At 35.1% G+C, this 72089-nt stretch overlaps 3 protein-coding genes and 1 pseudogene across 3 annotated transcripts; all 4 read right to left on the reverse strand.

Annotated features, from left to right (window-relative positions):
• Window positions 1-12651: 12651 nt before the first annotated feature.
• Window positions 12652-13839, reverse strand: LOC145636718 (uncharacterized). The gene is made up of 2 exons (XM_081688278.1): window positions 13577-13839; window positions 12652-13282 (listed from the first exon to the last, which is right to left on the reverse strand). Exons 1-2 carry the CDS (start codon window positions 13837-13839, stop codon window positions 12652-12654), a joined length of 894 nt encoding a protein of 297 aa, XP_081544404.1.
• A 6931-nt stretch (window positions 13840-20770) lies between these two features.
• On the reverse strand, window positions 20771-31070 carry LOC145636719 (uncharacterized; annotated as a pseudogene).
• Window positions 31071-40717: 9647 nt separating this feature from the next.
• LOC145636721 (uncharacterized) lies at window positions 40718-41407 on the reverse strand. Its single transcript, XM_081688279.1, has one exon. The coding sequence runs from the start codon at window positions 41405-41407 to the stop codon at window positions 40718-40720; it is 690 nt and encodes a 229-aa protein (XP_081544405.1).
• An 829-nt stretch (window positions 41408-42236) lies between these two features.
• On the reverse strand, window positions 42237-43963 carry LOC145635902 (endochitinase EP3-like). The gene is made up of 2 exons (XM_081687276.1): window positions 43468-43963; window positions 42237-42685 (listed from the first exon to the last, which is right to left on the reverse strand). The coding sequence occupies exons 1-2, from the start codon at window positions 43883-43885 to the stop codon at window positions 42279-42281; spliced, it is 825 nt and encodes a 274-aa protein (XP_081543402.1). The 5' UTR covers window positions 43886-43963; the 3' UTR covers window positions 42237-42278.
• Window positions 43964-72089: the final 28126 nt, after the last annotated feature.

Below are 72089 nucleotides of genomic sequence, written 5' to 3' on the forward strand. Positions count from 1 at the left end.
AATGTTATATGTAACCCTATGGGTTATATATAAGTATTAAATATGGGGAATGATACACATACATTGAATGTATGTGGTCCCAACATACATTACCAATTAAAAATTGACAACTCATCATTAGCTAAAAAAATGGGAGGGAAAACTGAGAGGGAAAAGTTTTTGGTTTTTGGCGCCATTTACCATATGAAGGCGGGACAAATTTCATTGGCGCCAAATAATCTTTGTTGTTACTAAAAAAAAAATTTTGGTTATTAAAATATACAATTTTGTTACTGAGAAAATGACATCCTAGTCAACGTCATTAATGAAGAGAGAGGTTTATTATAAGACTTGAATAATACTTCATTTAACGGTATTTAACAAACTACAAATCAAAAAATTATTATAAAAAAACTAATGGAATTATATTTTAAAGATCTTTTTATAGACATCAATATCAATATATTTTCAAAAAAATTATAAAGTTGGACATTTTTAACCTTACTATGTTTGTTAACTTTTTAAAAGAAGTGTTAGTAATTTGTCATTATTGTTACTACAAAAATTTCAAACATACCAATAAAGTACATATTATATTTTTATTACGTATAAGGAACTATATAAATTAATTAAATAGGTGTTAGCTACAATTATACAATTATCAAGTACGTCTTGTAAGGATTAATTCATACATTGGAGGGTTTTATTCATTTCTTGAAGGTTTTTAATCAAATAATTGAGAGTTAACATGAAATTACAAAAGCTAAGATTACACACCAATTTTTATCGGTTATTGCTAAATACTCCCGTGTGTTTATAACTTATCTTTTTTATTTGCAAAGTTTTATAGTAGTATTATTTTAGTAATAACGACATTTTTTTTAGTAACAAACCACATGTTTTAATACCTATTGATTAGTATAATCAATAAGGGAAGAACCCATTATTCATGCTATTTATTAAAAAAACATACAAACATATCATATTGTATAAATTATAGTATTTAATTAATGACATTTAAGGATTATTTTATGTTTTAAACTATTTGATTTTTCATAGTGTTGTTACTAAAAAAAATGGTTTACATTTTTTTTTAAAAAAAAAAACCTACCTATAACACATACACGACTACAAATTAAGATACTAAATAAAAGGGAAAAAAATATTTAATAATGTGGGAATATATGTCCCTTGATTCAATTCACTTATTATTAAACTTCATATCTTATGAATAGTGTGAGAACATTTAAATTCTAAAAATGTTAATTTGCCTATAATTAAGCTCCTCTTGATATGATGTTAATTGCATCTAAACTTTTCCCTTGTGTGATTTAATGATTAAACTCTTATTAATAGATGAGAGTATATCCTCTAACATGTTTATTTACGTATTTACCGTTAATTGCACTTTATAAGGGTAATTTAGATAATTTATCTACCAAAAGCATACCAAATATAGTATGGGTCAAGTAATGTGACATTTTCATTTTAGAAATGTTAGTCAAGTAAATAGAAACATAGGAAGTATAAGATATGTCGTATATGAATAAGGACTATATACAAATGAATATTTTTCAGCTAAATCTTTTATATAGAATGAAATACAAGCCACCCATTATCTCTTCAAATGAACTTATCATATTGTGATGCTAGTAATAAGGATTTGAAAAGAAATATTACATTTATTACAATTTTATACTCTGTAATATAGAAAGTTCCTTTGACAAGTAAACAGTTTTTAAGTGTTGAAGGTGATTGTCCAACAAAATTTATAGTGTTTATTTAATTTCATTTTTTGCTCATGTATGACATCTTACATTAAATAATTATTTCAATTGACAAAAACTTGTCATTGCTAAATAATCCATATTGTTTACAACTAATTTCATGAATTAGCATCCCCTATTACTAGAAAAACAAGTTATATATTCTACATTTTTCCTCTAACATATGTACGGTTACTATTTAATGTACTAACCTATTGAACAAATTAAGAAAAATAATTATTTACTTTATTAACTTTACTTTTTCACCATGATTTCTTATTACTTTTCATTGATGGTGTCACATTATCTAATTCTCAAAAGACTTGATAGGTGGACCTTTTTCCTCAAAACATGAATTTATTTTAAACAAATACAATTATATAAGGTCAACGCCACTCTAATATTATAAATTCCTTTTTTGTAACCTTTGGAAGTTATAATTACAACAACAACAAAAAAAAAAAAAACAAAAAACAAAAAAAAAAAAAAAACACAAGATCGCTATAAAGTTAACAATAAAAAAAATCCTAAAGGGACAAATTATGCGCTTTTAAGAAATTATGTAACTCGGAAACAATATGTGCTTACCAAATGTAGTTTCCTGTGTTACTAAAAATACATTATGAATGGTTGTGTTCTTTTCAGATATGTGCTTACCAAATATACTTTCCTATGTTACTAAAGATATTATAAACAATATTGTTCGAATATTTTGGGGGGTTTTTGCCATTGTCGACGACCTTGTCGACCTAAGACCATTTTCAACCATTATTGTTGTCAACCTTCAAATCTCCAATTAATTTATTAATCAATATGGTTTCGGTTACTTGTGTGCCTTTAACAATTATTATATTCCAAACAAAAATCAAAATCCATTTGAAATTGATAGGAAGCAAAGACCTATTTCACTACTTCAATTGAAAATGAGTATATTTTGCAAACATACCCATTTTATAATTGGGGAGGATTAATAGCTCAATTGAACCACAAAATATATAACACAATATATTCTGCAAATAATATATAAACTTTTACGTTGTTAATTGGAATATATCTTTTTTTTTAATAGGGAAATCGATTAGTGCATTCATACTTCTTTGCCAATCTAACCTCAAATATATAGGACCTCTCCCTTTGCATTTCTAGCCACCGTACCAAGACCCACCCAGCTTCCTTCATTTACAAATGCATCACAATTTACTTTAATTACATCTCCTACATGTGGCTGCCAAGTTTTAGAGCTTTGCCCCTCTGCACACAACGACCTCCATAGATTTTCTCTGTATATCGCGCGTGGTCTGTCACAAGACGCTGCATTCTATCAAGAACCAAGCTGCCACCCTAGCTAACAACCCACCGCCGCCCCTTCAACGCAACCGCCGCAAACCCCACCCCCATCACTGCCAAAGAATCCAACGCATTCACCTTCTCATTTGATGACAATGTTTTTTCATCTTCCATGTTTGCCAAAGTCTGTTAATTGAGTTGCAAAAATGATTTTTTTTTTAAATATTAAATTCATTACATTGAAAATGACAACTTATTTGAAATTCAAACCTTAGCCTAATTTGAAATTTCATTCAAATTTAAAGTAGTGGATTTTGGGCCCCATCAAAACAACCAATAAAATGTTGTCATGTCATATTGTATGTGGGAGCCACATATATTCAATGTATGCGTAGCTTTTTCCATTATATATACTCTTGAAAATTGTATAAAATTAGGAATTCATGACAAAAACCTGCGTAAATCAGTGTAATTAGTGTTTATATTTTTTTTTTATTTCCTAGCTTTATACGATTTTGTAGTGTATATTTAATGTTTATATGTATCCCTAAGGGATATGTATATCATTTTCCATTTATTTATTATATATATTACACTCTTACAAAATTAAATGGTAGCCTACGTCGAAATATACTACTCCCTACGTCCCCGATTGATAGTCACTTTTGAAGAAAAATCACGGGAATTAAGGGGAATTAAAAAAAAGTACATTGAAAAAGTAAATTTACATTGAATATGCAAAAAAATAGAGAGAGAAAATAATTAAAGTACATGGGAAAGTTAAATTTACATGGGAAAGTTAAGGGTTCGTTTGATATCGCTGTGGTTTTTTGTTTTTTGGTTTTTTAGATTTCAAACTCACATGATATATGTCATATTATAAAACAAAATTTGACAAACTTATTAAAATCATGATAAATTTGAAAACTGACAACAGAAAAGTGGAAACACTTTTTTCTTGTTTTCTGTTTTTGGTTTTTTGTTTTTCAAAAATACAAAAAATTGAAAACAAAAAACAATGCCAAACAAGCCCTAAATTTGCACAAATATTTTTGCAAATGTTAGAGAATTTGGTAAAAAAAAAAATCATATTTATGGTAATTGAAAAAAGCAAATGTGACTAACATTTTGAGTCAACAAAAATGACAAAAGTGACTATCAGTCAGGGACGGAGGGAGTAAATAAAAAGGTATATATTATACCTCTTACAACAGTGTTTATATAATGATATGTTTTAAAATTTGGCATATAAATAAAAAGTATAATCTTATAATTGAATAAATTATTCGGGCATCGCACGGGGCAGAAAACTAGTTTAAGGTAAAAGCAATGTAAAACATATTATCATTATTCATAGGTAGTGTATTTATACGAATTTTATAAGATAACATATACTCCATCTGTCCCCATTGAATTGTCCCTTTGTCATTTTGGGTGGCCCTAAATATTTGTCATTTTTCACATTTTTAGATTAAATAATACACATTAAATCACAATTTAAACCTCATAATTTTTTATCCTTATTATGAGGTCTTCATATTTTACCCTCATATATTTTTTACCCTCTTTAATTGTTGGTCTCCTTTTGAAATTTGTAAATATTTCTTTCTCTTTCTCTATCAAATATTTTTAGCTTAGTCATTAATATGTGTAGTGTAATTTTATACTATTGGATGATGTATATGTAATTATTTCTTGTAATGTTATTGGTTAAAAATAAATAACATGGATTGCTAATGTGGTCCTTAATTTTCATTGATTGTTTAATAAATCACATGGATTACTCTCTCTCTCTCTCTCTCGGGTTTTTAAAAGGAGGAATGTTAGGCATGTAAAAATACATAACAAAGGATATTCATGTAATTATACATATATACAAACGAATGCATATTTTGGTATCATTGGATGATCAAATGGTACCACTAAATGTACAGTGATATTATGTGTGCACACAATTGTATTATTTATGCATTCAACTGTAGTAATTTTATGCATAAATAGTACCACTGAGGATTCAATGGTACTATATAAACTTTTAGTGGAACAATCAGCATGTGGTCCCCCATCTGCATCTCGTAATACGATCCGACTAAAAAATAGATGGGGTCTACCTACAGACCTCTCTCTTCCTACTCTCTACCATGTGTTTTTAAAATATTTTAATCAATGTTATCTATTTACAAATGCATAACATTCCTCCATTTCTATTTCGTCCTCTCTCTCTCTCTCTCTCTTTCTCTCTCTCTCTCTCTCTTTTTTTTTTTTTTTTTTTTTTTTTTGGTAACTGATTGGGTCTTAGTTCCCATGTACTTCCTTACTTTCTCCTTAATTCCTGTGATTTTCTATCAAAAGTGATAATCAAATGGGGATGGAGGGAGTAAAAGGAAACAATTTTCCTTATATGACTATTACTTCAGTGATACGACTCACAAAATTCATCCATAAATATCAATATAAAGTTTTAAATAAGGCGTTGTTCACTTACCTTGTTTTTGAAAAACTCAAATTATTATAGTTGATTCTTTGTAATATTTCTTCTTTAAAGTTACTGATCTTTGTAATATTATTGTTGATTTTTACTTCTTCAAAAAAAAAAAAAAAAAAAAAAGTTACTGATTTTTATTGAACTTAAATTATTTCTACTAAATTAAATAATTTTAGTTGAATTGAAATGATATTATTTTTATCGAATTGAAATTATTTTTTACTGAACATTAAATTGAATACGGCATAATTAGGGGTAGAAGAATTAGCCTACATTGAATGATCCTAAATTAATGAGTTTTGTATGCGACTAGTCACACGGTCACACCATGAAGCCGATTGTAAAAGAATAAAGTAAGCCCGATAACATTGACCAAGTAACATCTGTTCGTAATACCAACCGAATCACCCCTAAAACACGGACAAATAGTAAACTTTGTACACTAACCGAATAACCCCTATGACACTGGCGTGGTAAACCTCGGTAACAATGAGACCCGATAACCCCTATAATAATAATAATGAATGAAGTAACCCAACAATGGCTATCCACACGGTGTAATTTAATTATTATCAATTGATAAAGTTGTTCCACGTAAAAGAGTAAAAAATCAATGATATGTTGGATAATGATCAATCAATAACCAATAACTATATAATAAAGGTAAAATCAAGGATGACACATGTCAGTAAGTCATCTTCTTGTTAAAAAAATTTATGATATTTTTACTTTTTTTTTTTCTTTTGTCTTTTTCAATTTGCCTTTCATTAAAATTATTTTACAATATTCTATATTTTATTTAGAAAAAAAAACAAATATTAGGTAATAAGTTATAATAATATAATTATAATAAGATTTTATTATGATAATATATTAGGATTGATGTGTATTTTTGTTTATAATACACTATATATTTATTAATTTGAAAAATTGCTAAAAAAAAATATAATCTTTAGCCCATTCTTTTTTAATAATAAAAACTTTGATTATTTTTGAATGATACTACCTTTAGGGGGTGTTAATTTTAAACAGAACAAAATCGGATATATCCGGTACGATGGATGTTGAGGTTAGGAAAGGGAAGGGGGTGAGTTTTTGGTTGTCGAGATGGAAGGAGGGAATATCCCCTCCCTTTCTCTCACTTAAAAACCCTCCGAATATCTGATTTTGTTTTGTTTAAAATTAAAACCCCTAAAGGTTGTATTATTAAAAAATAATTAAAAGGTTGTATTATTAAAAAAAGTGGGTCAAAGTTGTATTATTTTTGACAATTTTTCCTAATTAATTTACTATATGAAAGGCCGTGCAATGCACGATTTTAATTTAATACATAAATCCCAATTAAATATATTTTTCTTAATCAACCTCTAAGTTATTTTAATTTTTTATTCGTATTACTTTTTAATAGTTTCTTTAAAAAAACATTATAGTACTTTGATCAAATTTCTATTGCCGGCCTATTGATTCCTTTCATAATTTTCCTAAGTGTTACTCTCTTTTCATTTTCATCCATTTTTCTCACTTTTATTTTGTTCATAATATATCAAATTTTTTATTATTTTACACAAGTACTAAATGCAGTACAAAATAACCTAAATGCATGATTTAAAAAACGACACTTAAATATGTTATATATTATACTAGATTAGTTTTCGCGCGTTGCACTGTGGTAATAAGTAATTTTTTCATAATTATTTCATTTTCTTGGTTGTCAATAACTTTTAAACATGTGTGGGTTTTTTTTTTTTTTTTTAAAAAAAAATTTATTATATAAATATTCAATAAACATGTACATAATCCTTTTTAAAATTTAGTTTCATACGGAGTACCTTTTTTTTAACACAACTAGAAGATATATTAGATTAAAAGGCTAAAGCCTTAATATTAAAAGCAAGCTTTTTTTTTTTTTTTTGTTAATAGTATTTGGTCCTAAGTTATAGCAAGTAAAATGAAATGGAAAAAAAAAAATCAAGTGTAAATTTGGAGGAAATTTTTTAATAAAAGCTTGACACAAAAGACCGACATCAACATGTTTTGTTTTAATAATAGATTACCCTTTTTCATCTCATACTCTCATAGTATCCAATCTCTCCTGTTTTATACATTCAAGAACGAGCTTGAAAGCTTTCCAATCTTGGGGCCCAATTATATTTAACAAAACTCATACTCTATTCCTCTCTATTAACTTTAAAACAAAAGTACCCATATGCATGCATGGTCTCCTTTTCAACTTTTTCATAACTACTGTAACTGAGTAAGGCTTAGGAAAACAGAGATAGTAGAATTGTATAATCTATGTTTTTTAATACTACCTCCGTTAAATATTTTCTGCAACTTTGGGAGGGTTTGCGATTCACGAAGCAAAATTTGATAATAGTGATTAATGTATTCTAAGGGTATGTAATTAAGGTGAAGAGAGAATATTTGGATGATTAATTAACCACCCACTACCACCCCCTAAGACCAGCCAACACCACCGCGGCACCGCCTTCACCAACACCACCATCGCGGCACCGCCTTCACCAACACCACCGCCGCCTTCAACGCCGGCTTCACCACCACCACTACCATCCCCACGATATCACCATGAAACCCCCACTATTTTAGATCTGACTGAATTAACCACCACCACCACCACCATTCTCCCGAAACCCCCACGAAACAACCACCAGCCCCTAGATTTGACGGAAACCGTCAAACCACCAACACCATTCTCACGAAACCACCACAAAACCCCCCACAAAACCCCCACGAAACCACCATCAACCCAACGAAACCCCCACAAAACCCCCACGAAACCACCATCAACCCAACGAAACCCCCACAAAACCACCTTCAGCCCAACGAAACCCCCACGAAACCACCACCACCATTCTCACGTACGAAAGCCCCCATAGATCGACGGAAACCCACTACGAAATAATCACCACCAATTCAACAAACCCGTCAAGAATTCAATTTCTTGAAAGTTGAAGAGAGAGAGAAAGAAGATCTAAAAAGATGATGAGAGAAAATGATATGGAATGAGGAGAGAGAAAATATGGGGGAAGATGAAGATGAAGATGAAGGTGGTTGGGGTAAAAATTGGGTGAGAGATTAGTGATTAATTAAATTTGGTTATAGTTAGTAAATTGTGTTTTAATTTTTTAAATGAGGGTAAAATTGACATTTGACTAGTTTTTTTTTTACTAAAAGTGGAAAGAAATTTTTTTGTTGCACATAATTTTTAGCGGACAAAAATAGTAAAAGTTGCAGAAAATATTTAACAGAGGTAGTATAATTTATCATGTGAACTTATTTGTTGTCATAAATTAAAGTTTCAGGGTCTGTTCTCATAGGCTGAACTCAGATGAATTGAGTTGAGCTGAACTGAACTGAACTGAACAGAATTGAACTAAAATTAATATTTTATAAGAGAAGGAAATTAGGAGCTGAACTGAACTGAACTGAAAATTAACGTATGATAACGGCCCTCGGTGCTTATGATGTGAGTCAAGTTCGAGTTTGGGTATCTTGACTCGACTCGTTAACATATCGAGTCGAGCTATCGAGTCAAGTTTTGATCGAGTCGAGCTTTGATCGAGTCGATCTCGAGTAGCTTGTTAATTGAATTGGTCTCAGTAGAGCCCCCTAGATAGTTTAACATTTGTTCCTTCTCTTTAATTTGTATTATAAGAGATATACATGTGATGATATGAGTACGTAAATGTTATATATTTATTAATTATTATTGCAAAATAGAGTTTTTGAATCAAAATATTTTATTTTATTAAATATAATAATGTATAAAAGAATTTGAGTTTCTCACGAGTTTTCAAGTCGAGTATTGAACTACTCGACTCGACTCATTAACATTTCGAGTTGATCTCGAGCTCGAGTCGAGCTATCTCTCTCTCTCTCTCTCTCTCTATATATATATATATATATATATATATATATATATATATATATATATATATATATATATATATATATATATATATATATATATATAGTGAAAAAGGCAGGGTGAGAATCAATCCCAAGACCTCCTGGATCGAGAGGGAAGCTCTAACCACTTGAGCTCTCTCTATCTCTCTCTCTCGCTCTCGCTCTCTCTTTTGAAGTTTTTGTTTCAATTAGTAATTTAGATTACTACCTCCGTTAACGGTTATTTGCAACATTTACCCAAAATAGGTGCTAACTATTGTTTGCAACAATTTTATTTATTTCCTTTTTTGGTAACTTTTTGGTTGACAAAATGACTGTTCTGCCCTTATTAAAAACTGATTAAATCCTAACTTACTTTCTTATTCAACTTAATTAATCATCTCTATAATCTAAACATCTAATCTAATGACTCCCACAAAAATTAAAGTTCTGCATCCCTAATTTCCATTTCATTAGATCTGAAACTCATCTCCTCACCTACCCTCATCAATACATCTTCAACCACTGCCATTAATATGGCTGATGAAGCTTTTAAATGTACGCAACCCTCCAAAATTCATCACTTTCTCTCTTTCTCCTCCTCTTTAAATATGGTAAACCTCTCTCTCTCTCTCCTGCTCTTCAAAACCCTAATTTCAGATCTACTCTTTTCTTTCATCATTTTACCAAAATTGAATCCCCCCAATGAGAAGATTCCAGATGACAATGTTATTGCGACCTACAAATGTCAGCGTCGTACTGGGAAGATGAAGTTGGTTAAGACGCAAATTTTCATGGAGAGGAAGCGAAAATTCGATGGTGGTGCGAAGCTTGCTGATCCAACTTCCGATGAAGAACGTGAGGTTGCGAATATGGAAGATCTGGGCAAAAATAAGGTTGGGTTGAAAAAGCAACTGTTGCTGATGTTGTCAAGAACGAAGATGGTAAGTCCCATGTGTTGGTTGAGATTTCTGCAAGGGTTGAAGAGGTGACAGGAGAAAAGGGCAATGGTGTTGTTACCGGAAAAAAAGGAGCAGATCTGGCTCCTTTGAGGAAACCGATGATGCCGTTGGGGGGAATACAACCCTTCTAACGTTGGCTCTAACTAATGCCGCAGCGTAACGCTTTTCTGACCCTTCATTTTTTAATTTAATTGCTTGCAATTACTCATTTTTTTTTTATCTGTTTGATGCTTGGCTATTGTTGGTAATTTGTTGGATATTTTTTCTGTTTGATGCTTGGCTATTGTTGGTAATTTGTTGGATATTTTTTCTGTTTGATGTGTGATGTTGCGTTTGGTAATTCGTTGGTTATATGTGTGTCATGTTCTGATGGTTATTCTGAAATTAGGATTTATGGGATTTTTATGGCTGATTTGGCGAGATTATTGGGATTGGGTGTTTTGTTGAGAATAATGGTTGTTTTGTGAGATTATTGACTGTTTTGTGAGATATATAATTGGTTGTTTTATTGAGAATATTGGCTGTTTTGTGAGATTTTTGGCTATTTTTGGTGAATTTGAGGTCTACTTATAGGCTGTTTTGTTCTAGTATAAATATGCATGTACTGGCTGTTTTGTTGAGATTATTGGCTGATTTGTGAGTATATTGTTGGTTTTGTGAGATTATTGGCTGTTTTGTGAGATTTTTGGCTGGTTTTGGTGAATTTGTGGTCTATATATTGGCTTTTTTATGAGATTATTGGCTGTTATTGGTTTATATGATGATCTTTGGCTATTTATGATACTCTTTGGTTTTGTATGATAAGCTATGGATATGTATCATACACTTGGGCATATGGTTTGGTATTATGCATGTGTTCTGCTATAAATAGGCATGTAAAGGTTCTTTTGTTGAGATTATTAGCTGATTTGTGAGTATATTGTTGGTTTTGTGAGATTATTAGCTGTTGTGTGAGATTTTTGGCTGGTTTTGGTGAATTTGTGGTCTATTTATTGGATTTTTTCCTGAGATTATTGGCTGTTATTGGTTTTTATGATGATCTTTTGCTATTTAAGATACTCTTTGGTTTTTTATGATAAGCTATGGATATGTATCATACACTTGGGCATATGGTTTGGTATTATGTCTATCTTCTGCTATAAATAGGCATGTACTGGCTGGTTAATTGCATACTAAGGTTGATTAAATTGTGGTTTCTAGTTTGTGTTATACATGGCCTGATTCTGTATGCATATTGGCAGTGGGAATTGTGATATGATGAGTGATGAAACAATAGTAGCCTACTTTGAATGCTGTAAGATGTTTATGCAGTTCAGTCCCTTTTTGTATGACTCCCTTTATGTGTGTTCTCAAGGACTATGCTTAGAGAGAACCTCACCAGTGTTGCATAGAGTTGCCTAAATGTATGAGTCCCTTTTGTTTAGTTCTCAATGACTATTTTAAGAAAGAACAAACCAATGCTGCCTATATATGAGTCCCTTCCCGAGTCTCTTTATGTGTGAGTGAGGAAATGTGTGAGTCCCTTAATATGTAACAAATCCAAATGATGAAGGGACTCATTTGACATTTGGAATTCATAAGTTGGAATTGCTCCAACAACTGCATATGCAAGTTGTTGTTGAGGGAACCACTTATGCAATTTACTATTATGTCATAAACCACAGCTTCTGATGGATTTACATGTGTGTGTTTGTGTGTGTTTTTTTTTTCTTTTTTTTTTTTTGTGTCTGGTGAACATATTGTCATCACTTCATGCACAAAAATCAACACCACTTAAATACACATAAGCAATAAAGCCTTTAAAAGGTTGTACATAGTCAAAAGAAGCTAGTTCAGACTGCCTTACAACATATGACCTGAATTTTCACAAAATACACATAACCAATGAATTTTTTAAACTGGTAAAGCCAAAAACACAAAAAACAACCTAGAAATTTTACCACTTGCTTTATAGCTCTTCATTGGTTATATGTGGCAGTCTGCCACCCTCCCATGTGCCTAACATGTTCTTCAATCTGCATCAACTTGCATGCCTTCATCTTCTTCATTGCCTTCCCCTGTTTCTATGAATAAAGTGTTCAAATGTTCAACAGCTTGTTGAACCACAACCCCCTCTACCTCTAGCTGTTCAGGAAGCATGCCAAGTCTTTCCAGCCTTTTCTTCCCTTTGTGTGGTGGGGTGAAATTGTTGCCACCCAAATGCTTCAGTATCTCTTCCATGCAGCATTGTAGTGTTATCCATGTGTGCTTGTTTAGTACTGGATTAAGAGTCATAAGCCTCTTTCATTTTGTCAATGAGTTCCCCCAAGTTCTTAGGGAATGATTGGTACTGGATTGACTGTATTGTATTGAACAATCCAAGATCTAACACATTTAGATCTGGTGACTGAGCTGGTTGATAAATGAACTGTATGTTGAACCCATTTGACTGACATGCATGCTTGAATTCCTCATCCTTAGGAGCTTGATGAGGTCTAGCATTATCCCACTGAATCCAAATGTCCTTGGACAAATCTGATGGCCATTTACTTTTGATTGCTGGAATCACATTATGAAGCAGCATTTCCCTGATTGCATCCTTGTTTACATTCTGTGTTGCCTTAATTTCCATAGCTCCACCTTCTCTATTCTTGCTTTTTTTCTTTGCAATTGTCTCATAAACAAATGGAAAGATTCCATACTTTCCATCATGTACCACTTGACCTTGGGAGTCAAAAATTGGCTTGCCAATCATAGCCATGAACATGCCTTTTACCTTGAATCTTCTGGACTGTTGGCACCTATATGGATTAGGTTCATTTGGAAGCAAGTGGAACTTACTTGTCTCTGGATTAAGGTAGAACCATTTTTCATCGATGTGTACATGTTGCTGGAAATTCTGAAACTTTGGTTTGCTGTTATGTTCAGCGGGCAGCAGATGACTTAAGACCCATTTTAATCTTGCCACCATGTGGTTGGATGTGAGGGCTGGGTGATTTGTGCTTGTATGAGTCCTTAGCATCCCTTTTTTCTTGAGCTTGTGAATGGTGACATGTGATATTTTAAGAGCAGCCCCATAACTTCTCTCGGTTGTCCTTTTATACAAAGGGACCGACCGAAGAAACTCATTTGTATACTAAGTTGGTTTTGGTCCTGTTCTACCAAGCCTCTTACTTATGACATCTATCACAGTCCCCTCTGCCATTTACCTTTTGATGTCTTTGAATAATCTCTGTATTGATGATCTGTGAACGTTAAATTTCCTTGCTATTTGTGACTTAAAGCCTCTTGGCAGATCTTGACCATCCATGTTGTGTAGAAAAGCATCAACAATCTCTCTTTTTTGCATTACAGTTAGTTGTTTCCTACCTTTGGGTTGTGCCATTTCTTCTTCATTGCCCATATTTTGGCTGTTGTCAGTTTGGTTGTTGTTGTCACTTTCTCCCATGGAGCTTGAATCATTGTCTTCCATTGTTGTTTCTTCATGTAGCAACTGATCTATGCTAAAAAAAATCATCACCTAAATAATCTGACATTTTAATGTTTGAACTTTTGGTGCTTACAGATTTCAATAATGGTGATGAAGTTAGGATTGCTGATTTTTTTTGGAAGTACTCAAGCTGAACCTAAAAGAAATATTGCTGCTTCTAACCTAGCACAAATTAGTAGTAGTAGGATGCTAATTTATTCAGTGTGTAATGAAGTTTATGAAGAAGATTAGTGCTAACTTTTGGGAGGAAAACATTCTGTAATTTGGTTAGGGTAGAGCATTTGGTATGTATAAATATTTTGAACAAGTAAAACTGTTTGGCAGGTTTATATATCCTCCTCTGAATGAAAATTTCAAATGGAGGGAAAAATTTGGGATGGAAAAGTTACATTTTTTTATTTAAAAGTAGCTGAAAAATTAGGAGGGAAAACAAAACCCCACTAAAATTTCAGATTCTCTCTCCTCTTTTGTTTAAAAAACGGGACCACCTTTCCCTCCCTTTTTATGTCTTAATCACATGCCCCTCATTACAATTATTCATACTTAAACAATCCTTAAAAGTTTTGCCTAGGAGTCCGCGCATGACCCCTTTGTTGCAAATAACCGTTAACGGAGGTAGTATTTCTTTTTACAAATTATTATAAAATTATAATTATGATTATAATTCATAATTAGTTTAAGTAAAATCATGAATTGCACAGGAGTTAATCTAGTGATCATATTATGCACATAACACTTATTTGGTGAATTATCACATTAATATCACGGTTTAAAATTCACTAGCTCTTTCAAAAAGAAAATGAAAATTTCTTATAAACAGAAAAAGCAAATGAAAATAAAAATGTTTATGGACGCTTATATTGTTGTGAACTAAAGTAATTGGTGTGACCCAAATTTTATGGGCCCATTGTTTGTTGGAGTACCTGTGCATATTTAAGAAGTTTAAGGAAAAATCAAATAATGTTAGTTCTTGTTGATGTTTTTTCTCGAATTATCTATTTGAACATTCGAGATAATTCTAGACATTAGAAGAAACTAGAAATATGATTTGTGAACTTTCTTGAATTCAACGGTTACAAGGATGATGAAGTGAGTTATATAACATACTACTATAAATATTGGTGATGGAACGAAAGTCATTCAAGGTATATATACACAAGAAGCCATATCTATATATATACAATTCAAGCCTTTCTACTTTTTATTACCTCTACATTTTTTCTATGAATCTACTATTCTATTTATTATACTACTCTGATCTTTATATAGATTAAACATAATAATCATTATGTAGAAAACTCTTAGATACAATGTTGTTAGTTCTTCATAATTATTCAAGAACAAAATCGGGGAGGCTCCATTACTTTTTTGAACTATTTTCATTTTGCATACCATTCTTATTTATTCAAGAACAAAATCGGGGAGAATTCATTACTTTTTTGAACTATTTTCAGTTTACTTATTATTCAACCTTATATTCAAACTCAAAACTCAATATCTTAATTGTAGAATAAGAAACATGATTTTACGCCCGATCTTTTTTAATATTTTTATGGTTTTATTTCATATTTCTTCTTTCGGATTGATGATCAGTTCTTTTAAAATATCTCATCATTTATAATTTTGGTGAATGTTTTAAATAATTACCCATCACATCAATCACTCAAGCATGATAGAAGTTCCGTGGATAGGGCGATGAACTAGCATCAACGCTTTCATTTTGTGCTATTGTATAGATTAAGATTTTGGATTTGGGCTAATTTAGTTAATTAGAAGGGTTTTGTTTTCAAATTTATAAGGAAAAAATAAAAGCACATGAGATTGAATCTAACCCTTTTATCTAATTCTAAAATTAAAGGCTCAATATTTTATTAAAAAAAACAAATACTTCTACAATTTGACTGAATTTTTATTTCCCATGCATAAACCCTATATAGGTCATATCCTTAGTTTTTGTATAAAACGTTATTTAGTTTTATTAAAATTATACATTTGTATATTATTTTGGTACCTGTATAGAGGTGGAGTAATAAAGTTCATTGTAATTGACATATAAAAGTCTTCTAACTTATAAGATATAACACGCGTATACACTAATACACCATGTTAAATATTAATTGTTTAAACACAACTTTTACGTTGTTTATTTATTAATTTAACCATATATTGTTGGATTAGTCATAAATTTCATACTATATAGATTTCAATATATTTTTATTATTATATGATTATATTATAATCAACTTGTATAACATGTTTATCAAATAATGATACGTCATGTATTGTACGTGTTTTAGAGTCCGTTCAGTTACTTTTCAAGTCTAGATTAGTTGTTCATAACTTACTTTGGCTTGAATTGATTTGGTTGTGATCATGCGATGCTTTTATGGGTAGATTCGTTGTTTATTATTATTATTATTATTATTATTATTATTATTATTATTATTATTTATGTATTTCAGGATTTAACGAGGCTATATGAAGGTTTTACGAAGTTGTGGACCTTGATCATATCTTGCAATTCACATAGAAAGCCAATGTTTGAAGTTGAAGTCATTTAAAGCTATTCTCCAGCCAGACATGCCCATGTCACACAGAGACATGGGCGTGTTAATGTGTTTTAAAGTTGCAGAAATTTAGATTTTGATGTTTGACATGAGGCATTCCCATGTCTAACTGAGGCATGCCCATACCACGTTGAGTGGAGTTGACCTAGAGAGGCACACCCATGCCAAGGTGAGACACACCCACACCTATGTCTCTACGAGTGTTATTATTGCTACTAAGGCAGCCATTCCAGTAGGGCTGCAAACGATCCGAGTTGAGCCGAGTTTTAGTCTGTTCGAGCTAAGCTTGATAAGAATTATTTGTGTTCGAACTCTCTCGAGCTTAAACGACCTTTTGAAAATCTTGTCCGAGCTGGGTCGTTAAAAATTTGCCTTGTTTGAGCTTTGTTCACAAACATACTCTTTTGCATTTTAAGTTTAAGGGGTTCGAGCTTCAAGGGGTCTAAATCGGGCTTGATTGAATAAACAAGCCCAAATTTATCAATAAAAATATGATTTCTTTCAAATTTTAATATATCCATTTAATTTTATATAAGATATTTATATTCTTTTTATAGAGTAAGGTAATAATGGAGATTTCATGCCTTTACATGATGAAATATGAGTACTTTTTACAAATATGTATGAATAAAGATTTATAAATTTTCCAAGTTTTAATTGTCCATGAAAAAACTTATAAATGGACTTAAATGAGTTGTTCATGAATGCTACCGAGTTGAAAATGATGTTGTTCGAGTTTTGTTCATTTATTTGACGAGCATAAGATTTTTGTTCAAGCTTGTTTGTTAGCTTAACAAACGAATTTTGACCAAGCTTTGACCGAGCTTGTTCGCGAGTAGTTCACGAACGTATCGGGTCATTTACACCTCTACAGCGAGACACGCCCACGTCAGAATTTGACATGCCCATGTATCGCTAGAAGTTGAAGAAAAATCGATTCTGACTTCAGGTACGGGCATGTCCTGTGTGACACGTCCATGTCTGGACGAATTTGGTGTGTTTTAATCCGATTTCTTTCCTTATTCTATCTTATTTTTTGGCTTTATCATAAATACTCTTTTACATTATAATTTCACTATCTATCATATTAGAACCCTAGTTTTCTCTCCAGGCTTCATTTTTATTGTAAATCAAGATTATGCGCTAAAGTTTCTTTGTTTATCTCTCGTAATTCTAGATTTAGTATTTTCTTATTCTCTTTAAATCCTTTAATTATCAATTATGTTTTCTTTAATTCTTGTTATTGTTTTGATTAATATGGGTGAATAGTTTCCTTATTCCAAGACGGAACCCGAATATAATTATGCATGATTTAATTATTTAAACTCTCTAACGATAATTGCAATTGATATGCTCAATTGATTGTGCTCATGCCAATACTAGATTAGGGGTAATTAGTATTGTTATTAATTCATTGTTTTAATCGCAACGGGGCTTGGGTTTTGACGGGTTTAAATAAATCAATTAAGGGTTTAAAGTTCATCACGGGAGTAGTTGAATGGATGATTAGGAAGTTAGAGTAATGTGCTCAATGTCTTTGATTTACATGATTTTACGGAAGTAGGCTTGATTGTGATTAGGGAAGCCATTGATAACTCGCAATAGACCATTGGTACTATTTAAGGATTACTTTTCCTCATTAATCAATTGAATTACATGTTAGGGGTAGAACGAGTATTGCATTGATTGTATTTGTGGTGATACTTGATCTTGGATGTTGATAGCATTTGATTTATCATATTACTTAGATTTAATCGTTTTAATTATTTTTAGTTATTAACTCACTATTACTTTGGTTACTGTTTAGTATTTATTTGAGTTTGTCTAATTAGTCAAACCATAGTCTCTTGGGATTCGACCTCTACTTGTTCAAAAATAACACCACCTTTGGGCGATCTTCCAATAATAGCACCACCTTTTGATTATTTCAGAACAACACCACCTTTCACATGTATTTTCCAAAAATGAAACAAAAAATCAGTAACCTGTTTTACAGGTAACCTTGGGACACGTGTTCTAGTTTGATTGGTTAATTTATTTATTTTTATTTTTGATTTTGAAAAAACTTAAAAAAAAAAACAAAAAAAAATTAAAAAAAAAATAAACCCCCCTTCCCACGACTTTCACCGGCATCCACCACCCCTTCCAAGACCATCCACCTGAAACAACCCTATCCCCGGCCCCCGTCCTAGTTTCCAACCCCCTTTCCAGCACCCCCTCCCCTTTACCGACCCATTTCTGTCACCCCTCCCCTTCCCTACCCCTTTTCGGCACCCTCCTCCCCTTCTCGACCCCTTTGCACCACCTTCTCCCCTTCCCTACCCCTTTTCGAACCTTTCCCCTCTTCCCTTTTCTGATTTCGGCCCCCTCCTTCCTTCCCTTTTCAATTTCAGCTTTCTCTCCCTAATTTCTGTAGGCTAGGGTTTCGGTGGTGGGTTGTTTAAGGGAGGGGGAATGGGTGGAGGGGTGTCATTCAGGGGAGGGGGGAAAGGATGGGGAGGTCGATCGACGACGAGGGTGGGGGGAGGGGCGCCGGCGAGGGTGGGGCCTGGGTAGGGAGAGGCCGGCAGGGAGGCTTGGTGGTGGGTTTTTGTTTTTTATTTTTAATTTAACTTTTTTTTAATTACTTAGATTTTTTTTTTTAAAAAAATAAATAAAAATAATTGACCAATGACATTGTGACACGTGTCACGAGAAACCAGTAAAACAACACTACTAGAAAACAGCTTAATTCCGACAGAAAAGTTTCGTCGGAAACACCTTATTTTCCGTCGGAAATCGTGTTTCCGACGGAATTCCATCGAAAGTGTCGTCGGAAAAGTATTCGTAGGAAAATCGACTTTTCCCGACGGAATTTCCGTCGGAAACACTTTTCCAACGGAAATTCCGACGGATTTCTTGCGTCGGAAGAGGTTTAATGTGTAAAAAAAAGTCCGTCGGAAATTCCCGACGGAAATTCCGTCGGAAAATCCTTTAAAAAAACAAAAAAGCCCCCACCACCCCATACCACCACCAGCTCCCACCGCTAAACCACCACCTCAACCACAACAAAAACAATTAAAAAACTCCTCAAATATTATTTCCCACAACCACCATCGACCACCTTAGGCGAACCACCACCAACCACCCTAAGCGAACCACCACCGACCACCTAAGCTGACCCAGAAAAACTCACCAAAACCAAGTAACACCTAAAGACCAACCCTCACCCATCCACCTACCTAAAATAGACCAGACACACCCACACCGAATCCACCTAACCCAAACAGCCAAACCCTCACCGAACACTAACCAAAACACCCAAACCCTGACCTAGATCTACATCACCACCGCCACCGACAAGTCCCCCGCCACCACAATTAACCATAAAATAAAATAAAAAGTCTAAAAAAAATAAAAAAATACATACCTTAACGAATTTCACCAACAAAACCCCAAAATTGGCTCGAATTTGGGTTTTAAAGGTCAAATTCGACCATGAAGACTCTAGATCTAGAGTTTTCATGGTCGAATTTGACATGAAAAATCATTAATTTATATAATTCGGCAAGAAATTGACGAGAGCACCACCAACCATGCTCGTGGGCATCTTAAACACCACCAACCATGCTCGTCGGCGGCTGGAACACCACTAACACTACTCCTCGGCGCCGTGAACAACAACAACAAAGAACAAAAGCGATAAAGAGAAGAGGAAAGAGAAGAGGAGAAAGAGAAAGAAGATGCGGAAGGAGAGAGAAGAAGAGGAGAGAGAAGAAAGAGAAGAGGCGGAATGAGAGAAGAGGAAGGAGAGATAATGAGGAGAAAAGGAGAGGAGGAAAGTGAGAAAGGCTGGGAAGGCAGGAAGCCTGATTTTAGGGTTTCTAAAAGAGTTTATTTTTAAAAAATTATATTCCGACTGAATTTCTGTCGGAAATTTCCGATGGATTTAAATTCCGTCGGAAATGGTACTATACGACGGAAAATTCTGTCGCAAAAGTCCAAATTTCCGACGGATTTTTATTCCGTGGAAAATTTCCGACGGAATTTTAGAATTCGTCGAAAATATCCGACATTATAAAAATCCGTCGGAAATTTTGACTTTTGCGACGGAATTTTATGTCCGTCAGAAGCATTCCGTCGCTATTTGCCTGTTTTCTAGTAGTGCAGGTTACCAACCGGTTTTGTTTCATTTTTTGCAAATACATATGAAATGTGGTGTTATTCTGGAATAATCAAAAGGTGATGTTATTATTGGAAGACCGCCCAAAGGTGGTGTTATTTTTGACAAATTTTCCTTAAAAAAAATGAAACACAATAATCAAAAACAAAATGAAACAAGCAATAATGTTACTTCATAGTTCATACTAGCAATAAAGGTCATCCCCAGGGGAAACACCAAGCTGATTACAATACTTAGTATAGTAACCAACACGAGCATTGACCGCCGGTGTGTTCCCTCCATCACATTCACCTCCATTGATGGCTCGAATCGTGGACGCGAACCCTTGTCTAGAAATGATACGAGAGTGGACATTGTTCATCCAAAACCAAAAGGCTGTCCTAAACGCGATTACCGGATCATTGGCAACTGTCTCTGGTGCATTCAAACCGTCAAATCCAATACTTTGCCCGGCTGGTCCGTAGTTGTAGTTCCATGTGATTTGAATTGGTCCTCGGCCATAGTATTGCTTCTCTGAGTTGCAAGGCCATTCAGTTGCCTCTTGTTCGCAATAGGTTGCATTCACAATCTCCTCAATGTAGCAAAAATCTACAATTAAAAAAAAAAAGTTAAGATTATGTTCCATATATAAACTCTACTATGATCATGCTTAAAATGATCATTATTGTTCTTAATTTTGATTGGCTAATTTTTTCTTTTTTTTTAAATGCTGGGTCAAACATCTTTTTTATTTATTTCTGTTTTTTATTTCATTTTTTTTATTCATATTCTTTAATATTCATCTTTAAAATGACTATCACTAATTCACTATACTTAATTTTCATTTGGCTAATTTTTACTTTATATACTTTCTCTGTTTCTACACTTTTTTAAAATGGAATTGTCACAATACTTGCAATTCACTATAATTGGAAAGTGATTTTGAGGAAAAGTTGCAATATTTCCCTTATTAAGTACATGTCCCATTAATTTATACTAACCACTCACCAGATTTTAAAGAATATTACTCCGTAAACCATGTGAATCCCACTTTTATTAAATACTGTGAAAAATGGTGTATTACAACTATAAAAAACGGAGGAAGTATACTATTGTATATATCATACAAGTAAAATGACATAGAATCTATTACTACCTCCGCTTCTTATTACTCGCAATAAATTCCTTTTTTGGAAGGTTCACATTACTCGCAACAACTTACTTTCTTTCCTTTTTTAGTAAGTTTTTTACCATAAAATGACAATTTTACCCTTACTTTTTTTTATAAACATCCTAATTAAATTATAAATTTGTTCTTATTACCTTAATCTCTAAGGTTAATTAATTTCACCTTATCACCATATCCTTCCTAATTCATTCCCCTCCATCTACATCCAACATCTTCTTTCATAAGTTTTCTCTCTCTTCCTTCATAATCACCACCTTCAATGGAAACCACCACCATCACCACCGCCACTACCACCGACCACCACCACCAACATCTTCAATGGAAACCACCACCTACATCGCCGCATTTGTTTTCTCTCTCTTCCTTTGCCTTTTGTTTCCTCATTTGGCTATGAAACCCAAATTTGAAGGTTTTTTTTGTCAAATTTAACCATCAAAACTCTAGATCTAGAGTTTTGATGGTTAAATTTGACCAATTAATGTTGTAATCGATGATAGAGAAGGGTTTTTGGGTTTGTGGTAAGTTAGTTCGTGGTTGCGGCGGCGTCATGGGTTCGTGGGTTGGTGGTGGGTTCAAGGTTGAGTGGTTTCGTTGGGTTGGGGTTGGTGTTGGTGGTGGGTTTTAGGATAATCGTGGTTTGTGGGTTGGTGGTGGTGGTGGTGGGGTATTTAATTTTCATGGTTTGTGGGTCGGTGGTGTTGGGTTTTATGATTTTCCTGTTAGTGGGTTCAAGATTGTGTGGTTTCGCTTAATTAGTGGTGGTGGTGGTGGGTTCTACGGTTTTCGTGGTTGTGTGGGTTTTCAAGGATGGTATGGTGGGTTGCGGCGGCTGGGTTTTGCTCAGTTCGTGGCGTGGTGGTGCTGGGGTGCGTCGGTGGTGCTTGTGGTGTTAGGTTCGTCGATTTCAGTGCTGGGTGGTGGTGGTGGGTGGTTTCGGTGATGCTGAGTAGTGGTGGTGGTGGTTTCGGTGATGCTGGGGTGGTGGTGGGTGGTTTCGGTGATGCTGGGGTGGTGGTGGGTGGCTTGGGTTGCTGCTTGGTGGTGTGGGTGGTGGTGGGGTATTTAAATTAATTAAGGTTGAATTTGTTTTCCCTTTTTTTTTTTGGGTTGGATTAATAGTTAAACATATACCCTTATATTTCCATAATTATGCTTTCAATCTTTTGCCTCGGCCTCCGCAATCTTGTACTTTGTTGCGAGTAATAAGAAGCGGAGGTAGTATAACGGACTTACGAGGAGTTAGCCAATATATGTAATATTTAATTACACTAAATTATTAATTTATAGTCATGCTGATAGTATAATTTGAATTATAAATTTATAGTCATGCTAATAGTGAAATTTGAACTATAAATTCATTAGTTTATAGTCATGCTGATAGTGTAATTTGAAATATAAATACTTACGGCCAGTTTCATGTGTGACATAAGCAAAGAAGGCAGCAACTTCACGCTTAGTATCTTCAGAGGATTTACCACCAGTTCCAAACTTAGGATAAAAATTGAGGGCATCCAAAAAAGCAGACCTACTATAGAAGTTTTTACCAGCACAACTAGAAGAAGCTTGGTTGATAATTCCATTAAAGAACTCTTGTGTCACTAGGTTTCGGATCGGAACACCGTTACCTGGTCTCGGGGTACTTGGGGTTGGATTTTTAAGCACACATGGACCTTCCCGTCGCCACAGTATTCGGCGGTGTTGCCACAGAAACCCCATTGGCTGCAACATACACCAGGACCACATCCACAATTTTGAGCTACTACTAGGGCGCTTGACATACAAGCAACTGCCATAGTAATGACCAAAATTGATCGTAGGGAAAACATTTTGGACTTTTTTTGCTGCAAAATTTTTAAGAAAGAGATGAGGGAACTCAAAGCAGATTAAATGGGTTTTTATAGGTACATAAATGATGAAGGTGGATCTAGAGAAGAAATTTACTTGATTAGTTAGTGTTTATTTATGCTAATCGATTATTGTCTAATACGAGTATATCATTATTTAAAACTATAGTATTATTCTGTCCCTTTGTTTTAAAATAAAGCCTTCTTAGTTTGACTTTTCTTGTTACATTAAAATAAATAAATAAATAAAAGAAAAAAAAAAATCAAATTTGGACAATTAGAAATTGAAGGAATAATTTCATCTATTTTGTATAAATCGCAACACTAAACATTGTACGTAGTTATAGGAAAATTTTAGGGTAGGTATCAAAGGAGGATCTTATATGATAAAGTATGTCATGGGTTGGGACTTATTCATTTTACACAAATTTTCATATGTGATTGGCCACATCATATAGTCGGAGTTAGTTATTTAGGGGTAACCCTTGACCGACTAAGGTACCACTAATCGAGTAACCCTAACCGATCGAGTAACCATGACCGACCATGCAACCCCTAATAGAGTAACCTGTAATTGACATAATAACCCCTGACTGATTGAGTACCGTTGATCAAGTAAAACCTGAATAAGTAAGCCCTAACTGAGTAACCCCTGATCGACTGAATAACCCTTGAATAAGTAATTCCGGTCACACGTATGGAATTTTTTTTGTACAAAACTGAAATATTTTTTACTGTATTAAAACTAAGTTTACTAAATTGAAATTATTTTTTATTGAAACTCGATCTATTATATTTTTATCCATAAAATAATTGTTTTTTAATAATTAAATTATTCTACGGAGAATTTATTTTATTTAACTAAACTTATTTTTATTAAATTAAAATCATTTTTGTTGAATATTATTTTATAAGGTGTCTTGAATTTGCTCTAAACCACTGTACAAAGCATTTGTGTTATGCACGTGTACCATGGTATAGGCATCTAACGCATGCAAACCCCCATACCTCAATATAGACACATAAAATAGATGCCTATGGCGCGTGTAGACGCCTATACCACGGTAGAAAAGTTAGACCTACTTATTTTGAATTTTCTCAACACCATAACAATGGTAGAAAAGTACTTACAATTATACACACAAAGACTTGTACGATTTTTGAAATGGATTAATAACTATTTTTAGCTGGAAAACAATGATAATATTTCACATATTACTTTGTATTTCTTATTAGTTTTAATTTCATACCTGTTGATGATATTGATGATCACTACTAAGTGTCATGCTTATAGTACTCTATGCCAATAGGCAAAAGTTGTTACAACAGAATCTTGCTGACTAGGCAATTCCGTTAAAGTTTGTTATGCTTATAGCATTTTAATAGAGCTAGAATAAATACTCTATTTGTAGCTTTCTTTCATTTCATTCACTATTAATGAAAATACTTTCCAGCCTCTCTTTCTCTCTCTAATTCTCCTTCATTTTCGTTCTCATTATATTGTTCGTCATTGAAATCTTCTAGCAGAATTTAATATGGTATCAGAGCCTTGATCAATACAGTTTCTCATGTTACTGAACATGTCAGCTGCCTAGAAGCTTCACAACATTCTGGTTGGGTTACGTTGATGCTATGAAGAAAGAGCTAGATGTTTTAAGGGCAAATAACACTTGGGAATTGATACCTTTACCCAAAGGTAAATAGCCAATTGATTGCAAATGGGTATTTAAGGTGAAGTTAAAGGCAAATGGGAGTCTGAAAAGGTTAAAAGCAAGGCTAGTAGCTAAGGGGTTCACCCAGAATTAAGGAATTGATTACTTGGAAACCTTCTCTTCTATGGTTAAAATGGCAACTATAAGGTGTATCTTGTCTGTTGCAACAAGTAATCATTGGACAATACATCAACTGGACATGAAGTGTGTATAAATCTTTGGTATTTTCTGTCACATAGACATTGCTTACTCAGTTCAAACACTAAGTCAATTTCTTCAGCAGCCTAGGCTCTCACATGTTCAAGCCTTACAACATGTTCTAGGTATATTGCACACAGTTCATGGTGACTTATCAAAGGAAGATTATATGAGAGCGGGTTAGTCAATCCCAACAATTTAGTCTGCATATTGAAGAAGTCATTTTATGGGTTGAAGCAAGCATCCAGGCAATGGTTGGCCAAACTTAATGCTGAGCTCTTAGCCATAGGATAAATTCAGTAAAAGAATGATTATTCTCTTTTCTTAAAAAGGAATAGATGTTTTAACAGTAGTGGAAGTTTATGTTGATGATATTCTTATTATAGGATCAGATTCAGTAGAAATTGAGCATTTCAAAGCTCATTTGCATGCTAAATTCAGCATCAAAGATCTTGGTGTGCTTAATTACTTTATGGGAATTGAAGTTACTCACTTGTCTTCTGGCATACTCATGATTCAGCAGAAATTCACTAAGGAATTGCTCAGTGATTTTCAAATGGATGTTTCCAAGGCTGCTAAAACATCTCTCCCAACTGGTGTCAAGTTGCAAGATGTTGTTGGTGATTACAACCCAGATCTAGAGTTATACAAATCTTTAGTAGGGAAGCTAAATTTTCTATCACATAGACATTACTTACTCGGTTCAAACACTAAGTCAATTTCTTCAGCAACCTAGGCTCTCACATGTTCAAGCCTTACAACATGTTCAAGGTATATTGCACACACTCAGGGGCAAGGTATTCTACTCAGGGCCTCAGATACTTTGCAGGATTTTCTGACTCTGATTGGGCATCCTGTCCAACTACAAGAAGATTTGTGATAAGTTATATCCTGCTATTGGGAAATTCCCCTGTATACTAGAACTCTAAGAAATAATCTACTGTTTTAAAGAGCTTAAGTGAAGCTGAATACATAGCTATGGTAGCAGTTGCATCATAAACAACTTGGCTTGTCAGATTACTTGGTGTTACAAACTTGCAGCTATATATTACTCTCAATTGTGACAATCAAAGTGCTATACACATTGGGAGGAATCCTGTATTTCATAGCGCACAATGAACATTGAATTGGAATGTCACTTCAGCAGGGATAAAATCCTAGAAGAGTTAATCAAGCTGACTTATCTTCCTACAGCTGCGCAACTTCTAGACATCATGACAAAGGCTTTGTCTGTAGCACATCTTTCTAAACTTTCTTTCAAGCTGCTCATGTCTAAAAGTTCCATACATTCTGTGGGGGGATCGATGTTGATGATATTGATGATGACTGCTAAGGATCATGCTTATAGTACTTTATGTCACATAGGCATAAGTTGTTACAACAAAATCTTGGTGACTAGGCAATTTTGTTAGAGTTTGTTATGCTTACAGCATTGTAATAGAGCTAGTATAAATAATCTATTTGTATCTTTCATTCATTTCATTCACAATTAATGAAAATACTCTCCTTTCTTTCTTTCTCTAATTCTTCTTCTCTTTCGTTCTCATTGAAATCTTTTAGCAGATTTCAATAATACCTCAATTACCTAAATCCTTAACCTGCCACTATCACCATTAACAACAAAAAGTTATAGACCTCCAGCAATGGTGCTTCTTTCCCACTCAAAGGCTCAAAGCCTTCAAATTTATTCCGCCGCCACAACATCGCTAATAATTAACCATCGAAAAAAGTATGGTGGTGGTAATTTCACTGTATGGTGGCAGTAAAGGTGGTGGTGGTAGTAAATCTGGTCAAATTGGGGTAAGAGTGGAAGGGATAAGGGTGTAATAAATAGTCATAAGTATTATTTTGAGGCCGTCCCATTTTGTAAAACAAAGTTCGTTTATGAAAAGGTTAAAATTATAATATGGCAAAAGCTAATGAGTGTCCACTATGGGACGTTAGATAAGAGAATTAAAGTGGAAAGATTAGAAGAAAACTAACATTAATAATGTCGTACGGCGCTTGATTTTGTCATGCATTTATAACTTAATACTATTTTAAGCAATTTATTCATTAGTTATCTAATGTCCCAAGGTGCTTGTTAGAAAGATCCTTTTTATGAAAATTTATGTAGCCATTTTAATTATTGATGAACATTAAAAGTTAATGTAACATTCAGTTACAAATTTATTACTCCGTATTTGAGAAACATATTTTGTTTATAATTAAGAATGATTTATATAATTTTTAAAAGAAAAACTTTTGTATACACTCGGTTTACACTAATATTAGTGTAAATCGAGCAGTATTAAGATAATTTTTAGCTAATTTTAGGGTAACGTTTTGCCCTTTTTTGGGTAACTTTAAACATAATTCAATTTTTATATATATAGACAACAAGAAAAGTTTAATAAATGTAATTTAATTACATTCAATCACAAATAATTGAGTTTTAGTCATTTAAAATGTGGTTCTTTACTAATAAAACGTAGATAATTTTTATTTGTACTGGGTTACTTTTATGCATATATATTGGGATAACTTTTATTTATTTCAGGGATAACTTTTACTGTTTTTAGGTTAACTTTATAACGGATATACAATATTTTATTGTACATCCGTTTTTTTTTTTTTTTTTTTTTAAGTTTGTTTTTTTAAAAATAGTACTCCGTAATACCCGACAATTACAAGTATTTCAAAACATGAAGCATTATGATTAAGCATGTGAGGTAATTAAATAAATTTGTAAAAATAAATAAATAAAATTAGACCGTTTGAAGAGTTGACAGCAATATTCTATAAATGGCGTTCGGAATAGCATGTGAAGCATCTTTTTCTGGGAACAATCTTATTTAATTATGAATGCCAATGATTACATTTAACATTGACTAAAGTTAAAGAAATGAATCGTTCATTATTAATTAATTACTCGTAGTCGTATGTGCATAATCGGCATAATCATCGTATTATGAAATGAAGATGTGAGCTATTGTTGCTATGACTTTCTTTAAATGGAATGCAAATATTCAACAAATTCTCTAGAAAACCCCATCTTTATCCCTTCCACCGGTAGCAAACTCTCGTCTAGCCACCTGCTCTTCGCCAGCGGTCGGCGCTCCTAGTTAGTTATGGAGAGTTGTTCGATTCCTTTTCTAGCCTAAGAGCATGTTCACATTTACTGAATTGAGCTCAACTTAACTGGACTTAACTGGAACTGAATATTTTATAAGAGAGGAAATTAAGAGCTGAACTGAATTGAACTTATAAAAGCGAAACTGAGCTGAGCTGAACTGAACTGAACTGAACTGAAATTAAGTATATATGAACAGACTTTGTAATTATGGAGAGTTGTTTCAATGTATATAGATTCGCCTTGTGAAACACGATTATAACTTATTACCTGTAATTATTTGTTGTTGTAATAATGTTTTTTTAACCTTTAGGGGTCTTAAGTGTCAATACTCATACTAAAAATGGGATTATTATATTTTTTTTCAATTTTTCCGGATTACTCTTCTAACAATATAAGGTTACTCATACTAATGAATAAAGGCTACTCATCTTATAATAAAATGCGGCTACATATGTACACCATGAATTAGTCGCACCACACAAGACTTGCTATGTAAGATTGTAAGTGTGTAACGGATATTGATTTTTATGTTACAAGGACGTTATAAAAATGCTTTTAGGTATAAATGGTCATGACATCAATTTGCCTTACACGCCTAAAATAGCCTAAATAACCTTGTGATGAGTGGATGCTTCTTTTTATTCTTTTTATTATATGTGGAACTAGCGCTACTCTTGGGATTGATTTCGCCTCTTTGGCTTTTTTTTTTTTTTCCTATCACAGAAACTTGAAGGCTTGAAGCTATTGAATTCTAAGGGATATATATGTACCTTATTCTTCTAATGTAACTCAAATACACTTTACATTTATTTGATGTATGTTCCAACAATTAGCCTAAAGATGGCTTAATATTTATTTCTTTTATCATCGATTCAGAAAGGATACAATGAAACAACACATACAATTAAACTGTCACGAGTTTACATATACATGATCATTTTTTTTCATACTTAATTTCTTTTGTTATTATAATATATAATAAAGTTTGTTATACATATTAAGATATGTTATAACTAATTTAACATGAAAGGTTATCACCGGGTGAAACACCAAGCTGGCTACAATATGTAGTGTAGTACCCAACACGAGCATCAACTGCCGGTGTGTTCCCCCCACCACATTCTCCACCGTTGATAGCTCGAATGGTGGACCCGAACCCTTGGCCGGAGACGATAAGGGAATGTACATTGTTCATCCAAAACCAAAAGGCTGTCCTAAACGCAATAGTTGGATCATTGGCAACTGTTTCCGGTGCATTTAGGCCATCGAATCCAATGCTTTGACCTGCTGGTCCGTAGTTGTAGTTCCATGTGATCTGAATCGGTCCTCGGCCGTAGTATTGCTTATCTGGGTTACATGGCCAATCTGTACTATCCTTACAATAAGTTGCTTTTGCAATCTCCTCAATGTAACAAAAATCTACAAATGAGCAAAGTTTTATCTAGTTAGTCGTTGAGTAAAATTTTGCGTAACAAATTAAAAGATCTATAGATGAGTCCGCTTGACAAGAATAATGTCACAAGTTTTAATTAAATTTCATCCACCACTCATTTTCCAAAATGTAATTTGTAATGTCGGGGTTACTTATTCTGAGAGGTAGCGTCGCATGCATATGCAGAATGTAGAATTAATCGTGGGCTTTAACTATAAACTTTAAAAAAATTATTGGACATTAAAATTGTTATTTAAATATCACCTAAGTTTAAAGATTAATAAGAAGCAAAAAAAGTATGGAGTACTCTTTATATGTTACTGGGCGAATTTGTTTTGACATAAGTTATGATATGATTTGTTTAGAAATATATATGTGATGATATGTTACAAACATGAAAAATTAAATGTTATGTCCAATTTTGGAATATTTTATGTCTCACAAATAATACCCCAAAGTTGCAGATAACAATTAACGGAGGTAGTATATTATTTGAGTTATATATATTTTTTTTTTTAATAAACAATATCGGATAAGGGGAGAATTTAACTTACGTCCAGTTTCATGGGTGACATGAGCAAAGAAGGCAGCAACTTCACGCTTTGTATCATCATCGGATCCTCCAGTTCCGAACTCGGGGTAGAAACTGAGAGCATCCAAGAAAGCAGACCTACTATAGAAGTTTTTACCGGCACAGCTAGAGCTAGCTTGATCAATTATTCCATTAAAGAAGGCATCAGTCACCAAATCAGAAATCGAACCACCACCAGCGCTTGGTGTCGGGTTCGTAGAAAAGCAAGGGCCTTCGCGGCACCCTTCACCGCAATAGGCATCATCATTACCGCAGTAACCCCACTGGCTGCAACAAACACCAGGGCCACAGCCACAGTTTTGGGCTACAACTAGGTAACTTGACATACAAGTAACCAACACGAGTATGGCGAAAATTGGCCTTAGGGAAGACATTTTGGTTTTAGAGGTTTGTTTTAATGTGTTGGATGAGGAAACTCAACATGAGTAAATTTGTTTATATAGAAGAAAATGAGAGAGGTTACCTAGGGAAGAAGTTAGCTTAGTTAGTTACTATTACGCTAAGAGATTGTCCAAATCCGCTAATTATTGTCACACTTGTTAATTATTTAATATTTTATGGCGATTCTATACGGCGCATACGTTCAAAGTATTGACATTTGACTTTGACTCTAACGTATTTTTTGGGAATTATTTTAATTTATAATAATTCCTTCACGCATCTTATAATACGTTGTTTATATATTGCGGCTGGTCACACTGTATGACCACGGTTACTTATTAAGATGCTACTTAGTAGATTAGCGCATTCTCGCCTGGTTACTTATTTAGGGGTTACTCAATTGGTCAAGTATTGCTTATTCAGGGGGTTTCTCAATTGGTTACTGCGTTTATTGTGTACGAATAAGCCTTAACCGAATGAGTAACCTGTAAATAAGTGACCTCATCAGTATAAGTAACTCGATCATGTGGCCATACACATAAAAATTTGTACTTAATTATTATAAAGTTATAATCCAATACAAATTTCCATTTTATGGTCAAATTGTTAAAATTTTTGATAAAAAAATAGTAGTATTTCATATAATGTTTTAAAAAAAATTAGTTTAGAGAGATGCAATTTTGTTAAAAATAACATTAATGTATAAAAAAACTTGTTCTTGAGACATGTAGTTTTATTCATTTTAATGTGTACTTAGTTTCAATTTTAAGTTTTTGATAATTTTAGTTAATATTTAATATAATTTTTTTAATGGCTAAAGCTATATCTCGAAGAAGTTTTAAATAAAAAATTTTGATATTATATTATTATATGTTATGGAATGGGACAGTATGTAGTATGCCAATTATTATTACTAGGTTGTGGGCTTCTAGACTTGTTCAAACTAACCGAAATATAAAATAATGTTTCCATGGATTATCTCCCTTCTAGATAGTTGACTGTGTTAAATTTATTACGTTTTTTTTAAGGAAATAAGAGGTTCACTACGGATAACTACTTTTTTTATTTTTTAATTTGTGATTATTACAGTTTCTTAAGAGTTCAAACTTTAAAATCATATCATACTATGACTAGGGATGTCAACTAGTTGAGTTTAGTCAAGTATTAGCCTACTTAAGGACTCGAGGTAAGTGTCAAAGATGAGAGTCTGCTTCTTTGCACCCGCAATGAAGAAGATGTTTACTTCACAAGTCCAAAGAAATTCCATCCCAAAATCACATGGCACTAGAGAAGTAACTCCTTAACCTTGTGATAAAGTGTTAACTCTATCTCTCAACTTTTATCAATAATTATGATGTTATTTTGAAATGATATGCTTCAACATTAGGCTAGATAAGAAACACATAAAATCTATGTCAACCTACCAAGCTGAGCTTTATTTGTTATTGTTTTTGTTCGAGTTTGGCTCGCCCAAGTTATTTGTTGTTTGAGCTTAGCTCACGAATGCCTTGTTTATTCGAATTTGAGCTAGAGTCAATCTACAACAGTAAAACTGAGCCTTTTATAAATGAAGCCATGATGAAGAGCAAGATCAAAATACAGATATAATCATGAACATGCTATAATTAAAAATATTGAAATTAGAAGTAGCCTATTTTAATTTGAATTTTAATTTCATAAAAGAAATTTTGCGAACAACTACCATTTAAATGACCCATTTTGAGAACAACTACCATTTAAAATTTTCTTTTAAAAAAACTACCGCAAAGTCACAAAAACTTTGAGTAGCACTACCACGTTTAATTTTCCGGCAAGAATTTCCGGTTAAGATAGCTTAGTTTATAAAATTTCAATCAATTGCGGTATAAAAAACAAGAGATTTCGATAGTAGAACACAATTATAGGTCAATCATCATTAATTTTGCATTATAGTTTATTTAATTTCTCAATTGAATCTTAAAATTAGGGTTTATGGTAAAAAAAATTGAATTTAGGGCTTTACTAAATTTGGGGATTTGGGGCAATTGAAGTGTATAATCCAATTAAGGGTTAATGCAGTCATTTAATATGGGTTTTTTAAGGGAAATTTTATCAAATATGCCCCCAAAATGGAGATTCTCGCCGGAAAGAACAAATGTGGTAGTGCTACTCAAACTTTTTGTGTTTTTGTGGTAGTTTTTTTAAAAGAAAATTATAAATGGTAGTTGTTCTCAAAAGTGGTCATTTAAATGGTAGTTGTTTGCAAAATTTCCTTTCATAAAATACATTTTGCTTATCTTTTGTGATATTTACTAGGAACAATAGTTCTTAATCAAAAGGTGTATTTCATATTCTAAAATAAAATAATATGAGTAACAATCTTATATTTTCTCCATTTCATTTTAGTTGACCATTTTTAGGCACGTTTGCCAGTGCATAATTTAAATAATAATATCTTCAATTTTGTACAACAATTATGATTTGGAAAATGTTGAGACAAATCAAATATGTTTTATCTCAAAAATTTATCACAATAAAAGTCAAAGTAATTAATATTAGTAGAGACAAAAGTCAAACTTTGTCAACTTAAAAAACAAAGGAAGTAAGTGAAACTGTGAAAGTACTAAACTCGTTGCCCCTGTCAACAATCTAGGTAAATTTTAATGATTAAAAAAAAAAATTATAATATTTAAACGTTTTTCAAACCCTTCTTTTAAAAAATAGTTATATGGACTATTAAAAGAACAAGGTGAAGAAAGCTAAGATGGGATTACTCATATACATATTTACTAAATTTAGTGAATGCTTGATTATTTTTTATTGTTAAAATTAAGTATGAATTTCATAATTAATTAATGGTATTCTAAACTTCCATATACTCAAAATTTCAAATCAAAGTTATATTTTCCATGCAATGCAAAAGTGTCAATTAACTTGAGATGTTAGCTTAGGGTTGCATAAATGAAATTACCATTTGCAATAACATGGCGAGTTTTGAAGCATCAAGGGCAACATATAAAAGGAAGAAGAATGAACAATCGTTTTGAAGCATCAATGACAACTAATAAAAGGAAGAAGAATGAACAATTCAACGATGCTAAAAACTTCAAGGTGATTACAAATTTGAATTATTTATTGGTTTTGGATTATAGTTTTACTAAATATAAGTCTATTCAAATTTATGACAAACTCTCTCCAATAATATATATAATTGATTATCTTCCCTTAGCTTGAGTTTATTTTTAGCTTTCTAGTATAAGTCAATACTTGTATATACTTATTTGTAATGCTTGTAAAGGCTTAAAATTAGTGCATAAATGATCACTAAAATGGGTAGAAATGACATATTTTAATTTGGGAATGTATTGTTTAAATTAAGATATAGTACACGTGAGAAACTAGCCAAATTCACAAGAAAATTATAAATGTATACATTAATATGCAAACACAATTAAAAGATAAATATTAAACCTTGCAAATGATTTACTTAATATGGAGAAATAATATGCAAGTTCAATCTATGTGCAATACAAAAATAAAATATAAATATATATTGTATTGTATTGTATTGGAATATGATCTATTTTGGATTTGTAGTTAAAAATATATAAGTTACAAAGTATGAAATAAATTTGAACTATTATAATCACGTATAAGCAGTTTAAAAGGCCAGCAAATGTTTAATTATGAGTTAGTTTTAATTGATTTGGACCGCTTGAAAAGACTGTTGGCTCTGTAACTCTATGATATAGCACTACATACACCAATTCTAATTTTACCAATTTTATTGTGGTATTTAAATTTTAGATATCTAGTAAATGTAGCCTTTTGTATCTTAAGTCTGTTTATTAATTTATTTTTCAGGTTTTCATATTACTTATGTTGTTCACCACTCTCATTCCGACAGTCTCAGGATTAGATGGTGATCTAGATGACATGAATATGCCGGAGAACTTCTATAGAGTTTATGTGATTGTAATAGTAAAAGTATTATGTAGTTTTATAATTGGCTTAGTTATAGGATTCATAGGATATTATATTTATACATATTGTTTTCAACCGATTCAGGTTCACCCGATAATTGAGTTGGTTTAATTAGAAATAACTAGTTCTTTGTCCGAGCGACGCTCGGATATTCACATGAAAAAAAAAATATTTTAATTATATATAGTTGTTGTTATTGTTCTATTATTTAGGCGGTATATTCTTTTTTTTTTTTTTTAATCAATTATCTTATTATATTTTTTAAGGAAAAAAAATTAAAAAAATAAAAATTTTGGTGGGAAATTTTTTAATATGGACGCGACACGTGTAATTCTAGAATAATCTTGGTGGTTACTTTATATAGTACTAGTTCTTTGCCTGAGCAACGCTCGAATACTTATAAGAAAAGAAAATTATAATTATATATAGTTGTTGTTATTGTTCTATATTTAGGCGGTACATTCTTTTTTTTTTATTAATTATCTTATTATATTTTTTAAGGAAAAAAAAATATAAAAAGAAAATTTTTGGCGGGATTTTTTTTAATATGGACGCGACACGTGTAATTCTAGAATAATCTTTGGTGATTACTTTATATAATACTAGTTCTTTGCCCGAGCAACGCTCGAATACTTATAGGAAAAGAAAATTATATTTATATAGATTCAATATACATTTAATATTAATTTATTTAAAGTTGTTACTGTTCTGTTATTTAGGGCATATTCGGCAAAATATAGCTGTGAAGGTAGTTGTAGCTGTGGAGATAGCTGTGAGCTGTGTATGTAGCTGTTAGCTGTCAACAAGCTGTTAGTTGTGAAAAAATAATAATTTAGGTATGATTGTTTGGTAAAGTAGTGGTTGACTAGCTGTTACATTTAAGAATCAATATTTTATTGTAAAAACTATACATTAAATTTTCAAAAGCTACCTCAAAAGCTACCTCTAACTTCAAAAGCTAATAATCCTAGCTTTTAATAAAAGCTACCTCCACCACTAAAAGCTACTTGAACCATTACTTTGCCAAACACTCACATTTTTTGTTGATTAGTGGTTTGACTTGGTCAAACCACTAAAAGCTACCTAAAAGATACTCAAAAGCTAGCGCCAAACACGCCCTATTAGGATGTATAATCTCTCTCTTTTTAATCAATTATCTTATTATCTTTGAGGGAGAAAAATAATAATAAAAAAAAAAAAGGTTTTGGCGGGAAATTTTTTAATGCGGACGCAACACATGTACTAGTGGAATAATCTTGATGATTATTTTAGTATATAGTATTGATTATTGATACTATTTTATTCGTATGAATTAATTCTTTGTAATAAGACTCAAAATAAACTCTATTATCTATTCCCTTTATTTCTAAATAAGTGCATCACTTGTCTATGCATAGAGTTTTAGCTTTGACAAATTAATTAAAATAAGTATTTTAATTACCGTGCTAGTGGTCAAGTTAAGAATATAAAATGTTAATGAAAAGAGAATGGGAGGATATTTTAGTCACGCACACCAAAGATAAGATTGTGAATATGTACAAGGATAGTAGGATGAGAGAATAATACTTCGTTCATTTTTATTAAACTTAATAGAAACTTAATACAGACTTATGGCCTTGTTTGACAATTAGTCACAGGTTGTTCCTCCTTGTCGGTCTGGTCAGTTGTTTGTATTATCTTTTTATGTTAATGATAACTAAAATAAATCAAATGATGTAAGGGCAAAAATGAGAGAAACAGAGAAGAAATATAGCAGAGGAAAATATCAGATCAATTTTCATTGCTGATATTATGATGCATTGCACCTTAAATACAAAATAAGACCATCACATGCTTTATTACACAGCTCATCAAATAACGGCTAAGGGAATCTATCTAGAAGCATTCAGCCAATCATGAGCATACAGTAGCTGTCATACAATAGCAGAAATAACAACCTTGTAACAAACTTGATTCTCTAGGATAAAAGACTAAAATATCCCTGCTATACCTCTGCTTAATACCCCCCTTCAAGCTGAGTGCTAGAACGAGAAGAGCTAGCACCAAGCTTGTTTAGAATGCCCTGATGTTGCTGGACAGAAAGACCTTTAGTAAGAATATCAGCAAGCTGATCCTTGGAAGAAACATGAACATGAACTAGATCACCAGACTTCACCATATCTCTCACATAGTAGCAGTCAATTTCTATGTGTTTAGTTCTCTCATGCAGAACTGGATTAGCAGCAATGGCAAGAGCTGCCTTATTGTCACAATTGAGTAAAGTTGGACCAAGATGAGTAATGCCAAGGTCCTTTAGGAGAGATTTTAACCATGTGACCTCACAAGCAGTTAGAGCCATAGCTCTATATTCTGCTTCAGCAGAGGACTTAGCTACAACTGACTGTTTTTTGCTTTCCATGAGATTGGTGATTTGCCAAGGAGAATGCAGTAACCAGTTGTGGACCTTCTAGAAGTTGGACAGCTTGCCCAGTCACTATCACAATATGCAGTCAACTGAGCTGCAGAGGAATGAGCCAACAAAATTCCCTGAGTTCTGGTACCAGCTAGGTATCTCAGAAGTCTTTTTGCAGCTTGTAAGTGAGTAGAGGTTGGAGAGTGCATGAACTAACTGAGAAGTTGTACTGTAAATGATATATCAGTGCTGGTAACAGTTAAATAAATTAACTTCCCAAGTAATTGCTGATAAATCACAGGGTTAGGCAAAGGTGATCCTTTATCAGCAGCAAGTTTCAAATGAGAGTCAATGGGAAGTTTCAAGGGTTTCACTTGAAGCATTCCTTGTTCTTTTAATATGTCAGTAACATATTTTCACTGAGAAATGAAGATTTCCTGTTCTGTATGATCAAGTTCCAGCCCCCAAAAATATCTTAAAGCTCCAAGACCCTTCATATGAAAATGAGAAGCAAGAAGTTGCTTTAATTTCATGATTTCACTGTCATTATTGCCTGTGATAAGAATATCATCAACATAAACTAGCACAGCAGTAATAGAATCACCTTGAGATTTTGTGAATAGACTGTAATCAGATTTTGATTGTGTATAACCAAAAGAAATAAGAGAAGAAGAAAGTTTCACAAACCACTGCCTAGGTGCTTGTTTAAGTCCATACAGGGACTTGTTCAATTTACAGACAAGGATTGTGTTTTTGACTGGTGATTTTCCCTGAGGGTCAACAACAATTCTGCTTCCCTGAGTTGTATATCCTTGAGGAAGAGACATATACACATCTTCTTCTAATTCACCATGCAGAAAGGCATTGGTAACATCCATTTGAAATGTCAACCAGCCATTCATTGCAGCAACAGCTAAGAGAGCCCTGACAGTTGTCATTTTGGCAACTGGGGCAAAAGTTTCTCCATAATCTAGCCCATACTGTTGTCTGCATCCCAAGACAAAAATTCTGGCTTTGTGTCTTTCAATTTCACCATTTGATTTGTATTTTGTTTTAAAAATCCATTTGCAGCCAATGATTCTTTTTCCAACAGGAGCAGCAGTGACAGTCCAAGTCCCATTTTTTCACACTGTTCTAACTCTTGGTTCATTGCATCAACTCAATGCTGCTTAGTTACAGCATGCTTATAAAAGATAGGATCCTGAGTTTTCTCCAAAGTTGTCATGAAACAACTGAATTCTGGAGCAACAACTTGATAAGCTAAGTTTGAAATCTGTCTGTCAGATTTTTTTTTCCTGGCTGTACATAATCCTTCATCCAAATTGGAGGTTTGGATGGTCTAGTGGTTTGTCTAGGAGGAGTTACAGTAACTGTAACATGATCAATACTGCTATGAACATGATCTTGAGAAGAAGAAGAGACAGGAGAATGAGATTGGGAAGGAGAAAGAGGAGGTGGAAAGAAATTTTCATGATCTGTATGATTTGGATCATTGACTGTATGAGAAGGAACAGAATCAATGATTTCATAAAGATAAGTGGAGTTGAAATTGGATTTTTGTGTGAGAACAGATGGGATAGGGTTCATGTAGGAATCCAGGGAGGAAAGTTGGAAAGGAAAATTTGTTTCATGAAATTGTACATCCCTTGAAACAAAGATTTTCTTTGTTTTTATGTCAAGTAATCTATATCCTTTTTGGATAGCTGGATATCCCAAAAAGACACACTCCACACCTCTAGGTTGAAATTTATCAGCAGTTAGAGAAGGATTTGTTGCAAGAGCTAAACAACCAAAAACCTTTAGATGAGAGTAGCTAGGAACAGAATTGAACAGCACTTCATGTGGTGATTTGTTTTTCAAAATTGGTGTTGGCAGTCTGTTGATCAAGTGTACATGTGTCATGACACACTCACCCCAGTAATTCAACGACAAGCCTGCTTGAAATCTGAGTGCCCTTGCAATCTCCAAGATATGTCAATGCTTTCTCTCCACCCTAGCATTCTGCTGAGGTCAGTCTACACAAGAGGTTTGATGTATTATACCAAGATTAAGAAAGAATTCTTGGCAATGCTGATCATGGAACTCAAGGGCATTGTCAGATCTGAGAAACTGAATTTTGTGATTGAAATGAGTCTGAGCATAATGAGAAAATTCCTTGAGCTTGTCAAGAGATTCAGATTTGTGCTGCAATAGATAAATCCAGGTGGATCTAGAGTAGTCATCCACTATTGTAAGGAATAATCTATATTTTCCTCTAGTGCAAACTCTGTATGGTCCCTAAATGTCCATGTGAATAAGCTCAAATGGCCGAGAAGCATGAGAAGTACTGAGATCATATGGCAATTTTGTGAATTTTGCCATTGGACAAGTTACACACACTTGACTGTTTGAGTTGATTACATCCTTCACACATTGAATATGTTGAAGTTTTCCAAGAGAAGCATGCCCCAATCTATGATGCCAAATAGCAAATGAAACTTTGTCAGTAGAATGATGAGCTGTGAGGCATGAGAAAGAAGAATCACTAGCAGAAGAACCATCAAAGGGAGTGTTCACCAAATAATACAAGCCATTTCTAGCTCTTCCAATCCCTTTAACCTTTTTTGTGACTGTATCTTTAATGACACAATGAGTTTTGATGAAAGAGACTTCACATTGTGAATCTTTCATGAGTTTGTGAACAGGTAGCAGATTATGTTTGAAATGAGGAACTACAAGTACATTCTGCAAATAAAGAGAATTAGGAAGTTCCACAGTTCCTATATGAGAGACTTGAGCAGTAGCACCAGTTGGAAGATTTATCTTGAGATGATCATTACAAATTCTGGGATTGGTGAGAAAATTCAAGCAAGAAGTCATATGATCAGAAGCTTCAGAGTCTATAATCCATTCCTCACTGTTAGATACAGTGGTATTGCAGGAAACCATGCCAGAAAAACTGTTGTCTAGCTCATCATCAGTATCACTGCTTTTTGCAATTGCTACTGGTAGCTATTTCAACTGCTGCTCAAACTGCTGTTGAGTCAAGGTAATGTGACTAGAGTTATTTCCTGCAGGCACTGTATGCTGTGCAACATCAGCCATTTTTGGTGTTGATTTGTTCCATTTTTTATCCTAAGATCTGACACCTAGTTTGACAGGACCAGATTTGTATTTATGATGCCAACTAGGATAGCCTATCACCTTCCAGCACCTATCAGAACCATGCCCTTTCACACCACACACATTACACACAACAGGTCTGCTATTGCTTCCTGAGCCAGAACCAAATGAACTAGAATTTCCTGAGGTACTAAAATTTCTGCTATACATTGCAAAAATGTCTAGTTCAGGCTTAGGCATATGTAAAATCTCCCTTTGACTCTCCTCCTGCTGCAGCATTGAACATGCTGATTCTACAGTAGGCAATGGTGTAAGCATGAGCAGCTGGCTTCTCATAGGCCCAAATAAAATGCTCATCCAAACCATTTAAAAACTGAAAAAGTCTATTTTCTTCTTGATATTTTGCAATAGCATTCATGAATGTTCTAATCTCAGCATTAGATTCATTAACAACATGCAAAACATTCATAGCATCTATTTCCTCCCACAAACTAGTCATGCTAGTATAATACACATTAATAGAGCTATTGTTCTGTTTTAGACTGTACAGATCTTTGTTTAGCTTATATTTTCTAGAACCATTAGACATAGAAAATCTTTTCTCAAGCTGAACCCAAGTTTCTCTTGTTGTGCTAACATATAACACTGATTTTTTAATAGTATCAAATAAACAACTATGAATCCAAGAAATTACCATGGAGTTGCATGTATCCCACTGGTCTGCCTTGACTGGATCAGCAGCATAAGTGGATCTGAGCACTGTTCCATGAATAAAACCAGCCTTCTTCTTAGCTGTTAAAGCTATTTCCATAGATTGTTTCCAGGATCTGTAATCAGCAGAACCAGTAAGCTTGTCTACACTGATTGAATATGAACCATCATTAGGGTGCAGGTATAAAACGCTGCTTGTGTTTGCTGCCATGATTTGTATAGATAGAAAAGATTAAAAGAGAGAATATAAGAAGAAAAAGATTCAGAAAGGCTGTGCTCAGACAGAACAGATCGAAGTATATTGCAGCAGTTTAAGAAAGAAGAAAAAAGATGAAACAAATGAGAATGAATTGCAATCTGCAAGATTTAATCCCGATTTTGCATCACAGCTCTGATACCATGATAACTAAAATAAATCGAATGATGCTAGGGGAAAACTGAGAGAAACAGAGAAGAAATATAGCAGAGGAAAATATCAGATCAATTCTCATTGCTGATATTATGATGCATTGCACCTTAAATACAAAATAAGACCATCACATGCTTTATTAAATAGCTCATCAAATAACGGCTAAGGGAATCTATCTAGAAGCATTCAGCCAATCATGAGCATACAATAGCTGTCATACAATAGCAAAAATAACAACCTTGTAACAAACTTGATTCTCTAGGATAAAAGACTAAAATAGCCCTGCTATACCTCTGCTTAATAGTTAATAATTCTACGTACAATTGAATCTTTTTGGTAATATTGATTGTTGGTTAATGGTTGCTTTATACGAAAATGCCAAGAACCAACACAAAAAGGCTAGTCTTACATTCTTACCAGCTTTTGGCTGAAAAGCTGGCTTTATAACTAACAAAAAACCCAAATAATCAATCATATATTTATTTTGGCTTTCGACCACATCATAAGCCAAAAGTCATGAAAAACTATTTACCAAACAAGCCCTATATGTTTTTTTCTTTTTTCTGTTTGCACAAACACAAACTATATTTCTTATTAATTTTGTTGACAAAGTAAGTATATCAAAATAGTATATCAAAATGGAAAACTAAATTAGTGATATACTTCTATGTACCTAGCAAGAAAGGTTATCCCCAGTAGCAACACCAAGCTGACTACAATACTCAGTAAAATACTTAATACGAGCATTAACAGCAGGGGTGTTACCACCATTACATTCAATGCTATTGATAGCCCTAATGGTTGATCCGAACCCTTGGCCGGAGATGATCTTAGAGTGTACATTGTCCATCCAATACCAGAAGGCCGTCTTGAAGGCGATAAGGGGATCATTTGCCACAGTTTCCGGTGCATTTAAGCCGTCAAATCCAATACTTTGTCCTGCAGGTCCATAGTTGAAGTTCCATGACAGCTGAATTGGTCCTCTTCCGTAGTATTCCTTGTTGGGGTTACATGGCCATTGTGTGTTGTTTTCGTCACAGTAGTCGCCTGATTTATCAATTTCCTCTATGTAGCAAAAATCTGTACATAATGAAGATAGTTTAATTTATTGTTATTGTTACTTCGATCAAAATGATTTAATTTGTTTTAACTTGAATGTGCTACTTTACTATTATTTTGTCTAACTAGTCATCGATATTGATCACGTATGAAAAGATTTTCTATTTTATTTATCTATTGAAAGGCATGTTAAGTACAACCAAAAAAACCGAGATACCACAGTAATAATGGAGTCAATTGATCTTACTTAAATTAATATTTTGGAGATTTTCTAACTTGTGTTTTTCATTATTTTTAATAGAATTGAAGTACTTGTATATAATCCACTTGATTTTATACTGTACCATATAACCTCACTATAATATTATTCTAGATCCACCACCTAAAACAAATCGTCATTTGATGCTCAATATTTGAATAATTGTACAACAAAGAAAGTAATTTAATTATTATATTTGCATTAAAGATTGACCAAAGTAGTTTACTCCATACCTTGTTCTTATTGTATTTATTAACAAATTAAATAAACTAAAATGCAAAGCTAACGAACTCCCTGTATAACTAAAATAAATATGTTAAATTGAATTCAATTCTAATTACACTGATCGACGGATGATTTTAACGTGCAATCCTAAGTTAATATCATTTTAGAGATTATTTTAATTGCTTATCTAACACCCAAAGTTTATTAGCAAGATCCAAACTAAATCACGATTTGTTCAAATAAAATCGACAACATACATCCTAGCATCATGTACATATATAAAAGCTAAGTATATGTAAACAAGAGTTAGTATACTTACGTCCAGTTTCATGGGTGACATGAGCAAAAAATGCGGCGATTTCACGTTTAGAATCATCAGAAGTTCCAACAGTACCAAACTGAGGATAACTGCTAAGAGCATCCAAGAAAACAGACCTGGTATAGAAATTCCTACCAGCACAACTAGCATCAGATTGATCAAGTATTCCGTTAAAGAAAGCATCAGTGACTACATCAGGGACCGAAACACCACTCGGCGTGGTAGGAGTAGGTGTCACGGGAGTTTTGCAAGGACCTTCTTTGCACCCATCACCACAGTAATCATCTGTGGAGCCGCAGTAGCCCCATTTGCTGCAACATAAACTCGTGTCGCAGCCGCAGTTCTGAGCTCGAACTAGGATGTTCGAGGCACATGCGAGGATGAGGACTACCGCGAAGATTGGGTTGAGAGATGTCATGGATCGGATTTGGATAGGGTGGTTATGGGAGGTGAGTAGAGGAAATGGAGATGAGATGAGGTTTGTAGAATTGGTGGATGGAATGAGATATTTATAGTTAAAATAATAGGATAGGAAGTGAGGGAGAAAAGTCTAATTTGAATAGCTATTAGTTGAAGTGTAACTATGTTCATATTATAATAAGTCATGTTTAGATAGATCATTGACATTGTACGTTACAAAAGTGCATCTAGATGGATTATTGATGCATTGTTGACTTTTGACTTTGGCTTGGTCGTACGATCACATACACTTGGGTGGGTATATTTTGTGTCGGCTATTTGTGTTAACGGCACCATGCGTCCATGCGCAATTATAACATACTACCTTGGTTCTTTTTTTCTCACCATGAAATAACTTTTTGTGAGAGTTTTAAGGATCAAATGATGTAGAGAATAAAAAACAAGGAAATGATAAATACTACAAGTATAAGGCCCTGTTCTCTTCACTTTAAAAAAATAATATTAAGTAAAAATAATTTCAGTTCAGTAAAAATAAGTTCAGTTCAGTAAAATTAATTTCAGTTCAGTAAAAATAATTTCAGTTCAGTAAAAATAAGTTCAGTTCAGTAAAATTCAGTTTTCTTAAAGAAGAATTATAATAGAAAATCAATAAAAATAATTTAAGTTCAGTAAAAATAATTTCAGTTCAATAAAATTAAGTTCAGTTCAGTAAAAATAAGTTCAGCTCAGTAAAGTAAAAATAATTTCAGTTCAGCAAAATTAAGGTGAATCAAACAGGGCCTAAGTTAGAGTAAAATTATATTTTTTTTTCTGTTAAAAAAACAAAAAGTTCAACTTGCTTTTTATTATGAGTCATTTCAAAAAGTGTAACTCACATCTATTTTAATTTGTTATTTACCATATCTTTCTTACATGATTCACTTTAATTTTATCTTTATCTATCTTTAACCCTTTTACTATATCTTTCTTACATGATTCACTTTAATTTTATCTTATGCCTACTTACTTTTTGTATGCATTCTTAGAAACAAAAAGTAGTGTTTAATAAGCGAGTTGAATTATTTAAAATGAAAAGGTTGATTAGTAATGTGATTGGATTAAGTTTTATTGTTTGACAAAAACAATAACATTTGAATGTTCAAAGTAACTCAATTTCATCCTCAACTTTGTGTTATTCTTCATAAATATTCATTATTGCCCAAGGTAAAAACTAGAATACTAATTGATTATTGAATACTAACGAACCCTCAAATGGTAATAGATAGTTATGTAAATTAACATTTATAATTCTCGAAAAAAAAATATATTTATAATTACCAATTCTTCCTACTACCTCCGCTTCAATTTAGTCGAAACAAAGGACATGTTTGCGGTAACCAAGACAAAAAATTGAAAACATTGCTTACCTATTATAAAAAAAAATATAAAAAATAAAAAAAAACAAATTCTACCTTAATTAAATTAAATAACTCACCACCATCAACACCACCAAGCATCAACCAAACCACCACCACCGTACCCAGCATCGCCGAAACTATCCAGTACCGAACCCTGCAACCGCCGACGCACTACCACCACCCCACGCACCCAGCAATCCGTCCACCCACCACCACCATCCCACGCACCCAGCAACCCACGAACTCAGCCACTACCACGAACCCAGCAATTACCACGAACCCACCACCTCCACCACCCCACACACCCAGCAACCCGTCGACCCACCACCACCACCCCACGCACCCAGCAACCCACGAACCCAACCACTATCACGAACCCAGCAACTACCACAAACCCACCACCACCACCTAACGCACCCAGCAACTACCACGAACCCACCACCACCACCGATCTGCAATCCAGGCCAAGAATCAAACCCACTACCGCCGCCGATCTGAAACCCACGAATCAAACCCACGAAACCAAACCACCGATCTACAACCCACGAATCAAACCCATGAAACCAAACCCACGACACCGCCGATCTACAACCCCCGCCGCTCGTAACACCATGAAGTTACCATGAAAATGGAGCTGGAGGAGGAGAGAGAGAAAATAAAATGGGATGAGAGTTTAATTAATTAAGATTAGAGTTTAATCTAATTAAATCAAATTTGTAATTTAATAAGGGTGTTTTAAAAAAAAAGTAAGGGTATATTGGTCAATTACCATCCAAAAATATACTAAAAAAGGAAAGAAACATGTTTGTTGCGAGTAAATTGAACCACCCAAAAAAGGAAGGGAAAATTGATAAAAATAATCCCAACTTTTGTCGGTTCGCTCAAAATAATCCCAACTTTGGATTATTTTTAAATAATCCAAACTTTAAGGGTTATTCGCTCAAAATAGTCCCATATTACCGGTAACCTGTTAAATTTTTTTTTTTTTTTTTTTTTTTTAGGTAGACGTGTCATCAAATGATTTGTAGAAAAAAAAATTAATAAAGTTAAAAAAAAAAAAAAAACAACAACAACCTCATCCACCACCAACTTCCCGGCAGCCTCCTCCGTCCTCCCACCGCCCAGAACCCCGATCCCCCGCCCCTAATCGTCGTCATGCCCAGAACCTCTCTCCCTCGCGTCGACTCCAGCGCTACAGTCTCCCTACCCCCTAAACCACCAAAAACCCAACCGAAAACCTCCTCACTCAAACCCGAAACACCTAAAAAACGCAACCCCACTGCACAAACACCCTTATCGGCTCTCTCCCACCCTCGGAACCCTAGTCGCTAGGGTTTCGAAGGTGGGGGATGGCTGTTTTGGAGGGTTTCGCGGTGGGCTGGGCGGTTTTAAGGAATTCGGGTTATGATAATGGTGGTTTGTGGTCGGAATAGGTGATTTAAGTGGTATGGGAGTGGAGCGTCGTCGCCAGCAGGCCAGAGGAAGGGTAAGGACGCCGACGCGGGGGATTTCAGGCGGCGACGGAGGTGGATGGTATTCGAGAAGGTCATGGTTGGTGGTATGGGTTTTTGTTAATTATTTAAGGTTTTTTTAATAAAAAAAAAAGTTTTTTTTATTTTTTTTATTTTTCAACCATTCATGTGGTGACACGTGTCACCGTAACCTGCTATGACACATTGGTGATCGGTTGGGACCATTTTGAGCGAATAGCCCTCAAAGTTCTGATTATTTAAAAAATAATCCAAAGTTGGGATTATTTTGAGCGAATCGGCGAAAGTTGGGATTATTTTTATTAATTTTTCCAAAAAGGAAATTGTTGCGATTAAATTGAACCCGAGGTAGTATTTACTATTTATGTGGTCAAACTTATAAGAAATAGTTGTCATGTCATCATGTGAGTTAAGATATTGATAGATTTATTGCATTTGATATTTTCATAATATCACATATTCGTAAATTTTTCTAATACGTACAAAACTAGAGATATTAATAATAATCACAGTTGTACATTAAAAACCACGTAAAAGTAGTACCCCATCCATCACTTAATTAGATGTCTACTTCTAAAATTACACGGGAATTAAGGAACTTGGAGTATCCTTAAAACCCACGATTAAGAAGTACAAAGGGAATAAAAAGACATTTATTATTGTTGTCTTTGAATAAAACAAAACATAATGAAATTAAATGTTTGCACATGTCAGTAATCATTTAAGAAAAAAAAAAATTTTAAAAAAAAAGAAAAGAAAAAGCACCAATGACATTTGTTTATGAAAAATAATATGACCAATTATATTACAATTGTTCAAATGGGGGAATGAGGAGGAAAGAGACTAAAATGTTTCTCTGCAGCCATTAAATATAAAAAACAAAAGTAAATAAAGTAGTGCCACATCACACTGATTTGAAGACATTTGGGGGAATAAATTTGAAAAATAAAGATATTTTTGTTAATATTCACCTATTAAAAAAGGAAATAGACATTTAATTTTGAAACACTTAAAAAGAAAAGTAATCCTCTAATTAAGGGACACAGGGAGTACATATGAATAATGTATAGATTTAAGTGTTTCAAAGTATTGATATTAAAAAAGGAAATAGGCATTTAATGAGTATTGATATTAGTGCATAAAAGAGTGGAACTTCTTTCCTAAATAATTAATCATATCAAGGAAAAATGAAAGTACATTTTTGAAAAGAAACTAATTACAGAGCTTCGTAGTCGTCACCTAGTCACATACCATTATCCCTGAATTTGGAAGAAGTATCCAGAGTTACATATGCAAAAATCTTACAGATTATAACAAAGAAGTTTTTTTAGGCAATAAAGTATGTTATTGGATAGCCAAGTTGATTAGTATATAATCAAATCAAATAGCCAAGTTGATTCCTTTCCAAGAAAAAAATATAATAAAATGAAAATATAATAAAAAAATTAAAAAAAAAAAAAATAAAAAAGCCAAGTTTGTTAAAGACCAACTCAACCAAAAGATTAAGCTGACGATTGAAGTCCTAGATTGGTTTATAAATTATATATCACGCTCCTTCATATGAGAGTCCTTTGAGTTTGAAGTGTGGATGCTGCATGTCCCCCTCTATACTACCCAACGTTTAATATTTCACTCTGAAAAAAGTGAGTGGATGAGATTCAAACCCGTGACCTTTGTGTCACGTTTTTTTTTTTTTTTTTTTTTTTTTTTTTTTTTTTTTTTTTAAGTTTGGTTTATATATATACTCTATCTAAGTTGATTAATACTACTACGTATGTAGCTTCGTTCTTTAGTCCTTGCATGTTATAACAAACGCAAAAAAATAAGCGATAGATACACAAATTAATGTGGCTAGCGCTAATAATAAGTTTGCTAAATTCACAAGCATGCAAGATGTAGTTTAATAAATTTTGAGGAAGAATACAAATTACACGAACTCAAAAGATATATTTGAAAGATAGGGTTACTAGTAATGGGGCATGATCATACGACCTCAAAGTCGTGAAGATGTATTTGAATTTTAGGAAAATAAGAACGATGTCGTCTATAATAACATCATACAATTTTACATAAAAGAACAAAGTAACCTACATATATATATAACAAATCAAGTAACCCCTGTAATACTAATTGAATAACCCTAACCCCTATAACACTAACCAAGTAACCCTATAACACTGACGATGTAAACCCTTTAATACTAACCAAGTAGCTCCTATTACACTAACGAAGTAACCTTTGTCACACGGTATGACCAGCCACATACAAGACTTTGTGTATAGTTGTTTAAAAACGTTGGTATTATTACATTGTATAATGTTGACCATTGTAGACACCTAAAAATGTCTCCCCAAAACCAAACCCGTTGATGAACACCTTTCACCGCCATTATTGGTCGGGTTGAGTATTTAATCTTTGGAGTGCTTAAATCCATGTTCTATCCAATATATTTCATGAACCAATCCAATTTCTAGCTCATTTCCCTAAACCATAACCTATTTTCCACTTTTCGTGTCCACATCGTAACACCGAGAGAAACTGATTTTATGGATATACAATTTTGATCCAATTATTATTTTTTTGGATAGGCCTTTAAATAAGCTTTCCAACCATATATCATAAGCCCAATTCCGAGCTATAACGAAAAAGATATGAGCAAAACACTAAACTCGGCCTAAAACCGACACCCTTCACCTAAAATAGACATATCTTAAAATATACAAATAATTTTGACCTGATTTTAATTGGGTTGGAAAGTAGACTTGATAATATTTCTAATGATATATTATATGCCTTATTCCGAGTTACGGATCAAAAGTTATGATGATTTTAAAAACGGGTACAAAACTGGAATCACCGCACACAGTGCAAAAGCACCGTGTCACGGGAGTTTGCCCCGTCTGACGATGCCTTCCCCCGTCTGAAGGTGTCTTGTTTCATGACACGGTATTGTACATCGTGTCACGGTGCCATTTTTGAAGCTCTATCGCGTCAAATTCCACCGTGGCACGGTACCCGTTGCCGTGATACGGTACCTGCTGCCGTGACACGGTATATCCCACCGTGTCATGGTGCTTTTCCGTGTAATTTCCGCGTTTTCCCATACCGTGACACGGTGTACTGTACTGTGCAACGGTGGACACTGTCGTGTCACGGTACGTGTGTCGTGTCACGGAATTTTCACTTCTCGTAGGTCAAATATTTCCCGCATCACTCCAGTTGTCCACCGCGTCATGGGATTTTCACCCGTATGACGGTGCCTTCCCCCGTCTGATGGTGCCTGGCACTGTGTCACAGCGTCCTCTGCCGTGTCACGGTGTTATCTTTTAGGGTTTTTATCTTTTTAGGGTTCCGTGTGTTCTCTCTGCTTATTTTCCCTATAAATAGGACCTTCCTTTCTGCAGTTCGGGGCACCAATAATCATTCTCTCTCACCTTACACCAAAAATCATTCTCTTCTCCCTCTTTAACCTAATTTCTAGCCTCCTTATTCTTCCATAATAATTCCCCTAAGTGCTCCAAGGAGTCCATACTTAACCCGAGGTTCCGTCCTTAAACCAAGGCGTGAAAGGTACACATAACTGAGGGTCTGGACCAAATCAACTCTACTTTCTATTTAATTTAATTTAATTTCTATTTAATTTATATTTTTTATTGAAGTTACTAACAATTTATTCATGATGTAGCAATTTAAAGGAACGCGCGGAATGTGAGTAATTAATTAATTTAATTACTTATTTTATTTTTATATTGCTAGTATCATGATTAGAGTTATTTTATATTTGATTTGACTAACGCTATTATTGTTAAATTGCTTCCAATATTAATGTTAATTCTTCTATTAATTATTATGATCACCATATTGCCTATTTAAAGGGAATATATAATTGAAAATCAAGCCTAATAAGATAATTTGGACAACCGGTTTAGGTTCCTTTATAATCTTGTTGTTTAATCAAGTGATCACAAATATTTTAGAATTATATGTTGCATTAATATTAAACCAAATTAGCTCAATAATAGTTTGGAGCAAATTGAATATTTTGTTTGTATGCCTTTGAGATCGCGGGAATCACTTTTCACTATAAGAATCGAGTAGAGGTCAATACGGGCGAATGTGACTCCATGACTCACTTCGTACCATCATCCCCGATCCTCCTTTCGTGGTTCCGAATCATATGGAGTAAGTAATCTCATGGATTATGAATGAGGTGTAACCTTCACAGGTCAATCGTTGTTGCCTATCGTTGTCCCTTTATCGTGGTTGTCTTTTATGATCCGTGAACGGTTTACAAGTTCCTTAAAAACTTGTTGGCAGCTCCCTACTTTCCTTGTCCCTAATCGTAATGTCAATTCCCACTTTCTATGAGTGCCAAGCATATTCACCAATGCTTTAACGTATGCGCACTTCAAACGACGCCTACAATTTGGCGACTCCACTGGGGATGATTCTTGGTTATTTATCGATTTGGGTGATCGGTATTTAATTAAGATGAGTGGATGAGACTTGAAAGATTCTTGAAAAATATTCCTGTGATTAATTTGGCATTGTTGCATAAGCATAAACGTTTTAATGTCGCATTTAGGTCTGTCCCGTAGGAAAAATTAAATAACTTGATTGCGTATGAAGGAAAACAGGGCACCAGTCAGATTTTCTAACTGCCGTGCTATGGCAAAATCTTCCGTGTCACGGTGCAGTACACCGTCTGACGGTGTGCAGTACCGTTGCACGGGAATCTCTGTCGTGTCACGGCAAGCCTAAAATCAGTCTGGTGGCTTATTTTCTCTTCTCACAGTCAACTTCCTTCGATTTTTCTGAAAAAACGTGTGTGTTCTACATGCGTCTTAGCCCCGGGGGATTTAAGCTCTATCAACCCAAAAACGCTCATGGCAATAAGGGTTCATCCGAGTTATTAAATCCACCCAAACCATGGAGTTGAGTTCGATTTCATCACGAACTCGCGGAGCCGCCCGTTGGCATACACCCTCAAGGGAGGCTGCCTTGCTAACGCGTCCAAACTCTTAACCATGGTACCCTATTGACACCAAATAAACCTGACCATAGTCAAACATAGAACTTGACCTTAGGTTGCGAACTATTCTTTGCATCATTCTGCCTACGTGTTTTTATTTTTGGTCGTTTTGATCCTAACCCTAACGATCTTTCTTTGTCTATAGTGGATTATTTTATGACTAATGATTGCCAACGGACCGTACTCACTTAGTAATTAGCGCAAACTAAAAAAAAATTATCGTGCCACGAGAAAGTTCAACGTAGCACGGTGGATTTCCAGCATTCAAAAAAAAAAAATCAATTACTGAACTAAACACAAGGTACACCATTGACTTGAGGCACCTCAGCAACCCTGTCATTCCCCGTTAACCGTTCAATCACATTCCATTTCTTCATCAACCATTTTGAGCCTCGTCTAACGTTTGACCTTCATTTCTTCAACCCACATTCACTTAACCCTGGGATTGGAAGATGTGTAATTGTATAACATTCAAAAAGCAAGTAAAAAAAAAGTTTCAAAGCAACAATAAAACAATGTATGAAGGCAAGTGTTCCAATGTCTTTGATACGAACACGTCTCGAATTGCGTCTCTTATTGAGTGCTTGGTACCGTGCCTGAGAAATATGAATGCTAAGTGAGTAATGGACCGCATGCATGATCTGATATTTCCTACATTGATTCAAAAGAATGAAAAAAAAAATGTTCAAAATAAACTTGCAAAATTCAAAATTTTCAAATTCACAATTACACATCTTGGGGGCTTATCTCGGGTCTTGAGCCTTTTACCCTTTTCTTCCTTAAACCATCAACTTAACCACATTACAACCCTTGAAAGACCTCTTTGAGGTGTACATACACTTGTGCAAAGTTCGGTTAGAGCTACGTTCGGCCTGATTCCTAACGGATACGTAGGCAACCTCACATTGAGGTGCGGCCACATTCATATTCATATCTATGCATGATCGAGTCGAAGAATATCCAATGCTTATCTCTATATCCCTACCCATTTAGAGCTAGACTTGGGGGTTTGAACCCACATCACATTAGCTTACCCGGCCTAAAGAGTGATCATCTTTGACTCTTCACACATATATTTCCATCACCATAACCTTTGCATCCTCACCTTAGTATCACTTTCACACATACATATCCATATCATCTTTCCCTTAGGAACCCTTTATCATGAAATCTTGTTTCCCTACCGCGCATGCTTCATCATCTTTCAAGACAACATTCATCAGAAGAAACCTTGTATACTTGCTTAGCTTCTTGACCTGAGCAATGTTCATTGTTTCATGCATCGCATAATGTGCTGAGTAACATTTCTATATCAATGATTTGTAATAATACAAAGCATATCGTTCTTAGCTCCTTGACCTAAGCCACGTTCATAATCACTTCATCTATATACGTGCTTAGCTTCCAGACCTAAGTGACGTTCAAGATCGCTTATTTACACCATATATGATGCTTAGCTCCATGACTTAAGTTCATTCATCTATCGTGTCACATGATGTAATTGTCCTTAGCCTCCTGGCCTAAGAACATGCATCATGCATACATTATTTTCAGGACAAGCAATTCAATCCATACGATTCATTTCGTCTTGCTCAAGGAGGAAGTTCAAAACTTCTTCCCTTTTTCATTATTTTATTTTGGGGAAATTCAAAAACTTTTTCAAAATTTTTATCGAGGGAAGTTCAAAAATAAAATTTCATTTTTTACGTCTTTCTTTTTCGGGAGAAAGTCGGTACCCTCCACTCGTCTCGTGACAAAAATGATGGAAAATTTTTGCTTTTGCATTTTCGGTTGCTTGTGTCTGCACACACACACACTCAAATTATACACACACAATCACAAGTCATACTCATGTCATGTCATGTCGTGTCAAGTCAAACTTGGTCAAGTCAGTTGGTCAAGTCAATCATAGTCTATACGAGTCCCCTGACAAATTTTATTTTGCAGGTCTCAATTACAGCCCATGTCCAGGGACAAGCGGACCATCTATGTAACACCCCAATAATTCTCTCTTAAAAACCTGTGAGAAACCTGTATATAACCTGAACAATTTCAAGAGAATTACTGGTGTGCTACCGCCACGTGTTCAAACGTTAAGGATATCTCAGAAATTAGCAGCGGAAAACCAAAACAGTTTTAAATAAACCTCAAAACAAAGGAATTAAATCAAAATAAGTATTACAAGTTGGAACCATTAAGGCCCTTATTCAAAACCCAATAAAAGTAGTAAGTGTTTAAATTCAGAGTCCTAATAACTTCAAACTCAAAAGAATTAGCGTCAACTAAAAACAAATTAAATTAAATTCAAACTTTGCAAAATAAATAATACGGAAACAACCAACTCTCTACTCAAGATCCCACAACCCTGATAAATGCTGCATGTGTAAGAACCTGTGGTTATTCTGCTCCCTAATATTACAAGTGTAAAAATTGGATCATCACAGGGTCATTGAAAGGCAAAGGCCATGACCAAAGAAAGACACACACAAAAGCACGCAGTCAGCAAAGCTGAGTACATACAAGCTGCGAAAACGAATTGAGAGAATACCTAACATGCTGCTAATATTCAAGCACAAGCATCATTAAATATAGACTCAATTCACGACTCGATTCACAAATTTATTAAGACCTCACTATTTAATATTAACTGACTCATTTATTTATTTCATTGGATTTAGCAATAGACAAGGTTGTCCAACCCATGTCCCATTTGGAACATCAATAAAGAAAAACCCCATGCCTCCTTTCGGAAACATCAATAAACATCCAACGACCACGGGCGCGACTCCGTGACCGTAGTTAGTATGAGATCTCACCTAACTCCTAGTTTTAGAAAAATAATATTTGAAAGAAGAGACTCGTAGATCAGACGGCCTCGAGAAAAGTACACGGCTAATACCCCATGTACCCCAACCCCTGATTGTCATTACTCCAGAAGTGCACCAATCCATAGTTTTATTGCTCATCCATCTTGCACTTTACGTGATTTACAGGTTTAAACTCGGTGATGACTCATATGCATAACAATACAATCAATCCAATATCAATTCAATCAAGTAAAACAACTTTTCAATTTCAATTCTTGATTTATTAGTGGTAAGCAACATTTATTATTTATTCCATTACTACCTCGGTGTATAAACACCTTGAGTGCATAAGGCACCCCAAAACCTTAACCTCGTCTTACAAGACTTGAATTTCTCCTTTACTCATCCTGTTTACATAATCCTGAACGAGTAATAATTTGATCTTTACACCAAACACATACCTTTGCCTTTAAGCGCACCTTGCATAAATAAAGCACAAATAATACTTGCATTATAAACTAGTGCACATCATTTGAAATTCACAATGTATAAACAGACAATTTAACCCAGTCAATCCTATACATGATACTAAGTTCTCGATCCGTCCTTAAACATGCACCTACAAGCAAGGTTTCGTATCTTGTACGTACCTTGTGTAAACAATCCGGTTGGCCACTTTAAAACTAGAAGTCGCCTTCTACAAAGTCCTCTCCTAAACCAAACAATTAGGAATAAATCAATACCAAAGCAATTAAAATTACAGCAATACTAAACTACTTTAAAACCTCTTAAATTACCAAAACAAAGTCTTTAGATTGTCCCCAAAAATCAAAGTTAGTAATATAACATCCCAACTTTAAGTTTACATGTTAGAATTATGAAAATATAGTGTTTTATATCAAATTACAGCAACTTTGATATAGGTAATTAAATCTGGAATTTTGTTTTAAATATATAAAATAACCCCATAAGCATAATTGCTTGAAATAGTCATTATATAGCAAGTTAGTGTGTTAAAAACCCAAGAATATATCAATTCAATGCAATTAGAGGCTTCAAAATAAAAGGTATAAAATCTGAAAATTTTTATTAAGATTAGAATATAAAGTTCAAAGCTTTTTCAATCACAAAATACCCACAATAAATATTTTATAGGTTTAGAAGCATAAAAACATGAAATTAACACTACTAATCCATAAAAATTGAAACTTTATTAAATCTGAAAATTAATATACAACCAAAATAATCATACTTTGACATACTTTGAACATAGAATGATTAAGTAATTTGTTTAGTACGTTATTAAGCCTTTAAAACATGAAAAATCAACACTTTAAACCCTAAATTTATACATACCCAAATCTGAAAATTAATATAATACTTTAAACATGTTAAAACCCATAAATTTATAATCTTTTGTAATTTATACATACTATTAAAGCCTAATAACAATAATTTTATAATTGAAATCAAATAAAAATTGAATCTTTAAATCAAAATAACAAGAATAAAGGAAGAGAAATAAGGGGGAGGAGAAGAGGGGCAACTACTGTAGCTGCGGTGGCTGGGCAAAGGTCGACGGCGAACAGGAGGTGGCCGGAGTGGTGGTTCGTCGGCGGGGCAGCAGCAGCAGTTCGAGCTTCAAGGGTTTTTTTTTTTTTTTTTTTTTTTGTGAATGTCGTGAAGAGGAGGAAGGGAAGTGAGGGGTTTTCCTCTTTTTGTTTTTTTTTTCACGTAGAAAGGAGAAAGAGAAGTTTGAGGGCTTTTTTTTTGTAGAAGTATGGGCTTGACTTCCTAATCCAAGTAGAATTAGGATTGTTGTTTGGGCTTGAGTAAGTTAGTGTGTTAGACCACTAAGCTTAAAAGAGAGTTTTGATTACAACCAAAACTTAATAGTTTTAGTTTGAAAATAATTAAAATCTTATTACTTTACCTCAAATAAAATTCATACTTATAAAATAAGAAAAATATAAAAGTATTTATAAAATAAATACTAAATAAATACGTTATTATTAAATTAAAAATACGGGGGATTACAATCTACCCCTCTTAAAAGAAGTTTCGCCCTCGAAACTTAACCCAAAACCATAATTTTCCAAAATCGTTCAAACTTTTTGTGTTTTGTATTGCTGTAAATTGCTTGATCCTCAACATGTATACTCAACAATCTGAACTTTGTACTCAATAAACTCATATTTGGCCAAAGTTTACATAATTTTATTGTATGTAAACGCACTAATGATGCATAATGATAACTAAAACATGCAAAAACGTGCAAGATCAAGCAATAAATGGTATAATTAGGGTAAAAGCGCGCGAAATTACATCGCATTCTTCCCCCCTCAAAAGAAAAGAGTTACGCCCTCGTAACTCACCTCGTCAAACAACTCGGGATATTTGTTTTTCATTTCTTCCCCGGCCTCCCAAGTAGCCTCTTCGTACTCCTGGTTTAACCAAAGGACTTTCACTATCTTTACATCTTTGTTTCTAGTACTACGCACCTTGTGGTCTAGTATCTTCACTGGTCTTTCTTCATAAGTTAGAGACTCGTCTAGTTGAATAGTCTCCGGCTGCAAAACATGGGTTTCACTAGGCACATACTTTTTCAGTTGGGAAATGTGGAATACATCATGCATTTTCTCGAACTCCATTGGCAAAGCCAATTTGTAAGCCACTTTCCCCACACGTTGGAGAATTTCATACGGACCTACATATTTTGCACTAAGTTTCCCTTTCTTGCCGAATCGTATCACACCTTTTGTAGGAGAAACCTTTAGGAATACTTTGTCCCCAACATTAAACTCATCATCTCTCCTTTTCAGGTCAGCATAACTCTTCTGTCTATCTTGTGCTGCCTTGATACGCGACTGGATTAGTCTCACCTTGGCCACCATATCTTCAATGAAATCTGTACCCAAAGTAACCCGTTCACTGTAATCACTCCAGCAAACTGGACTTCTGCACTTCCTTCCATACAATGCTTCAAAAGGTGCCATCTTGATGCTTGCATGGTAACTGTTGTTGTAGGAGAATTCGATCAAAGGTAGGTGATCCTCCCAATTTCCTTGGAAATCTAAAGCACAAGCTCGTAACATATCCTCCATGGTTTGGTTTGTTCTCTCAGTCTGACCATCTGTTGTAGGGTGAAAAGCAGTACTCATCTTCAATGTTGTCCCAAGGTTCTCTTGCACTTTATGCCAAAACTCTTGGATAGAAACCTCGAGTCTCTATCTGACACTATGTCCTTGGGAACCCCATGCAACCGAACTACATTCTTCACATAGACACTTGCTAGTTGCTTCTTTTTCCAGGCCTCTTTGATAGGAATGAACATCGCTAACTTAGTAAGTCTGTCCACAATCACCCAAATCGTGTCATTCCCAAAACGAGTCTTGGGTAGGCCTGTCACAAAGTCCATGGATATAGAATCCCACTTCCATGCTGGTATCTCCAAGGGTTGTACTTTTCCCATGGGTCTCTTGTGATCTATCTTCACCTTCTGGCACGTTAGACACTTGGATACAAACTCAGCTACCTCTCTCTTCATATTCGGCCACCAATAGAACTCTTTCAAGTCCTTATACAACTTATCTCCCCCAGGGTGAACTGAATAAGGTGTATTATGGCACTCCTCCATGATTTTTCTTTTAACATCCTCACACTTTTGTGGTATACACCATCTCTCCTTATATCTCAAGCTCCCATCCTCATGAATCTTGAATTCAGTCTCCGCACCACTAGTCACACGATCCCTAATCTTCTGAAACGACTCATCCTCCAGTTGCCTTTCTCTAATCTCCTCAAATATTGTAGGTTGGATGGTTAAAGCACTCAGTAATCCCTCTAACTCTCCTTGATTGATAACCTCAAGGTTCAATCTCCTCATATCTTCACACAACTCATTGGCCACAGTTAAAGCATTGACATTATGACTCGACTTTCTGCTAAGGGCATCAGCAACTACATTCGCCTTTCCCTCATGATACTGAATGTGGACATGGTAGTCTGTAAGATATTCCAACCATCGACGTTGCCGCATGTTCAAGTGATCTTGGGTAAAGATGTACTTTAGACTTTTATGGTCCGTGAAGATCTTACAAGAAACCCCGTACAGGTAGTGCCTCCAAATCTTCAAAGCGAATACAACAGCTGCAAGTTCCAAGTCATGGGTAGGGTAGTTGACTTCATGCTTCTTCAGTTGTCTTGATGCGTATGCGATCACCCTTCCATTCTGTTGTAGGACACATCCCAGACCATGCTTCGAGGCATCACTATACACTTCGAATCCTTCTATCCCATCAGGTAATACCAGCACTGGTGCAGTGGTTAATCGCTTTTTGAGGGTTTGAAAAGCTGACTCACAACTCTCGTTCCACTCAAACTTGCTCTGCTTCTTCATAAGAGTAGTCATGGGTCTGGCTATCCTCGAAAAATCCTTGACAAACCTTCTATAATATCCAGCTAATCCCAAGAAACTACGAACATCAGTCACATTCTTAGGTGTGGGCCACTCACTTACTGCCTTGATCTTCACAGGATCCACAGATACACCCTCTTTTGAAATGTAATGCCCCAAAAATGCAACCTTCTCCAACCCAAAATCACACTTAGAAAACTTAGCATACAATTTGTTCTTTCTAAGAGTTTCAAGGGTAGTTCTCAAGTGCTCAGCATGCTCTTCCTCATTCTTCGAATACACCAAAATGTCATCAATAAACACAACTACAAACTTATCCAAATACTCGTGAAACACTCGGTTCATCAAGTCCATAAATATGGCTGGTGCATTGGTTAACCCAAAAGGCATGACTGTAAACTCGTAATGTCCATACCGAGTTTTAAAGGCTGTTTTTGGAATGTCTTTATCTGCAACCTTCAACTGATGGTACCCCGACCTCAAGTCAATCTTTGAAAACACACTCGCCCCCTTTAGCTGGTCAAACAAGTCATCTATCCTGGGTAAAGGGTACTTATTCTTTACAGTCACATTATTCAACTCTCTATAATCAATACATAGCCTCAAACTTCCATCCTTCTTTTTCACAAACAGCACAGGTGCTCCCCAAGGGGATGCACTGGGCCTAATGAACCCCTTGTCTAACAACTCCTGCAACTGAGCCTTTAGTTCACTCATCTCAGCCGGTGCCATTCTATATGGTGCTTTGGAGATAGGTGCAGCTCCTGGAACTAAGTCAATGGCAAACTCAATTTCCCTCTTAGGTGGCATTCCCGAAATATCTTCTGGAAAGACATCTAAAAACTCATTCACAATGGGCACATCCTCCATCCGCCTATTCTCACTCATACTCAAATCTTGAACACAGCAAAAGTACAATGGACATCCCTTATTCACTAGCTTCTTCACCTTCATTGCAGAAATGATCCCAAAACCTTTAGGCTTCCCTAACCGTCTATAGGACACTTTCTTACCCAAAGGATCACTCAGTTGTACCCTCTGCATCTCACAGTCTATCTTAGCCTTGTATAAACTCAGCCAATCCATCCCCAGAATTACATCTAAGTCCCCTAGGTTAAACTCAATAAGATCTGATGGAAAGATAGCTTCTCCTATTTTCAAAGGCAAGCCTTTGAATATTTTATTACAATGAACAAGTTTGCCCGTAGGAAGACTGACTGACACATCAACATGACTCGATTCAGTTAAGTTTAACTTGCGCACAAGAGAAGTAGAAATGAAAGAATAAGCTGCTCCAGAGTCAAATAGAGTGTTGACAGAGATAGATTGGATAGAAAAAGTACCGGTAACTACATCGGAGGACCTCTCAGCTTCTCCCTTGCTCATCACAGACAAGCGGCCGGGAGTGTTGTTTCTTGCCTGATACCCATTGTTGTTGTTGCCTGAGTTGTTGTTGTTGCCATTGCCATTGCCACTGCCAGACCTGTTGTTATTGTTGCTACCATTTCCAAACTTCCCATTTTGACCATTTCCCTTATTCCCCTGGTTATGTAATTGTTAGGCCTCTGCTGGGTGTTCCCGCCATTCCCACTGTTTCCCTGTTGTCTCTGTTTGGTGTAACACTCATACTCCCTGTGTCCCTTTTTGTTGCAGAACCTGCAGGTTACCAAATTTCCATCACAGTCTCTCCCAGGGTGGTTCCTTCTACACTTCTTACAGTGGTAGGTTCTCTCCCCATTGTTAGCATTGGAAGAACTGCTAACATTCTGGTTACCCCTATCAAACGAGTTCCCATTCCTAGACCTCTTGAAACTACCCTGGTTCTCAGATTTCCCAAAATCCTTCCTTTTTTCCCCAGCTCTAGCACTCGCACTAGCAGTCCTAGTATTCAGATGGTATAGATGGGCAGCTCTCTCATACACCTTGTCAAGGGTTTTGAAAACTTTTCCGGCTAGGTCTTTCTGTAACTCGTCAGTTAACCCCTACTCAAACCTCTGAGCCTTCAGCTCTTCAGTTGGTACTACCTCGGGAGCAAACCTAGAAAGGGTCATAAACTTATTATAGTACTCAGAGATTGACATGTTTCCCATTGCCAGGCTTATGAACTCCTGAGCCTTCTGTTTCTTCAGGAATGGGGGGTAAAACTTGTCCCTCAAGGAGGTCTTAAACACTTCCCACCCAAAGTCAGGTTCGGCCCTAACTGTCACAGCATTGTCTCTCCACCATATATCAGCCTCGTCCTTGAGGTACATAGCGGCCTGATCCACTTTCATACCCTCAGGACAGTTGAGTGCCACGAACAACTTATCAAACTCCCGAATCCAGTTTTCTAGGAAAGTAGGGTCAGCACCTCCCCTAAAAACTGGTGGTCTAACCTGGGCCAGCTTTTTAAACATTTCAGCTTGGGGGTCGACTTGGTCTCCCCGATTTTGGATCACATTTTCGGCCAACAAACGAATAGCATCAGCTAAGGCGGCGTTCTCAGCCATTCTAGCTCTACGCCTGAAATAAAATAAATGTGCACTCCATTTTAAATGAAATCCAAATTCTATTCACATATATTAATTGAATCACAATATCATATTTATCACATAAATTGGTTCAAAAGGGCACCTTGAGATTGCACCCCCTTGTCCCAAGCAAAATACCACACAATATAAGCACGATTCATATGCAGGATTAAATGATAAAAAAAAAAAAATTCCCTTCTCGCAATACTCTTATTAAGTTCGATTATAAACAAAGAGATTTTCCCATGAAGTATATGATTACAAAAATTAAACTTGCTCTTGCTCCCAAATAAAAGTGAAATGAAGCTCTTGACAATAAAATATCAACTTCTTATTATAACTTATATAAAGGTCTCAATCCCAAATAAAAACTATGTAGCACTAGCTACTTATTAAAATTAATCATCCAAATCAGACTATAATGAGGTTCTAATAACTATTATCAATGGCAAATGCCTTATTCATACTAAATCCATCCTAACAAAAATAATCCTCAAGGTATCACATTACTGTTCTTATCTATCTTCTCATTGTAATTATTAACATCAAAATCGAGGTCATTTTCGTCATCTGAGTCTTCAATAATAATTGACTTGTAGAGCGGATTTGGGTTTCTAGTAGCTCTCTTCCCAGCATTTGGATCTTCAGGTGGTGGTTGTAACCATTCTAGCTCATCCTCATCTGGAAATTCAATAAGAGTATAATCATGGAACATTCTTTGGTAGGTTTTAATTTTATGCTTCTTATTCTTTGCTGTTTTAAACTCATGTAAGTACTGGTAGTCTTCCTCATCTGGATTAGTCGGCGTCATAATCTTTTCAAACCTTTCTACAGTATCGTCACTTCGAGTATCACTCTCATCTTCGGACATAGCAATGGGGTTGTTCCTAATATCATTACTCACGCTTTCAGACGTGATCACTGAGTCGCTCATCCTTTTTCTACGTTAACCCAATGCAAAGAACATTCAAAAGCATAAAACAAGCACATCATAGAAGTAAATCAATTAGAACATAATTATAACATGTTAAATAAATAAGAAAATAATACTTCATGTGATAATTAAATGCAAAAGAGAAAAAAAAATATATGTATGATGTATGCATGCATTCCCTTCTTAAGTCTACCCAAAACTCACCAAGTAGAGAAAAAAAAATTTCAAATTTGTTATAAATAAAATGGTTTAAAACATACTTAGTTTCAAATGGATAAAAAAAAAAATTGTCATTAAAATTTTAAATCATTGAATAGGCGCCTAAGTCATACTAAGCTAATTGGCTTTAGTGGTAATTAAATCTAACCTAAGCTCCCAGATACCACTTTGTAACACCCCAATAATTCTCTCTTAAAAACCTGTGAGAAACCTGTATATAACCTGAACAATTTCAAGAGAATTACTGGTGTGCTACCGCCACGTGTTCAAACGTTAAGGCTATCTCAGAAATTAGCAGCGGAAAACCAAAACAGTTTTTAAATAAACCTCAAAACAAAGGAATTAAATCAAAATAAGTATTACAAGTTGGAACCATTAAGGCCCTTATTCAAAACCCAATAAAAGTAGTAAGTGTTTAAATTCAGAGTCCTAATAACTTCAAACTCAAAAGAATTAGCGTCAACTAAAAACAAATTAAATTAAATTCAAACTTTGCAAAATAAATAATACGGAAACAACCAACTCTCTACTCAAGATCCCACAACCCTGATAAATGCTGCATGTGTAAGAACCTGTGGTTATTCTGCTCCCTAATATTACAAGTGTAAAAATTGGATCATCACAGGGTCATTGAAAGGCGAAGGCCATGACCAAAGAAAGACACACACAAAAGCACGCAGTCAGCAAAGCTGAGTACATACAAGCTGCGAAAACGAATTGAGAGAATACCTAACATGCTGCTAATATTCAAGCACAAGCATCATTAAATAAAGACTCAATTCACGACTCGATTCACAAATTTATTAAGACCTCACTATTTAATATTAACTGACTCATTTATTTATTTCATTGGATTTAGCAATAGACAAGGTTGTCCAACCCATGTCCCATTTGGAACATCAATAAAGAAAAACCCCATGCCTCCTTTCGGAAACATCAATAAACATCCAACGACCACGGGCGCGACTCCGTGATCGTAGTTAGTATGAGATCTCACCTAACTCCTAGTTTTAGAAAAATAATATTTGAAAGAAGAGACTCGTAGATCAGACGGCCTCGAGAAAAGTACACGGCTAATACCCCATGTACCCCAACCCCTGATTGTCATTACTCCAGAAGTGCACCAATCCAGAGTTTTATTGCTCATCCATCTTGCACTTTACGTGATTTACAGGTTTAAACTCGGTGATGACTCATATGCATAACAATACAATCAATCCAATATCAATTCAATCAAGTAAAACAACTTTTCAATTTCAATTCTTGATTTATTAGTGGTAAGCAACATTTATTATTTATTCCATTACTACCTCGGTGTATAAACACCTTGAGTGCATAAGGCACCCCAAAACCTTAACCTCGTCTTACAAGACTTGAATTTCTCCTTTACTCATCCTGTTTACATAATCCTGAACGAGTAATAATTTGATCTTTACACCAAACACATACCTTTGCCTTTAAGCGCACCTTGCATAAATAAAGCACAAATAATACTTGCATTATAAACTAGTGCACATCATTTGAAATTCACAATGTATAAACAGACAATTTAACCCAGTCAATCCTATACATGATACTAAGTTCTCGATCCGTCCTTAAACATGCACCTACAAGCAAGGTTTCGTATCTTGTACGTACCTTGTGTAAACAATCCGGTTGGCCACTTTAAAACTAGAAGTCGCCTTCTACAAAGTCCTCTCCTAAACCAAACAATTAGGAATAAATCAATACCAAAGCAATTAAAATTACAGCAATACTAAACTACTTTAAAACCTCTTAAATTACCAAAACAAAGTCTTTAGATTGTCCCCAAAAATCAAAGTTAGTAATATAACATCCCAACTTTAAGTTTACATGTTAGAATTATGAAAATATAGTGTTTTATATCAAATTACAGCAACTTTGATATAGGTAATTAAATCTGGAATTTTGTTTTAAATATATAAAATAACCCCATAAGCATAATTGCTTGAAATAGTCATTATATAGCAAGTTAGTGTGTTAAAAACCCAAGAATATATCAATTCAATGCAATTAGAGGCTTCAAAATAAAAGGTATAAAATCTGAAAATTTTTATTAAGATTAGAATATAAAGTTCAAAGCTTTTTCAATCACAAAATACCCACAATAAATATTTTATAGGTTTAGAAGCATAAAAACATGAAATTAACACTACTAATCCATAAAAATTGAAACTTTATTAAATCTGAAAATTAATATACAACCAAAATAATCATACTTTGACATACTTTGAACATAGAATGATTAAGTAATTTGTTTAGTACGTTATTAAGCCTTTAAAACATGAAAAATCAACACTTTAAACCCTAAATTTATACATACCCAAATCTGAAAATTAATATAATACTTTAAACATGTTAAAACCCATAAATTTATAATCTTTTGTAATTTATACATACTATTAAAGCCTAATAACAATAATTTTATAATTGAAATCAAATAAAAATTGAATCTTTAAATCAAAATAACAAGAATAAAGGAAGAGAAATAAGGGGGAGGAGAAGAGGGGCAACTACTGTAGCTGCGGTGGCTGGGCAAAGGTCGACGGCGAACAGGAGGTGGCCGGAGTGGTGGTTCGTCGGTGGGGCAGCAGCAGCAGTTCGATCTTCAAGGGGCTTTTTTTTTTTTTTTTTTTTTGTGAATGTCGTGAAGAGGAGGAAGGGAAGTGAGGGGTTTTCCTCTTTTTGTTTTTTTTTTCACGTAGAAAGGAGAAAGAGAAGTTTGAGGGCTTTTTTTTTGTAGAAGTATGGGCTTGACTTCCTAATCCAAGTAGAATTAGGATTGTTGTTTGGGCTTGAGTAAGTTAGTGTGTTAGACCACTAAGCTTAAAAGAGAGTTTTGATTACAACCAAAACTTAATAGTTTTAGTTTGATCAATCAATCAATCAATCAATCAATCAAAGCCTTAATCCCAAAAGTGGGGTCGGCTAACATGAACCAAATTTGATTATTCCGTGTAGTCATCAACATAAATCTTTCTCCTCCATCCCTTACGATCCAAAACTTCATCCTCACGTAAATCCATGCACTTCATATCCTTCCTCACTCCTTCCAACCAAGTCATCTTTGGTCTCCCTCTTCCTCGTTTAATCCCTCCATGGTCCCACTCTTCCACTCTTCGCACCGGTGCACCCTCGGGTCTCCGTCTTACATGTCCAAACCAACGCAGACGATTTTCCCTTAATTTATCTACAATGCCCGCCACACCTACTTTCTTGCGAATAACCTCATTTCTGATTCTATCTCTTAAAGTGTTTCCACACATCCACCTTAACATGCGCATTTCCGTAACCTCCATCTTTTTAATATGCTCTTTCTTAGAAGCCCAACATTCTGTACCATAGAGCAACACTGGTCTTATGGCAGTCCTGTAGAATTTTCCCTTCAACTTTAAGGGAATGCTGCGGTCGCATAGCACTCCCGTGGCCGCTCTCCATTTAAGCCACCCTGACTTAATCCTGTGGGTCACGTCTTGATCAATGTCACCATTCTTCTGGATGATCGACCCTAGGTACTTAAAACATTCACTCATGGTCAAATCCTTTCCATCCAAACTCACCACTTCATTGTTTGTCCCCCTCTGAGTGCCAAAACGACATACCAAATATTCAGTCTTACTCCGACTTAGCTTAAACCCTCTAGATTCCAACCTTTGCCTCCATTGCTCCAACTTGACATTAACCCCATCCTTAGTCTCATCCACCAAAACGATATCATCTGCGAACAGCATACACCATGGAACCTCATCTTGAATTGGTCTAGTTAATTCGTCTAGAACCGTTGCAAAAAGAAAAGGGCTTAATGCAGACCCTTGATGCAATCCGATTGTAATAGGGAAATCTTTTGTCAACCCTCCGCATGTCCTCACATTTGTTGACACATCCCGATACATATCCTTAACTAGGTCTACATACCTTCGTGGGATACCTTTCTTCAACATTGCCCACCAAAGTATCTCTCTTGGCACCTTGTCATATGCCTTCTCTAAATCAATAAAGACCATATGAAGATCTTTCTTCTTTACCCTATAAAACTCCATCATTTGTCTTATCAAATGGATTGCCTCCATAGTAGATCTCCCAGGCATAAAACCAAATTGGTTATCTGAAATGCTTGTGCATGCCCTCAACCTTTGTTCAATCACCCTTTCCCACAACTTCATAGTATGGCTCATAAGCTTAATTCCTCGATAGTTAGAACAATCTTGAGCGTCTCCTTTGTTTTTATAAACCGGGACCAAGGTGCTCTTCCTCCAATCTTGTGGGATCCTTGTAGCCGTCCATATCTTGTTGAAAAGGTTTGTTAACCAATCAATACCAATCTTACCCAAACACCTCCACACCTCTATCGGTACCCCATCAGGGCCAACCGCCTTCTTAGGTTTCATCTTCCTCAGTGCAATCTCCACCTCTACTCTCCTAATCCTTCGCACATACTCCATGTTGATTTCTTCATCACTCATAGAGGTATCTCCTATCACAACTCCATTACTTCCATTAAATAATTCATCGAAGTACCCCTTCCACCTGTCCTTGATGCCCTCCTCTTGCACTAGGACCATTTGGTTCTTATCTTTGACACACTTCACCATGCCAATATCCTTCCTTGCCTCTTGTCTTCTCTTTGCCATCTTATAAATGATCCTTTCTCCCTCCTTGGAATCAAGCTTTTCATAAACCTCCTGATATGCCTTTTCTTTTGCTTGGCAAACAGCTGCCTTTGCCTTACTCTTAGCCTCCTTATACGCTGCAAAGGTTTCATCACTCCTACATTTTCCTAAGGCTTGATAGCATTCCCTTTTTTGCTTAATTACTGCTTTCACCTCTTCATTCCACCACGAAGTATCTCTCTGTACCGAAGTTCTTCCCCTTACTTCCCCTAAGACCTCTTTGGCCACTCTTAGGAAACAGTTCTTCATTCGTAACCAGGTCATGTCCGGATCCACCTCTCCATCCCAATCCGCTTCTTCAATTACCTTTTCTGTAAAAACCTTAGCTTTTGCATCCCTTAGGGTCCACCATCTTATCCTTGGTTCTTCTTGTCTAACTTTTTTCTTCGCCTTCTCTTTCAGACGAATAGTCATTACCAATAGCCGGTGTTGGGTGACCACACTCTCCCCTGGGATAACCTTACAGTTTATGCAACTTTGTCTATCTATGCTCCTTGTGAGCAGGAAGTCTATTTGAGTTGCATTTGCTCCATTCCGAAAAGTTATCAAGTGTGAATCCCTCTTCTTAAACCAAGTATTAGCCAAAATTAAATCATATGATTGGGCAAAATCCATAATAGCTTCACCACCGGCGTCCCTCTGCCCATACCCAAAGCCTCCATGGACACTCTCATAGCCATCTCGGCTCGCCCCAACGTGCCCATTTAGATCCCCTCCAATATATAACTTCTCTGAGTGGTGGACACCCTGCACCACCTCGTCTAGGTCCTCCCAAAATTGTCGTTTCTCTTCTGCATCTAAACCCACTTGGGGAGCATAAGCACTGATAACATTCACAATCTCCTTGCCACATAGCAACTTCAGCCTTATCAACCTATCGTTCTTCCGATAGACCTCGATCACCTCTTTTGCCAACCTCTCATCGAGAACCACACCAACTCCGTTCCTAGCTCCACCATTCCTTGTTCTGTGGCTCGTTTCTTGCCCAACATACCATACCTTATACCCCAAAACCAAGCCTCGAGCTCCTTCTCCTGTCCATCTTGTCTCTTGGAGGCACATGATGTTCACGCGTCGTCTTTTCATTACTTCTACCAATTCTGCTGATTTTCCCGTAAGAGACCCCACATTCCAAGAACCAATCCGCAAACTAAATTCTTTTCTCCCACGCTCCCTCCTGATCCCAACTCCAAGTCCTTGATTATTTGACACCACAATTGGGCAATATGGCGCGTCGCTTCTGGGCGACGACCTAGCAACCCTTACATACTTATCACTGCACCCGGGTCTGGGAAGTGCAGCGCGTCGCTCAGTAGGGAACGCCCCAATGGCACGCCCTTGCTCATTTGACACCACACTCGGGCAATGTGGCGCGTCGCTTCTGGGCGACGACCTAGCAACCCTTGCATACTTATCACTACACCCGGGTCTAGGAAGTGCAGCGCGTCGCTGAGTAGGGAACGCCCCCACGAAAATATCTGTTTGGCTCATGTCATGGGATGTGACGAAGTTTTATACTGGCTGTCACTGGCCTACCGTAACCCTCCTCCTTTATCCAGGCTTGGGACTGGCAGCGGGAAACCCACTGGCGGAGTTAATAGTTTTAGTTTGAAAATAATTAAAATCTTATTACTTTACCTCAAATAAAATTCATACTTACAAAATAAGAAAAATATAAAAGTATTTATAAAATAAATACTAAATAAATACGTTATTATTAAATTAAAAATACGGGGGATTACAATCTACCCCTCTTAAAAGAAGTTTCGCCCTCGAAACTTAACCCAAAACCATAATTTTCCAAAATCGTTCAAACTTTTTGTGTTTTGTATTGCTGTAAATTGCTTGATCCTCAACATGTATACTCAACAATCTGAACTTTGTACTCAATAAACTCATATTTGGCCAAAGTTTACATAATTTTATTGTATGTAAACGCACTAATGATGCATAATGATAACTAAAACATGCAAAAACGTGCAAGATCAAGCAATAAATGGTATAATTAGGGTAAAAGCGCGCGAAATTACATCGCATTCTTCCCCCCTCAAAAGAAAAGAGTTACGCCCTCGTAACTCACCTCGTCAAACAACTCGGGATATTTGTTTTTCATTTCTTCCCCGGCCTCCCAAGTAGCCTCTTCGTACTCCTGGTTTAACCAAAGGACTTTCACTATCTTTACATCTTTGTTTCTAGTACTACGCACCTTGTGGTCTAGTATCTTCACTGGTCTTTCTTCATAAGTTAGAGACTCGTCTAGTTGAATAGTCTCCGGCTGCAAAACATGGGTTTCACTAGGCACATACTTTTTCAGTTGGGAAATGTGGAATACATCATGCATTTTCTCGAACTCCATTGGCAAAGCCAATTTGTAAGCCACTTTCCCCACACGTTGGAGAATTTCATACGGACCTACATATTTTGCACTAAGTTTCCCTTTCTTGCCGAATCGTATCACACCTTTTGTAGGAGAAACCTTTAGGAATACTTTGTCCCCAACATTAAACTCATCATCTCTCCTTTTCAGGTCAGCATAACTCTTCTGTCTATCTTGTGCTGCCTTGATACGCGACTGGATTAGTCTCACCTTGGCCACCATATCTTCAATGAAATCTGTACCCAAAGTAACCCGTTCACTGTAATCACTCCAGCAAACTGGACTTCTGCACTTCCTTCCATACAATGCTTCAAAAGGTGCCATCTTGATGCTTGCATGGTAACTGTTGTTGTAGGAGAATTCGATCAAAGGTAGGTGATCCTCCCAATTTCCTTGGAAATCTAAAGCACAAGCTCGTAACATATCCTCCATGGTTTGGTTTGTTCTCTCAGTCTGACCATCTGTTGTAGGGTGAAAAGCAGTACTCATCTTCAATGTTGTCCCAAGGTTCTCTTGCACTTTATGCCAAAACTCTTGGATAGAAACCTCGAGTCTCTATCTGACACTATGTCCTTGGGAACCCCATGCAACCGAACTACATTCTTCACATAGACACTTGCTAGTTGCTTCTTTTTCCAGGCCTCTTTGATAGGAATGAACATCGCTAACTTAGTAAGTCTGTCCACAATCACCCAAATCGTGTCATTCCCAAAACGAGTCTTGGGTAGGCCTGTCACAAAGTCCATGGATATAGAATCCCACTTCCATGCTGGTATCTCCAAGGGTTGTACTTTTCCCATGGGTCTCTTGTGATCTATCTTCACCTTCTGGCACGTTAGACACTTGGATACAAACTCAGCTACCTCTCTCTTCATATTCGGCCACCAATAGAACTCTTTCAAGTCCTTATACAACTTATCTCCCCCAGGGTGAACTGAATAAGGTGTATTATGGCACTCCTCCATGATTTTTCTTTTAACATCCTCACACTTTTGTGGTATACACCATCTCTCCTTATATCTCAAGCTCCCATCCTCATGAATCTTGAATTCAGTCTCCGCACCACTAGTCACACGATCCCTAATCTTCTGAAACGACTCATCCTCCAGTTGCCTTTCTCTAATCTCCTCAAATATTGTAGGTTGGATGGTTAAAGCACTCAGTAATCCCTCTAACTCTCCTTGATTGATAACCTCAAGGTTCAATCTCCTCATATCTTCACACAACTCATTGGCCACAGTTAAAGCATTGACATTATGACTCGACTTTCTGCTAAGGGCATCAGCAACTACATTCGCCTTTCCCTCATGATACTGAATGTGGACATGGTAGTCTGTAAGATATTCCAACCATCGACGTTGCCGCATGTTCAAGTGATCTTGGGTAAAGATGTACTTTAGACTTTTATGGTCCGTGAAGATCTTACAAGAAACCCCGTACAGGTAGTGCCTCCAAATCTTCAAAGCGAATACAACAGCTGCAAGTTCCAAGTCATGGGTAGGGTAGTTGACTTCATGCTTCTTCAGTTGTCTTGATGCGTATGCGATCACCCTTCCATTCTGTTGTAGGACACATCCCAGACCATGCTTCGAGGCATCACTATACACTTCGAATCCTTCTATCCCATCAGGTAATACCAGCACTGGTGCAGTGGTTAATCGCTTTTTGAGGGTTTGAAAAGCTGACTCACAACTCTCGTTCCACTCAAACTTGCTCTGCTTCTTCATAAGAGTAGTCATGGGTCTGGCTATCCTCGAAAAATCCTTGACAAACCTTCTATAATATCCAGCTAATCCCAAGAAACTACGAACATCAGTCACATTCTTAGGTGTGGGCCACTCACTTACTGCCTTGATCTTCACAGGATCCACAGATACACCCTCTTTTGAAATGTAATGCCCCAAAAATGCAACCTTCTCCAACCCAAAATCACACTTAGAAAACTTAGCATACAATTTGTTCTTTCTAAGAGTTTCAAGGGTAGTTCTCAAGTGCTCAGCATGCTCTTCCTCATTCTTCGAATACACCAAAATGTCATCAATAAACACAACTACAAACTTATCCAAATACTCGTGAAACACTCGGTTCATCAAGTCCATAAATATGGCTGGTGCATTGGTTAACCCAAAAGGCATGACTGTAAACTCGTAATGTCCATACCGAGTTTTAAAGGCTGTTTTTGGAATGTCTTTATCTGCAACCTTCAACTGATGGTACCCCGACCTCAAGTCAATCTTTGAAAACACACTCGCCCCCTTTAGCTGGTCAAACAAGTCATCTATCCTGGGTAAAGGGTACTTATTCTTTACAGTCACATTATTCAACTCT

The sequence above is a fragment of the Chenopodium album genome, chromosome 6 (assembly GCF_948465745.1).
Source record: "Chenopodium album chromosome 6, dcCheAlbu1.1, whole genome shotgun sequence".
Classification (NCBI taxonomy): domain Eukaryota; kingdom Viridiplantae; phylum Streptophyta; class Magnoliopsida; order Caryophyllales; family Amaranthaceae; genus Chenopodium; species Chenopodium album.

Coding starts and splice junctions, on each gene's coding strand:
- LOC145636718 (XM_081688278.1), bottom strand. CDS start 13,839: ATGGAAGACAATGATTCAAGCTCCATGGGAGAAAGTGACAACAACAAC. Junction 13,283..13,576: donor TTATTCAAAGACATCAAAAG/GTAAATGGCAGA, acceptor TGAACATAACAG/CAAACCAAAGTTTCAGAATT.
- LOC145636721 (XM_081688279.1), bottom strand. CDS start 41,407: ATGGCAGCAAACACAAGCAGCGTTTTATACCTGCACCCTAATGATGGT.
- LOC145635902 (XM_081687276.1), bottom strand. CDS start 43,885: ATGACATCTCTCAACCCAATCTTCGCGGTAGTCCTCATCCTCGCATGT. Junction 42,686..43,467: donor TGTCACCCATGAAACTGGAC/GTAAGTATACTA, acceptor CATTATGTACAG/ATTTTTGCTACATAGAGGAA.